The 72089-nt window shown below is 44.8% G+C and overlaps 1 protein-coding gene across 1 annotated transcript; it reads left to right on the forward strand.

The window, feature by feature from the left end:
- The first annotated feature begins 8715 nt into the window (after positions 1-8715).
- On the forward strand, positions 8716-44714 carry LOC144805693 (cathepsin K-like). The gene is made up of 8 exons (XM_078672202.1): positions 8716-8806; positions 14544-14647; positions 19115-19257; positions 20377-20559; positions 25400-25582; positions 28010-28169; positions 36197-36296; positions 43716-44714. The coding sequence occupies exons 2-8, from the start codon at positions 14545-14547 to the stop codon at positions 43813-43815; spliced, it is 972 nt and encodes a 323-aa protein (XP_078528328.1). The 5' UTR covers positions 8716-8806; position 14544; the 3' UTR covers positions 43816-44714.
- The last annotated feature ends 27375 nt before the right edge of the window (positions 44715-72089 follow it).

Below are 72089 nucleotides of genomic sequence, written 5' to 3' on the forward strand. Positions count from 1 at the left end.
CTGCATTGGCTAACCATGAGAAATATGTGCACCATGACTTCCGATCACTTAGGAAGACGTCTGCTGGTATACCGTCCATGCCCGGGGCTCTTCCCCCCGTTACACACTCCAAAGCGATACTAACATCCTTTTCATTCAACACTTCGTGATTATAGTACACAGTTGGAAGTGTAATGTCAATGACTTGCGTTAGGCTAAGGGCGTATTGAGGTTTAAAGAACTCGGTCCACTTGTTTTTGGGGACATGGTTTTGTGGTTGGGCGGCTATACCTCCCCTATCCCATTTTACAGTTGACCAAAATAGCTTTGAATCTTTGGCTGCGCAGGCATGCTTGAGTTCACACCAGCGCTCCTCGTCCCATGTTTTCTTAGCTTGTTTTTGTGTTAATCTATATATATCCCTAGCATTTCTAACTGCAACAGTGTTTCCCCTTCTTAGTTCAATACTCAAGCTTTGGCGCGCCAATCTGCAGCTTTTGTCGTACCAACCCAGTCTGGGGAGATGTTGTTTAACCATGCTAAGGTTAACCGTTTTTATGAAAAAGGCCTGTAATCTGTGGAAGAATTTAGTGTGGGCCGCCATCATGTGATCTTGGAAGTTTACCTTCCCAACATGGGGTTTTATCTCATTTATTTCCTCAATCACTGCTCTCTTCAGGTCAACTATTTTCTCTACATCTTCTACAAGCCTATTCCATTTCAGGTGGCGCTGATTGTTTGTGCAGGCTATGTCCTGGGTGACCCTTTCCACATAGGTACTATGCCCCACAGCCCCTTGATATGGATGGAAAGTCATACACAGAGGATTGTGGTCACTTTCTATTCTTGTTTCCACAACCATATCTATCAGTTTGCTCCAGTCCCTCACATCTACCAAGAAATAATCAATTCTGCTGGTTGCCCGGCCGTTGTTAAACGTAGTGGACCCATTGCGGTCAGAGGGCGTGCGCCCATTAGCCGCTCTTAGGCCTCTTGCCAGGCAAAGACTTTTCATTTGGATGGCCACTGCACTCCATCTCTTAATGGCAGGCACCTCAAGCTGGGGTATTCCCCATTTATTATCCTCCTCCTCTGTCATAATCCTATCCTCCTCACCCAAGGGTTCAAAGGTAGAATTTATGTCCCATCCTACCATGATATGTTGTTCCAGGGGTAGGAGCTCCAGCTCCTGTTCTAGGACAGATACTACTTCTGAGGTTTTTCCGGCCCCCACACCCCTAGCATATATGTTGAAAAGTTAAATTTCTTGGCCATTGCCCCATCGCACTCTAAGTGCTAAGATATCATTAGTTGGCAGTGATCTTTGTATTATTGTGCAGTCCAGTGACTGACGTATCCATATCAACAGCCCTCCCGAGGGACGGCCTTTTCGGTTTTTTGTTGCTGGAATATGGAAGTTCACATACCCCTGGCGAAAAACCGGGCTTAAAGTCCAGGTTTCTTGCAGTAAAATTATATCATAATTATCAATAAAATGACACCATTCAGGAGTTACCATTTTAGACGCTATGCCTGCAATATTCCATGACATAAGGGTCAGGATAGGATTGCCCGTTTTAATACCTGCTTGACCTAACCTTGTAACACTGCATACCGGCTCAGCGGTCAAAGTGGTTACAACCTCTGAGACCGCTGTAGGGGCACTCAGTTGGTCATAGGAGTCCTGCTCCGTCAACCCACCGGTGCTCCTTACAATTTCGGGATAGAAGCTTCTATTGTGCAGAATATTTTCCCTTCCCCTTGCGTTAGAATCTTTTGATTCGCTAAAATTTCCTGCCTGCTGAATAGCTTGTGCGCACACCATATTGGCAGTAATTAGGTTTGTGCTCCTCCCCTGGGTGTTCCCTTGCACATATTTAAACTCTTCCAGTCAATCGCACTCATTTAAATTAGAAAGGGCAGAAAACCTATTTTCAATGCTCAAGCCTTGATCAAGATTTGGGACACCCCATCCTCTTCTACTTCCCACAACTGACCACTTGGTCCTAAGAATATTCGGATTTGCTACAAGACCTCTTCTACTATAAAAGAAGTCCAGTGTGAGTGGAATTATTTCTGCTGTTCTACGTTGGGGGGGAAATAGATTAAGTAAGACTTCAGGCAGTACTTCAGGTCCCCTAAAATGTAGTACCACACAGTCCCCCGCAAATTTTTTAGTGTTGCTCCCTATCCACTTCACTCTTCTTGCTGTTGACAAATCCTGTGCCAGTTTTTGTTTGCCCCATGAAGACATATGCATGTTATTGCTCAACCAGAGCAACACTTTATCTTGTAATGATTGGGGAGATTCTACCTGGCCTAATTTCAAGAGTGGAACGTTAGCTAGGACCAGGATCATAGGGGAGGCTTCTACGATTAACTCCACCGGTCCAGCATCTAAGCCGGGTTCCTCGATCGTCACTGGTCTTGCTACGGGACCATCGTCTAATAAGGTGTGTATACCTAGTCCTAGATTTGGTATTGAGGAATGGGTTGGGGCTACTTGTTCTTTCCCCTTTCCTAGTTGAATGTCCGTATTTTCTTTTTCCTCTAACATGCTTACAATCTGATTAGGTATAGACTTCACATTATCATTGGTATTTTTCAAAAGACCCTCAAGTTTATTAACTTTTTCAGTGAGGTGGTCAATCTTAGATAACAGGGGTTTGATGATCCTACTTAACTTCGAGTCCAACATACCCATAAGTTTCTTAATATTGGCATCATCCCACAACATGTTACCATCATCTTCTCTCCCTGCCTCTTCTATGTTACTTTTACTAGGAGGGGTGGCAGGTCTTTTCCTACTAGAGCGGAGCCCGCCTCGCTTAGGTTGGTATTTGTTGGCCCCTTTGGCTACTCTCGGCGCTGGAACAGGCGCCGGAGGAGGAGATTTATCCTCAACTAGCTCTATATCTTTTTGTAGGTCAACCAAATCATCTTCCGCTATTATGTCTAAGTTTGAATTAGTGGAAGCATTCAACATAGGGCTGTCAGTGCTAAGTTGGGAGAATGCTACAGTTTCGTTAATATCATCCAACTCCAGAAGATTCACCATTGGGGTCTCCAATGGAGTAACTATTGGTGTTGGACTAAGACCCAGCGAAGACCTACGTTCATTATTTATTTTGGCCACCACCTGAACTAGATAATTGTCCATCGTGTTGCAGGGAGTAACAGATTGTTTTTGTTTAGACATTGCTAGATGATCAATACAGTTTGGGTATACTGGTGGTGGTAATGCCTTGCTTCTGATGGCAATACAATTACACTTTTCTGCTAGCAAGCAATAACAAAGACTAGATAGAGTCAGCGAAGTGTGTGTACCTCACAGTGCAAATTAGACAGGGGTCCTGGTCCAGTCCGGTCTCCTCAGGCCTCTGAGGGCCACAGAGGGCCCGCCCTTTGCCCGGGCTTAGGCCGGCGCGTCCCGTGACGGGGAGGGCACAACGATGTTTTTAGCACCTGGAGGCGCCGGAAGTGGGCGTGGGTGGGTGGGTGAAAGTTCCCAGGTACTTCTGGATACTGTGGCCCCCCGCTCGGCGGCCGCTTGATGTCCGTGTAGGCGGCGGCGGGGGGGGGGGCAATTTAGCAACAGGGGCACACCGCGCTCACAGCGCCAGGTCCGGCAGCAGAGTGTCCGAGTCCACAGCGGGGCACAAGCGCTCACAGCGCGAGGAGCAGGCAGCAGGGCAGCAGGACAGCGGAGCTCGGGTCAGAGTCCCACAGCCCGAGGTTAGTGACTGGCAAAGAAAAATCCACCAAAGTTTCCTCTAAATCACACAGTTCTACTTCAGACTCAAACACAGTCCAGAAACCGCACTCATGGCCCTGGACATAGGTGAGACGGCAGCCCTCTTCCTACTGGACCTGTCAACAGCATTTGACATGTTATCACACCCCATTCTCATCAGATGCCTACACAAGATCGTCATCCAAAGACATGCCCTCTGCTGGATAGGCTCCTTCTTGACTGAGAGAACTCTGGCTGTCAGCCTGGCATCCTACTCCTCAGAATCCCCCAAACTGATTTGTGGAGGGCCTCTGTTTTTGTCCGCTAGCCCTACCCTCTTCAATGCATACATGATCCCTCTGGTAAGTGTTATCTATGTACACCACATCAACTTCCTCTCCTATGCTGATGACTCACCTCATAGTATCTGTCTCTTGGATAAAACCCCCAACACAAGAAACAAAATCACTGCCTGCATGATGAAGTCACCAACTGGATGAAGTTCATCTGGCTCAAGCTCATCAGATAGTGGTATGATAGAAGCATACATGGATAAACCACACGTGCCTCTACCATGCAGCCCAAACCAAGAATGTGTCTTAACCACGCCTTCCTTTACCACACATGCCATTAACACAATATTTGGTGGTATCAGCATGAATTAGGAAGGGGTATGTGTGGCTAAGGTTGCCACTACCCCCCAACGCCCTGCACTGTCTCTTAAACTACCCCAACCCTTCCACTGCCCTAAAACTTACCTCAACCCCAGCCTAAAAATTACCCGTCTAGCCATCCCCCTCTAACTGCTCTAAGGCCTACAATCCTGCCCCTTTACATACACTACCTGACTCCCTAGGAGCCCTGAGCTGTCCCTTAAACTACCCCAACCCCTCTGGCTGCCTTAAAACCTACCCTGACCCCCAGCCCTAAAAACTACCACATCTACCCTTCTCATCCCACTGCCCTAAAGTCTAAAACCCTGCCCCTTTATGTAAAATACGCAACCCTCTCACGCTGTCCCTAGACTATTCCAACCCTTTCCACTGCCCTAAAACCTACCCGACTCCCCAACTGCCCTAAAAACTAGGCCAACTACCCATTCCCCTCCCACTGCTCTAAGGACTAAAACCCTGCCCTGTAACTTACACTATCCCACCCCCCTGCGCAGTCCCTTAAACTACCCCAACCCCTTTCACTGCCCTAAGCCCTACCCCAACCTCCTTCCAGCCCAAAAAACTACCCCCGCAGCCCCACTTACCTCAGTGCAGCATCTTCCCGCTTCCGTTTTCTAGAATCTAGACATTGCACTGCCTTATCCATGCATTTGCGTAGTTATGGCATGTGCGTAGTTAAGGCAAGCATGGTCGAGCTTGTACAGTGGGAAAACACGTGGTTCAGACACCGGTGTTCTGAATGTTTTCTTCATCAGACAGAGGTAATGATTTTCAGCATGAACACCTCACCATGGGACTCCCCCTGCTTGGTGGCTCTCCAGGACCTCTAGCACCCATGTCAGGAGCCTCAGGATAGTCAACAGCAAAGTGACAATGACTGTACAAGTCAATGCTGTCACAACACTCTGCCTCCACACCCTGAAGATTCTAAGGAAAGTCTTCAAATTGCTCCCAAACAACTCCAGAAAAAACATCACCCACACCCTTCTCATTGGCAAGCTTGATTACGAGAACATCCTCTAGGCCAGAAAGACCAAAGAACACACCGTAAGATAACAAACAATCCAGAACTCTGCAGACAAACTCGCCCTGAATCTCCTACACAGAACACACATCACATCACACCTCAGGGAACTTCACTGACTCCTCATACACAAACATTCAAAGTTCAAACTCCTCACTCGAACATTTATTGCCCTACATAACATGGTTCCCACCTACCCGAACAATAGCATCTCTTTCCACCAACCCCCTAAAGATCTCCTCTCTGATAGCACACATCCAACGAATACACAGAATCAGATCTGGAGGCAGGGCCTTCTCATACATCGTTCGTAAAGCATGGAACCACCTCCCACTAGACATCAGAGCACTTCCACCATACAAATGCAGGCTACTGGTTTGAAACTAAGCAGGCCAGCTTGAGAAGAATAGGAAGCCGGCAGCCCAAAAGTACATAGTAGAGTGACACCAGGTGGATGCAGCCAATGGAGTTCAGTTTCAAGCCAAAGTCACATCCAAACTGAGTTCATTCTTAAGTTTAGTGGTGGCTCCTCCGCTATGGTGGAGGAGCGTCGTCCCACTGATTTTGAGCAGTGCAAATTAAAGGAAATATAAAATGATAACTTTGAGTTATTATCATTTTATGTTTCCTTTGCGGGCTGCTGCTCTGCTCCCAGAGCAGGGCAGGGGAGGAGTGGTGTGCCCACCCCTTAGTGCGCAGTGACTGTTTGGACGGCTGTTTGGTCATGCACACTTTTTCCATTCTCCATGCAGGCAGTAATGCCCAGGCCCCCATTCCCTGGTTGAGTGTCGAACCAGGATGCTCAAAACCAATCACAAATCTGTAGTTTGGTCAGGGGAGCCTGGGTTTCTTCCTGGCTTCTTGTTCCTCGAGTCCCATGAGAAGATCAGGAGCAGAGATGCGGGAACGGGCAGCAAGGTATGTGTATATAAATTTTTTTGTATTGTGCAACCCGATACCTCCCACTGCCCCCGTCCCACTGCTCCGTCCCACTGCCCCGTCCCACTGCCCCGTCTCACCACCCGGGAGTCATGCCGGCTGCCACTGCTTAAATTTACAGGGAGCCCCAACTGAGTCACTATCAATGATCCACTACTGGACGATAACATTGAACTCCTTATTATACACGTGCTGACATGAATCAGGAGAAGGCCTTGTCATACACAGGTTAATATGAATTATTTTCTTTTCATTGACAGAGTTCTAGCTCTAGTCACCCTGCCTGACTCATCTGTGTGAACCTGGGCAAATCACTGTGAGACAGACATCTTAACTGTCAAAGGCCAGAGGGCTTAGAATTAACCCATCCACCTTTTGCAGAGCTAAGTGAAAAACTGAACCCTTTGGAAGTCCAAATGTATAAACCTGTGTGCAATGTTTATTACACTAACATAGATTTTTATAGATACCAATATTTGGGATACTCAAAGCCATGATTTCCTCAGACAGCGCACCAGGTGAAACTAAATTATTCATCACTCCTGATCTATCTTACTCCACCCTTTCCCCATCTTCCTCCTCCATTGGTGATCCAGGTGTGGGCCCATTTGTGCTCCTGCTATCAGACCATGGCTGAAGACCTCAGACCAGTGACTACCCTGTTAACACACATCTGCCACCTGATGCCTCACTTTAATCACTTATTCCTTTGATAAACTGGAGGTGAGAGTCCCTAGGAGGGGGGAGATAGAAGGAAGGGGAAGTGGGAGAAAGTTAATCAGAGGGGGGATAAGGAAAGTATACAGCCTACACACCGATGGTAATGAACTCAACGTTGACCTGGAATGAAAGCATCATTGTTGGCAACTAGGGAAGTGAGCTATTGGTGCGCCCCTCTAACTATTGGCACCCAGGGCCTGGACCCAGCTTGCCCATGCCTAAAGCCGGCAGAACTCTCAGCTTGCATAAATACCTATTGCCTTAATATAAAGCGGACCGCGTAGCTTTTCCTTGCAGGAGAGTTGGTTTGAGCAGAAATAGACGGCTGCAAGTCAAAGGATTGTAAGAGAAGTGATGGCTGGTGAAAATGGACATTTCACGGTGAAAAATATTGCAGACCTGATTTTTAGACACTAGACCCCCTGCCTTTCTCCACTGTCACAATTAAAACCATTAGTCCTCTCAAGAACTACGACTGTTATTCTCGAAATAAACTATGCCTCATGGCTGGGCCCCTCAACTGGTTACAAATGGCTTCCATGGATCCAACTGTAGCACATGTGTTTGTAAATATAGGCCATGTGTCCCCAGAGTGTAAACTCCCCGGCCATCTAGAGCTACCAACTGAAGCCAATGAACAACCTCAGCCACCAATACCAGTTCCAAGATGCATCTGGGGATTACTCTCTAACCTCCTTCAAATGTCCTAAAATATATGTATTTCTATAAACGGGTTGCAGTAGAATCCCTTTGTAATTAGTCATCCATTTGTAACTGTGCTACTGGAATTCAGACCAGTTACTTCTCCTATTCCCAGTCCTGGTGCGCTGTTGTACACTGCATAACATATCTCCCATTCAGATGGCTCATTGGTGCTTCCAGATGCCTAGGGCACCTTATAGGTTACTGTGCATTTTACAAATCGCAATACAATACAATTCAATACAATGCAATGTAATGCAATACAATGCAATACAATACAAAACAATACAATGCAATACAATACAATGCAATACAAAACAAAGCAATGCACTACAATACAATACAATACAAAACAATACAATGCAATACAATACAATACAATTCAATGCAATAAAATACAATACAATACAATGCAAAATAATACAAAACTATACAGTGCAATACAATAAAATACATTACAATACAAAACAACACTGTACAATGCAATTCGATGCAATACCATAACATGCAATACAATGCAATACAATACAAAATAATACAATACAATCCTATATGATGCAATACAATGCAATATAAATCAATAAAATACAATGCAATACAATACAATGTAATGCAATTCAGTACAATGCAACACAATACAGTGCAATGCACTACAATACAAAGCAAGGCAATGCAAAACAATAAAATACAATGCAATACAATAGAATACACTTGCTCCACTGTGCAAGCGCTACCTGCACACTTTACAATCTCTGGCTGTTTAAAGAAAATAAATAAGCAACTGATGTTGGCCCTGAATGGACTTTCCTATCATGGAAAAGATGCAATCTGGACATTTGCTTATTTCATGAAAAGGGATGCCTTGTCAGGCCTGATAACCAATGCTCTGTGATGTCTCTGATAACATAGAAAGCCACCAGCCAATCCAGTGAGCAGGAGCTGCTTGGCGGGGCCTTATAAGACGTTCTCTGTTGCAAATGCGAATTGAAGTCTGCAAAGAAGACACTCAAGAGACTGGGATTTCTACAGAGAAAGGTATGTACAGCATTATCAATGTCGGGTGGCTAAATTATATTTCTGTGTAAAATAACTTTCTTTTCTTGTACTTTGCTTTTGCCATTATTTCCTCGAATAGGTCGGTTTTTTCTTTGTTTTTTCTCTTTGATTCCTTTATGTTTTCTTTTCTCCATCATGTATCCATTGTTTCCATTCTATTACTTAACATTTTTCTTTGCTTTTTTCACGTTTCCTTTCTTTTCTTTCCTGTCGATCTTTTGTTGTATTTTTTTCATTTTTTCTTCCTTATTTCTCTTTTACTCTACCTCATTTCTTAATTCCCTGGATTTTACTTCCTTTCTCTCTTTCATTCATTTATTCTGATAGTCTTTTCATCCGCCTTTCATTTTCATCTTTCCTACTTTCGTTTTTACTTCTTTTCGGCCCTCATTTTAACGTTTTGTTTTCTTTCCCTTTATTTCCTTTTCTTTCTTGAGGTTCACCTTTTATTCTCATATGTTAGTTTTTTGAAAGGCTGACTCTCTTAGCATTTTTCTCCATAGTAGGAGATGTGTAATATGGGCTGTGTGGTGCCAAAGCCGTTTTCAAAGTTGTAGCATTAAGTTTCAGACCAGTAATTATGAAAGTCATTGAAGTGAGGGATATTTTTAAAACTTTCAATTGGTATCACATAGCACCATAAATTGTGTAACCGAGACAGCCTTATATTGCCAACATCTAAGGAGCCTCGTGATAGGGCGTATCATTCGCCCTGGCACCGGACTCCTTCTCAAACATGCATGCTTCCGCCTTCAATGTGCTGAGATGTAAGTGTGGCTCTTTACAAGCCTTTAAATACAAAGACACAAAATATCTTGGGAGGAAAGCTTGCAAACTGTCTAGATCCTTGAAAATTCATCTTGGAAGCAATCCAGCCCATTATTGTTAACACATCTTTCTACTCGAGACAAAGGCCTGCCTTATGCAAATTAGGCCTGACCCTGCATCCCTTAAAAATAATCCATTTCGAACTACCAGGCAAGGCCCCCACAAGAAGGAGCCCAAGTTCCAGGTAGAAGTATGAGAAAAAGCCCCTGCTAGAAGGGTCCACAAGCAACCAATTCTATTCACCAATTTCATAAAGCGCATTTCTACCTGAACATCAAGCTTTGTATCGCTATTGGAGTGTATGTAGTGAATACATTAAAAAACTAAAAAAGAAGAAGCAAAACGATACATCTTTAGTTTTTTCTGAAAGTCAAGAAATTGTCTTCCATTATGAGCCTAGTAGCCACAGCGTTCCCGAGCTTGGGTGCAAGGTAAGTTAAAGACCGACCTCTGCTCCTGGCTCTATTTATTCTTGGGACAATGAGCAGCTAAAATTTATAAGAGTTTTATATAGCGCAAAATTGACCCAAATCGGGTATCAGAGCGCTTTACATAGCACCAGTTACATTACATGAGGACACATTCATTTTTGCTAGGCACGGTGAGATTAAGTGATTTGCCCAGAATCACAGGATGTTCAGCGTCGTTGCCGAGACGCGAACCCAGGGGCATATTACCAACAAATAGCGATATTTATCGCTAAGTAGGGTTAGCGGCAATATTTTTATCGCCGCGCATCACCGCTTTTTATCGCTGAGATAACTTGCTATTAGCAAGGTTTATCTCAAAGCGATAAAAATGCAGGCGATAGCAGCGAGATGTATGATGCAGCGATATTCATGCGTTAGCGATGAAATGCTCTTAGCCATGTTAACCACCTCCCATTGGATAACATGGCTAAGAACTGGTCTGGGCAGGTGTTAGTATTTGGAGAAATTTGTGCTCAGCGGGAATATTTCCATCGCTACGCCTGCCTTGCTAATAGGCGATAGTGACGTTAGCGACTGCTGTCAGTCGCTAACGGCCACTTTGCATGTCATTAGCGATAAATATCGCTGACATGCAAAGCGGGCCCCAAACCGCTCGCTATCGCCTACAAGCTGTTGCTAACTGCTGTTAGCGACAGCTTGTTAATAGGGCGATAGAATTATCGCTGCTTAGCGGCCGAAAACGGCCGCTAACGCGGCGATATTCGCCTATCGCCCTTCTTGGTAATATGCCCCCCAGTTCCCCAGATTCGAGGGCGACCGCCCTCGCCCGTAGACCAACTCCTCTCCAGTTTGATCTCAGGTTCCCATTGTCATGGTAAGAAGTGGGCAATTGTTGAAGAACAAAAGTACCTGTGTTGTGCTTTGCCCGATGTATGATGCATAGTGCACTGAATTGTAACCGGCAGCTTATGAGCAGCCAGTGAAGAGTTTCGAGCGCAGCACCTACCAAATGTATTTTCGGAACCTAACGGTATCCGGGTAGCAGCTGAATAAACGTATGTTTTTTAGTCACTTATTTAGGACTGTCTAAATAAAGTGAAGTGCCAGAATGAAGGTGAGACAGGATCAAGCATTGAATCGCGATTCTATGTAATTCTTTTGGGAGCCATTTCAGTACCTTTCCTCGGGCTCTCAAGAAGCCAAAACAGCTGTTAGCCAGCTTTTGTGCTTGGGAGGTCAAGCTTGCTGATTTCCAGGATCCCCCAAATGCTTTTAATTCTGACTTGTGACTGGACATTCTCCTAGAGGAGATGGCCAGGTGATCTAATCCCAGAGCTTTGGTTTGTTCCCTAATACCAAAACCTAGGGCCCGATTCACAGAACTAACTTAAGACAAAATCCTAAACTTACTACTTTTGGTATTCACAGAAGTTAGGATTCTGTCTTAAGACAGACTTAAGACAGACTTAAGTTAGGATTCTGTCTTAAGTCTGTCTTGAGTCTGTCCTAAGTCTGTCTTAACACAAAATCCTAACTTCGGTGAATACCAAAAGTAGTAAGTTTAGGATTTTGTCTTAAGTTAGTTCTGTGAATCGGGCCCCTAGTTTTTTCGCCAATCATCTTCAAGCAACTGGTTGCCATCCACTCAAACACCTTTTCTAAACAGCTAAGTCTCACAGAAATAAAGCCCATGTCTGGTGCCAGTGTGACAATCAGCTGGGTATCGTTCGCGTAAGATACCATCTTAAAACCAAAGGAACAGATAATATTTGATAACAGGCTGACATACATTTTAAAAAGTCTTGGGCTCACAGACGCGCCCTGCAGAACTCCACAGTACATCTGAGAATGGACAACAGAAATGGCCAGTCGCTACCCTGAAAACTGAGTTTGTCCAAAATTGAGGCAAGCCACCGGAGGGCCTTTCCTGTAATACCAGCTTCTTCTAATCGGTGAGCAAGAATACGGTAGTAAACCGTATCAAAGGCAGCTCTTAGGTCCAAGAAGATCAGTGTCGCTGAGTCACCCTGGTCCATGAACATTTTGAGATCCTCTGTGGTCCTCAAAAGAGCTGTTTCTGTACTGCAACCAACACGGAAACCTGTCTTGGTAAGATGAAGAATATTGTTGGTTTACAAATGATCTGCGATGTGCCTATTAATTATTTTTTCTAGAATTTTGCTAACATGAGGCAGTAGAGAACTAGGGCTATAATAACCTCAGGGTCTAAATAGGTTTCTTTAGTAGTGTGCGGATGATAGCATGCTGCCATTCCTCTGCAACACTACAGTTTTTCAGGGAAAGATTATACAGGGCAGTCAGGGCAGTGAGCCTCACATTGTCCCCTCATAGCAGAATGTCAATGAGCTGGGTCAAGTGGTGAGCCTGAATTAATTGAGGTTCCCTCAGCCATAACATCCTCTATGGTCAGTTGTGGGAAAGCAGGGAGTACTGATTTGTTGTTGCTGGCTCTTAATCTGTTGTCTGTACTTTCCATATAGTCTGGTCAGCCTGATAGATTGTCATTAATGTCCTTTACCTTCTCTAGAAAGTGATTTGCAGGAGATTCACAACGTTCTGTTGATACAGTAGGCCCTGTTTCTGGTATATCATAATTTAGAAAGGAATCCACTATTTTGTAAACCTCTCTTGAGGAGTTGAATGATTACTGGATTCTCTCTGCGAAATTATTCGCAAGGGCTCTCCGGATGGCTTGATGATATTTCCTTATGAGATGCTTTATAGGTCAATTTACTTATATTGTCATATGTAAATCTCCATTTCCTTTCATATTTTTTACATTCTTTTTTTAGTTGCCTTAACTCTCGTGAGAACAAATGGGTTTTCTACAGAGGTGGCATTTATTTTTTTTATTAGTTTTTAATGGTACTAGGTTGTCTAGAAGTGAGGTATGGAATGGACTCTGGGGCATGTTGAGCAAGGGACTCACGTCTGTGCATAGTCTTAGTCCCACTCAGGGCATTCTATCAAGCACACACAATATAATAGGACAAATTATTCTTAAGAGTCTAAACCACTGACACCCCCTATGGGGAACATTCCATTCATTCGTTTTTTACCCGCTGTGGCACTCAAATCAGTACTGACTCTGCTCCCCAGGGGATCAGTCAGAATGAGAGGCCTCTCTCTAGAATGGCACAGTCGATGAAAAATGATGGATTGGAATGATACCCAGATCAATTGCTAGTGGTTTACACTGTTTGGATGGAAGCATTTATGCAATCGTGTTTTGTCTGATCTGCACAAATCCATATTGTGAATGAACTCATATCAGACACATGTCCACTGACATGCTTTCTGCTCAGAATGGAGAACTGAAGGTGTTGGCTGCAATGCTCGAATTAGCTCTAGGCACCGGCAGTCACTCAGGCCACTCTTCAGCCTATCATATTCAGGATCACATGGCCTGGCAGATCAGGCTGGACTGTTTCCATTGGATCAGGGTCAAGTCTGATCTGCATATGGCTGGGTCCCAACTGAGGTGGCACAGTGGGTGAAAGAGCAATGGGTTGGGATGGTACCTCAAGCTATTGCCAGTAGTTAGACTTATTGCAAGTATTCCTCCCATACAATTTTGTGTGTTTGATGATCTTGATTGAAAAATACACTATCCAGAGAAATTATGTCAGAATACAAGTGAAAAGAAAATCAAAGTGAAGCGAATGCTGATTAACCAGGGCATCGGGCACAGGGTAAGATCAGTCAGACAGGAGGAGGAGTTTGGGGCAGGTATGATGGAGCCTAGAATTACAAAACAAGCATTTGAAATGCAATAGGACTCACATTTATGCAACACCTATTGCATTGCATCACGAACAACAGGAGGGAGGGAAGCACAGACAACGGGTGTGCGGGCAGGGGGCGGGGGTAGAAGGGGGCAAGAAGACCCAGAAAAAGTAGTGCTCATAGTCTAAATAACACATACCGTACTGTGTAACACTCGAAGTAAAGGGGCCAGTAGCCATGTCAGGGTACTATTAGCGACATAGCCATGATAAGGAGGGACTAACAAGCCACCTAATCAATCAGAAGGCAGCATTTACAATAAACAATGACACGAGCCAGTTAAAACCATGGGCAAGAGTGGGCGGTGCTTCCACTGCATACTCCATTACTGCATGCCTCGCAGAGGGAGGAGAGCATGCGCTCTGCCGCGATAGGCTAGACCTAAACAAGCACTTCTCATTGCAACCTTAAGCCACTTTAAAAACTGCACGCCATCTTTGTACTCTCCAATAAAGGCTTTCTTTCCTCCAAAGCACAGCATTCCAGAGTTCTTTCGAGCCTAAATCGGTAGCAAGACATGTTTAACATGGAAAGTTCTTTTAAATTAATTGGGTCATGTTACTTAGTTCATTAGCGAAGCATTATGCTGCATGCCCTTCTCTGTAAATACACAGGTGATTTTATTCATGTTTCACTCTCTTGTTTCACAGGATGCACACACAGAGGCTTGTAGTTTTGCTGGCATCACTGCTCTCCTGTGCTCTGGCGGCTGAATTCCTGGAAGCAGAATGGCAAAGCTGGAAGGGGCGACACGGTACAACTCTTATTTTACAACAATTGTGCACTGTGCAGAGGTGTGTTTAAAGAGAACAATGGCTCAGGGTTGGCCTCAGTAGGTCCAGAGCGAGAAAATCCCAAAGGGGGAATGAAAATTCAATTTAAAACTAGACAATTAATCAGCAAGGGAGCACAGATGTAGGGAAACATATATAGCGTATAAATTAGAGATTTTTAATTTTAACACTGGTCTGAATTGGTACTTTCAATTATTATCAGGTACTTACATCAAGTGAAAAAGTGCGTAATGTGACAGAGTAGGGTGAACTAAAAACATAACATCACATTGACAACAAGAGTGGAACTCCACATAAATATGTACAATGAAGGGGGATCCTGTTGTGAGGGTCGACAGCGTTTCGATTTTTTAATAATTTAAGATCATCTTCAGGACATATAGTGAGCAGTCTGAAATCTTGAAAGGGAGTCACCACCCCGGGGTAGTGGAGCCTTAGTCACTGTGGTTTAGGCAAGTCTCGATAGGCTGTGTAGATTGGGGTGATGTCTGAGATGGCGACAGGTCGGTGCTACTTTCGGTCAGAGGCAGCGTGAGTTCTGAGAACTTGCAGGGATTTGAGGTATTTATGCTGGCTTACAGGGCTGATGTCCAAAGAGGTGTCACAACGATGCTACTTTCAGCAGGTATGGGTCCTGGGGGAACACGAGAATCTGCGTTAAACCACTTGGACGGGGACCATGTGAACGTAATAATGTTATGTGACTAGTTACATTGCTAGTGCCACACTGCAGTTAATGCATGCAGCACGCTGACCGGGAAGATGTGTGACTCGCTTCCTACCCCTTGATTCAATCATAGCACCGGCAAAGTAACTTGTCACACAAAATTATTACGTTCACGTGGTCCCCGTCCAAGTGGTTTAACGCAGATTCTCGTGTTCCCCCAGGACCCATACCTGCTAGAAGTAGCATCATTGTGACGCCACTTTGGACCTCACTTCTGATTTATTATAATTTGATGCAAGGCGGTTCAGCAACAACACGTGCTGTGCTGCCTCGCATCAAGAGAAAGAGAAAGGTGCCATACCTACAAAGATATTGCACATCATTTCCTCTCCCTTATTTCTGGTGCCAACACACACGCTTATGTCATAAATGCAAGAGTATGTACATTCTCCAAAGTATAGGTTTTACACACATGCAATGTTGGAGCAATGAGAAGAAATGAAAACATTTCTCTTCAGTATGCGTACCTCAAGGAGGCGTCAGGTCTTATCACAAATCTGTCAGCAAATGTTAGAAGAAAGGGATATGCACAGGGGTGGCCAGCATGGCTTGCGGGTGGCGAGGCGGGCATGGGGGTTCGCGCGATGGTCCGTGCATGGATCAATTATTTTAGAATATATTTAAAATAAACTTTCCTTGCACATTGAGGAACCGACAGGAAGCAGGCCCTGCTAACCAATGAGAATGCTGCAATGCTGCATTGTGATTGGTGAGCACCCCGGCTCCCCTGCCCAATCACAATGCTGCAGTGCAGCATGGTGATTGGTTTTGAGCGTCCTGGGTGACGCTCAACCAGAGAATGGGGGCCTGGCCTTGTCCTACATGCAGGCTGTAATGCTGCCTGCATGGAGAACGGGGAATGTGCGCATGACTGGTTTGGGCTGCCAAAGAGGGCCAACCAAACAGTCATTGCACACTTAGGAGTGAGCAAACCACTCCTCCATTGTCCTGCTTCTAGAGCAGAGCAGCCTCGCCCACTCAACCACCAGAAAAACAGCAGGAAGCAGCCTAAAATGAAGATAACGCAAAGATCCTATCATTTCAGGTTTCTGCTATTCATTGCTTAAAAGCAGTGGGGCGGGGCTCCTCCGCCATAGCAGAGTAGCCGCTCCTGGATTTGCATAAAAACCCCGGGGTGATTGCAGGGGAACGCCTATGGACCACCCAATAAGCTCTTCCTTGAAGCAACATAGTGCACAGTACTGCAAATCACAACTTTTTCTTACCCTGGGCAACTTTTCAAGGAAAATTCAGGTTTGCATTGCATAGTAAATCCCACCACAAACCCTGTGCAAAGCTTTAGCAAATCTGGGCCCTAGTCACTTGTGCTAAAGCTCCTCTTCCTGCAGCTATACATTTGATAAAATGCCGCCAAATGTCATCTGTTGGCATCGGTACAATAGAAATAAAATATATCCACAAACATATAAGTGATGAGAATACATCTGAATCAATATTTAAGGCTGTAGTCAGAAGCTGGGTTTCAAAAAAGAAAGCAATTTGCTTTGATCTATAGTACATTTGGTTCTGCTAGCATGCTCAGAAGACAACTATACCTTGGAGTACATTCTCGTTGGCAAAAGGGTTGTGAAGCACCATTTATAAATGGCTTCCTGTTTCACAGGAACTGCTTAGTTGAGTCGAGATGGACCACTTGTAACTGTGTAGTACCGGATTCCTGGGCAAAACATGGGAAAGCTCAATCACACTTGAAGTTGAGGAGAAGGGTCACGCAGAGCTATCGGACAGTGGTTTATAGACACTATGGGGTCGATTAGAATGGCGGACGGACAAAGTCCGTCCGCCATCCTGTCTGGGGCAGGGACCATCCGCCACAAGGGCAGAGGTACCGTGCCCCGAATTAGGATGCACCCGCCTCAGTGGCGGGTGCATCCCGCTTTTTTAACATTGCGGCGGACGGTGCTGAAAGCACCGTCCGCCGCAATGTCAAAAATGCATGTTGTGCGTATTCACAGCACAACATGACAGGCACCACGCGGTGCCTGCCATGTTATACTGTGAAACGCAGCGGGGTACCATAGGTACCCCCAATGTGCACCTTCCCACCCCCCTCTTCACCCTGGGGGCCCGCAATGGTCCCCCAAAGCAAAGCCCATATGCCTTTACGTGGCCGCATTGCCGCCACGGAAAGGAATCTGCATCCGGCCATCGTAATATAGCAGACGGTGTCTGGAAGACACCGCTAGCCATATGAACCCTTTTCCACCCCGGCCGCAAGGCGACTGTGGAGGAAAAGCAGCGGACGGTGTTTCTGTCCGCCGCGGTCCCCCCCGGCATTGTAATATGGCGGGGGGAAATTGGTGGCGGACGGGCACAGATGGCGGATGGATCGCCACCACCTGCATGGCGGTGGCGATCCGTCTGCCATCATAATCGGTCCCTATATTCGTAAATTACCATCTGTGCTTCCTCCGCTAAAGCAGAGAAGCGTCGTCCCACTTCTCTGCAAGCAGTTTAGAAAAGAAAGCTAAAATGATAATAATCAATTTTATTATCATTTTAGTGTTTTGTTTCTGCTTATGGACGGGCTGGGCTATCCCAAGCAGGAGCCTGGTGGAGGAGTGATGAGCACACTCTAAAGTTTTCATGACAGTTTGGGGGGCTGTCTTAAGCCTGCCAAACTGTCATGCGCAATGTACATGTTCTCCAATGGCTCTAAGGCACAGCCTGGGTGGAGAACATGCACAGCCTCCCAGTCCCTCTCTGAGCTCTGAATCATGGTGCTCAGACCAATCACAACTCTCATGTAAGGCAGTGTCCTGTTTGGCTAGGGGAGTCTGGGAGCCTGTGTGCTTTCCGGCTCCAGCTGTCGACCAAGGACCCGAAGAGGATCGAGAGGCGTCAGCCGGCAGCCCCTCAGGTAAGTGTTTTTAAAAAAAACCTTTTTTAATTTACCCCACCATCTCCTAACTCTCATCCCCACTCCCTGACCCCTGTTAAGTAGCGGCCGCCACTGTAAATAACATAAGAACAGCGAGCGGTGGGGCAGTGGGGCCGTGTGGTGGGTATTTCAATGGACGATGATGAGGGAAAACAAATTATTTATATAATATTTCCTCAGCATCGTCTGTCAAAATACACCCCACATGGCCCTACTGCTCTTACCTGAGTGGGAAGTGGTTGCATAAGAATATTAGTGACTACAAGGGATTGTTTTCTGCACAATGGGCATCGATTCATTAAACGGGCAGAACTTTAAAAAGTGGGTGAAAAACCTGAAAAAAACCTTTAGACTTTGTCTCCAACAGTTACAAACCATTTTCTATTTCTAGTTATTTTGAGACATTATTATTCTCAATAACCCTAGTTACTGTGAAATGTATATCTTTTTGGTAAACCCTGGGTAATCTTGTCTGTCCAGTGCATTGGCCAGCAGCCATTTTTTCACATAATGCAGTAGGCACCAATGGCATCTAACAAGTGTGTGTTGTACCTGAGAGTTGGCTGGTTCCGTAGACCTTGAGTGTGGTGGTGGTTAGTGTCTATTACAAATTTATGTATGTTCATGGCTATCGGAGACTGCATATTTTACCTAATTCATTCCCATTTTAGCCAGCAGTTAGTGGTGCAAGTACTCTGGAAGTGACACTGTGCAAATGTCTTGAGAATGGTTCACCACCTAAGTGACCTATAGAGCCCTTTACAGCTAAATTGATTACATGTTGATCACACTTTGTAGAGAGGAAGTATGAGAGCAAAGAAGAAGAGGTGCTTCGCCGAGAAAGGTGGGAGGAGACTTGGAAGAAGGTCAAAAAGCACAACAAGTTGGCGGACCAAGGCAAGAAGAGCTACCGGATGGCCTTGAACCACTTTGCTGACCGGGTAAGATCAGTTTGCTTGAAGTATTCAATAATAAATTTAGAGCCTTCAAAGGAGAGTTAACAGACAACTGGAAATATATATATAAAAGTCCTTCACAGTGAAGTGTCTGTTTGGGGACTAGTTCAGAAACAGTGCCAGGTGCAAAGGTAGATAGTAATCGTAGAAGTGCGGCCTTCTAGAGCGGATCATAATTTAGCTGGATAGTAATCGTAGATCCGTGGATTTCTCTAGCAGTTTATAATTTAGCTGGATAGTAAAGTGAAGATCTGCAGATTTTTAGAGGGGTTTGTAATTTAGCTGGATAGTAATCGTAGATTGGTGGATTTCTCTAGGGGTTTCTAATTTAGCTGGATAGTAAATTGAAGATATAAAACAAGAAAAGGTAGTAGTGGATACACAGGTCGCACCTCAAGGTTGTTATACGTATGGGCTTACAGAGTAAATATAAATAATAACGATTGCATAGAAAGGTAAGATCAGTGCCACCCAGAGTAAAACTACCTGAGGTGTAGAAACCACAAGGAACAGCAGTAACTTGTGCTTACATAGAAAGAAACCCTGGCACTCACAGTAATTTAGATTAAATTAATGACAGTAATCTGTCAATCTATCCCATAGAAGGAGGAAAAGGGAAATTCCTTGTGACACAGGAAACACAGAAAAAGTATTCACCTAAACAATCATTGATTTATTTGGTAATAACAACATATCAAACTTAGTACAGAATATTTGCATGGAGTAGACCATTTCAGTCCTGTCAACACAGTCATAAACTATCTTCAATGATGTGAATAGTAGACCAGTCCTTGTATTGAAAGACATGAGAAACAGCCAACATCACACCACCCATCAGTCCATCAACACACCATTCACACATTTATGTTTGTTTCTGTCTGTGCATCTGTCCAGCCACGCTTCCACTTCTCTCTTCTTTTCTGCATATCATTGTTCCTTTTCTTTCACTGTTTCTCTCTCTGATTAGTTCCATTCTATTCAATTAATTTCTCCCTTCATTTCTTTCTCTCATTGTGTCTTTTATCCCCCACACTCTGCCTGCTTTCCTTCTTTCCCTTACTCCCCTCATAAACTCTCTCTTATATTTGTTTTTGATTCTTGCAGACTTCATACGAGCTGCAATCCATGTCTTGCCTGAGAATTCCAGTAGTGAGGCAGCGCAGTACGTCGAAGTACAGCGGCGTGAGCTTGTCGTCACTGCCGCCGCAGGTGGACTGGCGGGACCAGCGGTGCGTCACCGCCGTCAAGGACCAAGGACGCTGCGGCTCCTGCTGGGCGTTTGCAGCGGTACGTTTCTGGCCAGGACTGGCTTTAGGGCGGTTCGATGGGTGCGGCTGCACTGGGCGCTGATCTGGTAGGGGGTGCTGACCTCTGGGGGTGGGGGCACTCTGTTTAGCAATAACATACAATTTAAAAGCACCAGCAGCAGAGTTCCTTGTGCCTCCAGCTTTTAGGCAGCAATACAAATGTCAAGATAACTTTTGTGATTAATATTCCTGCTACAGAGAGATCAGTTTGTTTTGACTCGCCAAAAAGTAGTGCAGAGGGTTAATGTGCCTGCTGCAAAAAGAATATCTGTATTTTATCTGGATAACAAATTGAAATGAATGTGAGAGAGGGGCTATGAAGAGATGAGGGGCACTTCTGCTGGGAGTTAGTGAGGAAATCTGAGGAGGAGGTCATGGGGCTAGTATCCAGCTAATTTCCTGTTACTTGGTCTTTCTATTGGCACCGAATGATCTTGAGGGCAAAGGCAAATTGAAATCCTTCCCATTGAGCCTTCATTTTTGTTGGTGTCTGCACCCACCTTCGGATTCTTTTTTATTTTTTATTTCAAAGTATTTTATCGATTTTTATATTTAAAGACATTAGCCTTTCTGTTACAAGGTTAGCCATTTGGAGTTTGTACAACAGTGTTTACAATCACTTCCAATCCTATGCTTGGCTAACCCCACCTGACGTGGCTTAGTGAGAGAAAGAAAGAAGGTGATAGAATGAAAAAAACAGAAGAGAAGGGCACCAGAAAGGCTCTGTATTTGTGAGACTTATAATCACCTGACCAGGCCACCACATCACTGGCTTGCTTGTGGCGAGATAGGGAGACAAGTCAGTCCAACTGATCCGTAGGGCCATAGTGATTGCGCTCAATATCGTTCCTGATACCGCACTTAAAGGGGGTCTGAGGGGGTTTCCCAATTACTTCCGTAGACCTATCCTACAATTATTCCAAATTCCCCAGAAAATGTTCCTAACCATTCACCTCAGTAGGACTACCCTCTATAAACACTTGACCTCACTCTCATGGATCGGAGGTTGCAAGGCATGAATTGACTTCATTATGACAACCGTGTGATGGCCGGGGCATGGAGAGTGACTTCTATGACAACAGTGCAACCCTGAATCCAGAGGCTTGCCTCATCACATGCTTGGGTCCTTGCCTGTCAGCAGAAGGTAGCTAGGTGCCCTTATTGCCCAGGCCTAAGATTTTTGAGGACCCCACACTTTTACGCCAACATATATTTATAGGTCTAAAAGAAGGCTGCCTTATTAATGGCAAGGCAGCTAACATGTCTAATACCACTAGGTACTACGACAACACCATTCTATGTAGAGCCCTCTATAGTTTCTTGACCCCGACCCAGCCAAACCTTTTGGCATGCCTGTCTGGCTCACTCCTAGAAAGGAGCTTGTACCAGTGCCCTAAAGTAACAGGGTCACACCACTTAACAGGCCTTGTGGTTTTCTAGGGTGGGATGTCATTGTTGACAGACCCCACCACCACATGACATAGGTTTTTTATCTAGCAAAGGCCACTCCCTCTGGACAGTGACCGGATCAGAACAAGGCATTTCTGGTGTTAATCTGTTTTCATCAGGAAGTATAATTACACAGCTGAAGAACACATAGCTGAAAACACACATCGACAGATTCAAATTCAACACATATCCTGAGGTGCAATGTTGACTGAACAATTTTCTTTTTGATATCTATAACAAGTTTCAGAGCAAATATTTTGGTAAGCTACAAACTTGTGTTAATAATACCCTGAGGCAAAGAGCCAAATAAGAGAAAAGTAAAAGAATACACATCCTAATTTTACGGTGTTGGGTTCCCACCTTCCTGGTTGCTCATTTAACAACTTAGGGCTCGATTACGATGTCAGTCAGAGTTTCCTCCGACAGACACCATCTGAGCCTCGGCACCGACCGACCTGTGTTCTGCGGCCCGGACACCGTAATTTAAATGCAACTGCACATAGTGCAGTGCCATACTCCTATTTCTCCTTGGGAGCTTGTGCTGCAGCTGTAAACTAGCCATAGCACAAGCTCCGATAGAGAAATGGGAGATTGTGGCTGCCTGCCACACGGTGCAGGGATCAACAGGCTCAGTCCCCAACCCGAGGCCATAGGGAGAAGGGGGTCCTGCCAGGGGCCCCCAAAACTTGCTTTGTGACATGCTTTCCATGTCAGAAAGCCCAACATGGAAAGCCTGTCGGAAACCCGAGCATCATAATCCCAACAGTGGAAACCCCATCCATTGAGGTGACAGGCCGATCTCTGACTGGCCGACGGCCTCCTTGAGCCGTCAGAATCCAGCCAGAATGACCGACTGGTTTCCAATCAGACCACCTATTTTCTGCAGTTGGAGGCTGTCTGGGTCTCATCATAAAAAGACCCTTAATGTGTTCTGAAAGTTGTAGTCTTTGGTTGCTTTCACACAGTTCAATTGGGCTATCCCATTGGCTAGCAGTGATTTGTAATTGCAAAGCTACAGTCTAGAAACATAATTTAAGTTCATCCATCAGGCAACACCAGTCAAAGAAGCATGAAAATGTGCAGGTCTGGCAGTAGGGATGTGCAAAATTCACATGACATTTCTGAAAAATGAAGCAAAATTAAGTGAAACACAATTTTGCCATTTTGTGCTATTTTCTGGCACGGTATGTATCGTTGTGTCTAATATGGACTCGATGCAGCACTTCGCGTCAAAAACATAGCACAAAAAACACATGTGGCTAAAACATTCTGCCCAATCGTGTTGATCTGATGCTTCTTCAATACGACTTTTAACACCAATTACGGTCAATGGCGTAATTGCATAATCTTGCAGTATTTCATCTAAAAATGCTGGAAATTATGTGACTTTCAATGTCAATTAAAATTTGTCCCGCTTAGTTGGCAGAAAAATGTATCCTCTACAGAGATCGAAATTTGCTTATCGTCGGCATAGGACTTCAGGGTAATGCCAAAACTGCAAATAAACTCTGTCAGAGTGGTAATATAGATTTTTCAGAGAGTGGGGCTGAGTGAAGATCCCTGGGGTACCCACAGATCAGAGCTCTGGACTGGGAACAGATGGATGACAAGACTATAGATTGGGTGAGATCTTTTAACTAAGACCATAGCCAGTCCAGAGCTTTATCCTCCATGCCTCAATCGAGAAGCCCCTGACAGAGGGTGTTGGGAGAGACAGCGTCCAAGGCAGCATGCAGGTCAAGAAGAACCGCCGTTGCACTGGCGCCTTTGTCCAGCAGCTTCCAGATGATGTTGTCAATGAAAGTGAGGCATCTTCAGTGCTGTAGGGAGAGCTGAAGTCAGCCTGGTGCTTGTCCAGAAGGTGACAGGATCAGTAAAATCCAAAAGCTGAGCATTTACCTCTTCTTTCAGGAGCTTTGGTGGAAGAGGAAGAAACTAGGTCGAAGAATAGGCCACACTGCAGGTTACCAGTTGGCTTCTTTAGGGCTGGAATGACCAGCGCCTCTTTCCAGGCTCAAGGAGAAGTAGCAGGAGAAAGAGAATTCTTGCACAAGGAAAAATGTTGTGGAGTTAAGAGCCGGACTGAGGTTCCGAGGAGGACAGGGGTCATCTGGAGATTTAAATCTTGTAGTGGAACTGTGGGTTCGTAAATAATCCAAACCCATCCGGCAGAACTGAGATAGAATTGAGGAGGCCCTGGAAAGGATAGAGGTCATCGCATTGATAAAGGCTGAAGGTAGACTCCAGCTACTAAAGGAACTAGAAATCTTTAATATGTTTTCTCAAAATCAAAAAGACCTAGAGTCAAAATTTCCTTTGAGGGAGGAACAGAGGGTGTGGTAGAATAGGGTGAGGAAAGTCTTTGCACAATCTTAAAAGTTTCTCGATAGGAATTGTTTGCACCTTGAATCACAGACTCATAGTTCTCTGTGCGGGTTTTCCAGCAGTTTAAAAAAAAAATCTATTCTAAGCATTTCTAATTAAGCAGGTTTCTGGATAGGCTCTACAATCATCTTCCAGCACAAGAAACAGGTTTGTTTACAAAGAGGGATGAGTGCATGGGCATCGATAAACCTGGTGTTAAAATGAGGCGTCATCTCATCAATAGCATTGTCTGAAGGAGTGGGGGAGAAGAGGCCATGTAAGTCTCCAGTAAAATTCTTCTGTGGGCTAGCGGTGGGATTTCTTTGAACAATAGTCAGCTGGAGGATTTGTAATGCAGGGATGGGCTCAAACTCTGTAGAAACCTTTCAAGTTTCACGCAGTAATTCCACATGCCGGGCATGCAACTCATGAAGGCTAGAAAACAGTGTACGTACTGGCCAGAATCAATCATGAGAGTACCAACCGTCGCGTAACCATAAATTAAATGAGGTTCCTCTACTACGCTTGGTGGTTCTACTTTTGAGCTAATGTACAGAGCCTTACAAGCAGGTGCAGAGGTTGAGGAGTGAAATGTTCTGCAACAGATCCTGCAAATTCTTCTGAAGATATAATGCTAAGGCTTTCTTTACAAGTGCCCTATTGTCTTACAACTCGTTGACAAACATCTGCTTGCCTGGGGTTGCAATAGCAAAAGGTGTGGATTTTGCTACACTAGGGTAGTTACTGTGAACAATAACTTCTGCACTGAAGCAATTCCCTGTTAAATCTTGATAGGTCAAATCTACTGAAATTTAAGGGCATTAAAATGTCTGGTAATTACTAGCACATGCAACGTTTGGTGTAGGAAGCACCAACATGCATTTGCTAAGCCCATCATGAAGGGATAACCTCTTTACAGGTGATAACCATCGAACAGACGTTTTCTGGGGTGAAATAATTGTTTGCAATCCCTTCAGGTCCTAAATGTGTGTTTTCTACACCCATAGGTTGGAGCCCTTGAATCTCGCTATTGCATAAAGACCGGGGAACTGTTCGAGATGAGCGAACAAGAGCTTGTCGACTGCGATTCTGAAGATGGCGGCTGCTGCGGTGGGTTTCCATACTCCGCCTTTAAGTACATTTACCAGCATGGCATAATGCCCTCTAATAAATACAAATACAAAGGATATGTAAGTACTTTCTGTTTTACATCAATTTGACCATATAATTGCATTATAATCATCTGTTATCAAACGTCACATCCATAAACTAGTTTGTGCTTAGTATTCACTCAGTCACTTGCTTATTTTGTGATAAGATTATCCTTAGTGTTTTTCTGTTGTTTCTAATGCTTTTATTTCCCTTAATTTAATACATTTGTAGATTTTATTTGAAGTTTTTCTGGTCAACATTTTCACTTGGGAGTCCATTGAAAACCTTATGAACCATCTGCTGTGGTAAAAGAAATAAACACATTTACAAAAACAAGTAATCCAAAAGATTCACAGCATATTAGGCAAAACCATTTCTGTTCTCCCCAAAATGACCCAAGCTACCTATTATTTTGCATTTCACATTGATTTGGCAGTCTGGTAATTGACAAAATGACTGCTAGTAAATTTATTTTTACCCTTTTTGGCCCATATCACTGGCACCATTTCTGATTACCATATAATGTTAAAGCCTCTGTAGTCTTTTGTAGATTTGTTTAACTTTGTTTCATTGCCTCTGTTTCTTTCTAGTGGTTAGCTTTCTTCCCCAAAAGGGATTTCAGAAGACCTTGGGCCTTATTATGAGTTTGGCGGTCTTGGAATGGGCCACCATGCCAGTCGGATGGTTCTGCGGCAGCTGGCCCACAGTGGTGCCGTGCTAAGGCTCATGTGTGAGCCTTAGCAATGCACCGCAATGGGAAGGCCCTGCCCATTCTTGCACGGCATGGACTGTGAAGTCTATGCCATACAGGAACTGGGGGTGTATACTGACAGGTGGCACACCATGTGCCCCCGGCATGCATCCCCAGGTGCAGAGGCAACCCTTAATTTACTCATGCCACACTTTTCATGACAGGCTCACCGCCATGAAAACTTTGGCCTGAGGAAACCTGTAATATGCTTGGCGGTGATGCAGCAGCACCATCACATTTCTACATCAGACTGCTGAGCCAACGATGAGGGATCAAGGATCTCTAGTGGTAGCAGTGGTCCAGGAGTGGTCCAACCGCCATAGTCAGAATATGGCGGGTGGATTGCCACCATGACTACGGCGGTCCATTGGAACACCATAGTCATATTGAGGCCCTTTGTGTTGTGAGCATGTAATGTTTTTGTAATTGTTACTCTCACATTAGGTGATATTGTCTTGGTGTTTAATTTGAGCCACTGGTTTCAGGTGCTCGGCATTGGCACTTAATTGGTTTCCGGTGCTCGGCACCGGCACTTAATTGTCAACACCGCACTTATGACAGTTTGCCACCTGGTGGCACTGTTCATCTAATTTAGACATGAACAGAACAGCGGTTGTTTTTATTAATAAAATATACTTAAAAAATGACTAATACCTGCCTCCTCAGTCAATCCTTTAGCTTTGGGGACCTGGAATGATCTGCACTGTCGCACTTACAGGCGAAGAAGACGGTTAGTAGTTGTTTTGGCAGCAATGGGTGGTGCAAACTGCAGGGGCCTCCTGGTCAGGGCCCTAGCACTTATTATTTTAATAATTAAGCACTGTATTGGTATCCCTTGCACTATCAATTATTTGAAGACTCCTGGTAAAGGTCTATTTCACTTGACTTCAGAGGAGGATGGTGCCACAAGAGCACCCGAGAACAAATCGATAATGTTGTTTACATACCTGATATCCCATGATGCCTTTGTATCTGTCCTCACAAATTAAAGGGACTTGGACTCACCGAGGAATATTATGGAGTTATGAAGTATGGACTCTGAACTTGGAGGTGGAAATTCACCAATGTCATAGGGTTCCCACCAGAAAGGCAAGGTAGTTCCCAAAGCCAGATTCACTGAAAGGTTACTTGTAAAAAAAGTGTGTAAACATGTTACAGACATAACTTCAAAAATCAGAACTAGATGGTATGTATAGATCTCAAAAGCAGTATTGTAATACCTGGGTACGTTTTATCAGCATTTAAGTACTGTGATCAAATTACTGATGTGAACTGACTCAGTGTTATGCATTTAGTAAGTTTATCACATCTGTTACAGGCTTTGCTAACTTAAGTGCTCTTGTGTGTTCACGATTACATAACAAATCCCTTTTGCAAGGAATGAGCACAACTAAAGCATTTTCTGTATTTGGCCTCAATTAATTGCCCTGCTCTAAGTTCATTCTTATTGTTGCATTATTAAATACAATAAGGTTACTTTCCTGCCTCGCTCACTGGATACTTTGCCCTTTGGAAATTTGCATTTAAATCTCTTTATCCATGTGAATTTTATTTTAGCAGTGCTTGCTATAATATTTTCAGAATGACGCATAATTTATCTGAAAGTAGCAGTCTAGTGTCTTAAAAAACCATAAGTGAATAACTTTACTTGATATATGTCATCGAGATCATGATGTCTGAGCCCTACTGTGTGAACTTCTACATCTCTTTTCAGGGTGGAGACTGCCGCTTGAAACACTCGAAGACAGTCCCAATGAACATGTCCAAGTTCTATGAACTGAGCGGCGAAGACAACATGGCCGCCGCTGTTGCTTATGATGGACCTATCACCGTGGGCTTCGGTGTGACGGACACCTTCTTCTACTACAGTGAAGGTAATGGCAAGTTCGTTCCACACCGCAGCCATCTTTGAATGTCCTTTTCCCTCACAGAGGATACATGCCCATAGAAAGGTACCACCAAGAGTTAAAAAACACTCTACCCATCATTGCCAAGTACGGCCCTGTTCACAAAACCATTTGTGATCGCAGGTCAGAATTATTAACACAAACGACCTTTTGTGAAACAGGCAATTTAAGTCAATTTGCACTTGAAAATCCATTTATTCCAGTAGAATATTAATTACCCCATGCTTGAATATTATTGGTAAGCCATGAAGGTTTGTGAATACAAACAATGAAGTCCGGTTGTGTCCATGCACAAACGTCCATCTCACAGTGTGTTGTAGTGGCACACAAGATTGGTTTCAGCCCAATCAGTCGGTTTTGGCTTGGTTTCAGAGGCAAAGTGAGCACTGGTCTCACGCCCGGGCACACACTTCCCACTTAGCACCTGCCAGTAGTTAGAAAAATTACAAACATTCCTCCCATCACCTTCTGTGTGTTTGATGCCCTAAGTAGAAAAGGTATGCAGATGTGCAACACAAGTGAGCATGGCTTGCCCCTGTTTGGGTCTTGCCTAGGCAGCACTTGCGCTGTCTCTTTGAGACATTCTGTATTCAGTATATGGTCATAAAGCTCCGCCTACTTTCCATCCATCCTTTTAATTGGCTTCTGTCCCTATCCTTTGTAAACGGTGTCTTTTTATTGGTCACTCGGCTAGGTAGTCCCTCCTTGGTACCGACTTGTCTAATATTGTAACCTCCCATCAGGACATCCCCTGTTACATATGTTATTACTCCCTAGATTTTAATTACAGTCTCAGAGCACTATTTTCTTAAAGGGCTTCAGACAGGGCACACGCTTTGTCCTAAGTAAGGCTGGCAGTAGTTACCTTACTCACTAGCACGTCTCATATTTATATGAGACCTTCTATAATTTCCCCTTAATCAGCTCGACACAGAGTACAACCTAATCTGGAATTAATATAATAATTCTATTGTCACGTTTCAAAGCTACTAATTGTATATATGGACGTAGCTATTTGAATGCACTTGTGCTACTGTCTTACATGCAATGCATTAAGGGTAGGGTGGATTTACCACATCTTCTGCAGGGTGCAGTACCATATATGGCCATAAAAGGTCCCACAGGACAATTGTTTTACTTTTGCTTTTTTATACCATTGGCAATAGTGCTATGCAAATATAATAACCCCACTGCAAATACTAAAACAAAAGTAAAAACATTGTTATTTTTTATGCCAACAGCTCTAACTTTAACAAATGCAGCTCTAACTTTAACAAATGCGAGACCTATTGCATTGCATATGCTTGTTTGTAGATTGACATTTAAAATTGATGTCAAGCCACTTTACCATTTCATTCACTGAATGTGTTGCAACATAAGCATCTATGCGGACCAGGATGTGGCAGATCTGAAATTTGCATTTCTTGCTTGCTGGCAATGTACAAGTGAATGAAGAAAAATTGGTAACGGTTTAATTACAACAAGATGGAGATCACTGGGGTTGGTGGGTGTAGACTTAGACCTTTGTTTCATAAGCATATCTGCTCTTCCAGTACCACTTATTTGCAATCTTGAGTTGTTTATTAATGAAAATCATCTTGGTAGTGTCCCCAATTAATGGGTTTTTCTGGTAAAACTCTTATCATTACAGTCCTGATTGGCTCACAAAATTAATTATGAAAATGTTCTTTTAGTTGGGTTTTCAAACACTTTAAGCAGATTTACAAGCCCCTTGCGACACTTATGCGCCGCTGTTGCATCACTTTTGTGACGCAGCCGCGGCATAAAAAATGTGGCCAATTTACAAAGTGACGCATCTAGGGAGATCCGTCACGTTGTAAAGCCATGCATCACATTATACCTGTGTCAGGTATAATGTATGCAGGATGGGCGTTCCCAATGCAGAAAAGCCTCGTAAAAGTGATGCAGTGAAATCTACAAGATTTCACTGCATCACTTCTAGGACGCCACTGCGTAAAATTCTTATGCCTGCTTGAAGCAGGCATAAGGAGTGACGTAGTGAGGTGGGAATAGGCCTCAGAATGCATTGCTGGAGTTGTGTCATGCTTGCGACACGACCCCAGCAATGCGTGACTTTTGCCCCAACAGATGCGTCAGAATTTCTGACGCATCCGTCAGTCCTTGCACCATAGTGCGCTGTATTGTAAATACGGCGCATCCATGGTGGCGCAAAGGCTTCTCAGGGTGGTGCAGGGAAAGTGACGGATCTCTACAGATGCGTCACTTTCTTGTAAGTCTGTCCCTTTGTGCTTTTCAAGAACCCCAAAATGCGGAGGCTTGCATTCTTAGCGGAGCCCACACATTTGACCCCATTTTCTCCTCTGTCATGGTCCATGCATTAGCTCCAAGCGAATACTTGCACTGTGTTGAATGACATACGCATGTAGCACCACTCTTTCTGTCGTAAGGGCCCCTCGTCCTCAGCCAAGTGACTTCCTCACAGCACTCAGAACTTGAAAATAGCCACTCAGCGGATCAGCAGACCCCCCGACTTTGAAGTCAATGTGGAGGGACTTATCTGTTTGGACTTTTTGTTATTTCCCTATTTCTCTCCAAAGGATGATGAACCCACTCACTTTCATGACTTCTTTGAAAACCTTTCTCTTCTCATCTTGCTGCAAATAATTGAAGAGACCTTGTTGCCCACTCTCCTCTCATTGTTTAGTGGGTCTGTGCTAAGAAACACCCTGGGGTAGTTGTGTGCTCTGTAAGATTTTCTATAACATAAAAGCAGTGTTTCCTTTGTTTTTACACACGTGGAAATAATTCAATCAATCAGGTGGTTTATATAGCGCGCTACTCACCCATGAGGGTCTCAAGGCGCTGGGGGGCGGGAGGGAGGCTGCCGCTCCGGGTCAGTCGAAGAGCCAGGTCTTGAGGGCCTTCCTGAACGTGTGCAGGGTGGGGGAGCGTCTGATGTTCACAGGGATCTTGTTCCAGGTTCTTGCTGCTATGTAGGAGAAAGCTCTCCCGTCGGTTCTCTTTCTGCAAATGCGGGGGACCTCAGCCAGGGAAAGGTCGGTGGTGCGTAGGTTCCTCTTGGGTACGTGGAAGAAAAGTCTTTCATTGAGGTAATTGGGTCCGATGTTCACCACTGTGAATCCAAGTATGGCACGCACAAAATCTAAATTTTCACTCATAAAGAGTTTTAGACATATGTTGTGTTACACACATGATGGTTTAATGCTCTGTATGCGTAATCCTACTCATGCGGTTGGAAGTAGGCGTCCTAGGATAGGGATATTTTTAAATATCAGAAACACTCCTGAAGTTACAAGATTTTGTGTTTTTAATTAACAAAACAAAATATTTTCAGAACCGTTCTAAGGCACTGATGAGATGCAACGGACTCGATACCCAGAAGGAGTTCATTCCAAAGTTGCGGACCAACTGGAGGAACAGCACAACCACCAGACCTTGAGATTTTAACATATGGAATAGAAATCACTAGTTGAGAGTTAGAAGAGAGCATCTAACTGAACTGTCTGGAGAAGACACACACTGAAACTACTTGTGTCTGAAGATGGTCTGAAGAAAGGGAGATTTTTGCATAACATTTTAAGGTAAAGAAAACATGAGGATGAGTCAGTTTTACTCTGAGCTTCCAGCTTTTGACATTGGCTGCAGGAGAGGAGGCAGGTGATGTGGGCTCAGGACCCCAATATACTTGACAGGGGTCTCCCCTGTCTTAAACAAATATTAAGTGAAACCTGGATGTTAAGTGACACCTCACTTATGTCCTCCTAATCAGTCAGGCACCAGCTTGGTTTGGGGTGACCACAGAGGAGGGGCTGGCTGCTTGCTACCCTGGCCACTCCTCTGGGTGTGTTATGAAGAACAAGGGAACCCAAATAAGGTTGGTCAGGGACCTTGGGTAATCAATTATTTCTAAAGACAGAGGTCCCAAGACAAGGATTAATGAGAGCAAACAATAAATAGACTCAATCAGTACTATATTTTACAACTGTCCAGCTGGACAGGTGTTTTTAATATATAGTTGCTTAAATATACACAAAATGCAGCAGGAAATAAAGAAAGTGGGACACAAGCCTGTGTCCATCTTAGTGGGAAGGACGTACATGAAACAAAAAGGCTCAGGCAGAGCAAATTGTTTGTATGAGACAAATTTTGGTAGGGCAAACAAATTATAGTGAAAACACCATTACACATAATAAGTATTAAATATAGAGGTGTATATGGCGTACAACATGTCGACGGCATTTCAATACTTACAAAAAATATAGGACTTGTTGTATGCCATGTTCACCTCTTTATTTACTTTCTGGACCTGAGAAAGAATAGGAGAGGACTGGACGCAATGTATGTGACCTGAGAGGAGTCCTGAAGGAACGGACCTGCCCCTTTGTACCCAGGACATAGACGTGAACTGCAAGGGTCAGTTGGCCTTATTTACAACAAAATGACGCAACTCGCCACCGCAAGCCACTTTGCTGTGCCAAGCTGCATCATTTTAAAAGCACAGGGATGTGTTATATTAATAACAATATGATGCATCCCTGTGATTTCCCCTGCTCTGGCGCACAATTGGCTGCCATGCACCAACGCAGGCACCCTTGCACGATGGTGCATGTGTGCCTGCATTGTGAGGATGACTTTTTTTTGTGCTGGAAAGAACACCTAGAAAGAGGATAAAACAATAAGAAATAAAATAATTTCTCCTTGTTGCGACTCCGCACGCCTCCCCTGGGGAGGCATAGGATTCTGACACATTCTCAGTTTTACGTAATGTTGTAAATCTTGGAATGCTGCAGAATCCATGTGTGTTGTGTGGGAACACCCACAACACCCAAGGCACGCCTCTTTCTTGCAAAGTGATTTGTGAAAGGGGCCATATTTATAAGTCGATGAAAAGCCATGCAGGATTGCTTTGTGTGGCCATGTAAATATAGAGCAGCACACTGCACTGCCAGTGGTTCAAAAAAAGTGATGCACCTGTGGCATAAGGGGCTTGTAAATAAGCCCATAAGTGTGAAAGTAGAAATCTTGACTGGGTAAAGCCTCCAAAATTCTGCTGCTGGTGACATGACTTCTGTGGGACTGGGAACACATACATAATTTTCCAGTTGAGGCTTTCCTGGCTAAACCAATGGCATCAGTGAGCAAAGCCTATCGTACTTCGTAAAGACTTCCTCAGACTGTCTGCTGATTTGCCCCACAAAATCACTCTGACTTCCATTTTTGAGAGTAAGTCCCAAGATAAAACCTCTGGCACAAACCAATCCGCGCTCCATCATGTACACCCTGAAATTGCACCTAGGTGCCGATCTGACACGACAACTGGCTACTATTGGAGATTTGTACTTTTTGACACTATTTTACCTTGAATATGTAAAAATTCATATGTCCCTTATTTGGATTTGTCATTTTGGTTTAATTTATTAAAATGTAATCTGTTTTACCAATTAAGTTTGAAATTTTTATTGATTGGTGTTTTGACTTTGTTACTGTTTTGGTATTGCAGAAATACTTTACGCATTTCCCTAAATTAAACCTCTCAGCTCTGTGCCATCGCAGGGGCTTGAAATCAAGTTGGTTTTGTGATATTCAGAGTTCACCCTGACAAGAGTTGTGAATATTTTTTGAAAGGGTGGTCACCCGGCTCCCAAATAATAATTATTGGAAATCCTTTGCGTGGTTGTCTTCAATTCTTCCGTTTTTGCTAACTTTGTTTTTGCTGGGCATAGGACTCTTTACCGCTGCTAACCATTGCCAACGTGGTTGTGCTCTCTCAACTGGCACATTTATTTTACTTGGAAATCCATAGTAAAGTGATACTACATGTACCCAAGGGCTGTAAATTAAAAGCTACTACTGTGCCTGCAGCGCTTATTGTGTCTCCCGCTCAAGTAGTCTTTAAAAGTCATGGCTGGCTGCGTGTGCACTTTTGAACTGCTATTTCGATCTTGTAACTAAATATCGGCCTAAATCTTCCTTTTAATACATAAGTCACCCCTAGGGTAGGTCCTAAATATTCCACAGGGCAGGGAGCAATGTATTAAAAAAGTTAGGCATGTATGTTTAACTTTAACACTGCTAAATTATTTTGACACTACTTTAAGGCCTGCCTCTCCCATAGGAAAACATTGGGTTGCCTTATCAAAGTTAATACATATTAACTTTCAATTGAGAGCAAGTTGGAAAGTTGAGTTTGGTCTCTTAAGAATTGCAATTTAAAACCCTATTTAATGGATAAGTTGGATTTTAAGTCACAGTTCTGAAATGACACTTTTAGAAAGTGCTCATTTTCCCGTCTAAACCATTTGGTGTTTGCAGCCTGTATCCTTTGTCACATGACTAGGTGTAGCTGGTGGTTGGCATTTGTTTGTTACTGCCAGACAGTGAGACAAAGGGGGAATAGCTATTGGCAGCAAGGACATCTCTAACTTGATAAGGAGGCAGAGTTGTCACCTAACAAATATGCATTTCATATAACTCTGCCTCAGCACACTCACAAGAGTTTCACACTAGTTTCTGCGCCCCCAGATAAGCTGGTGCCAGGGCAGGAAGGTAGGAAACCCTAGATAGCTCTGTAGGGGGAGGAATCCAGAGGTTTCTCCTACTTCAAAGCAAGTACCAGGTAAACATACTGGACCCTGTTCAGTACACATCAGGGCCCGTGGAAGACTCCTAAAAAGGACTGCTGTGCTGCTCGGCTGCACAAAGGACTACAAATCTACTTCCCTGTTACTCTGATGCCCCGCTGCCTGGGTGAGAAGGGCTGGACCTGCATCTTGAACCCAGGACCACCAGAGTGGCTCAAGGGCTTGTTCATTTGCCTCCTGATCTGAGATCCAGGGAAAGAAAAGTCTATAACCACCTTGATCCCTGCACTTGGATTCTGCCTGCTATGAGTCCTGTGCCGAAAGTGGTGCCACTCCAGTCCTGGACCCTTAGAAGTGGGCCTGAAAGTGGTCTGAAGGAGGTCTTCCAGCCTAACTGTGGTCTTATCAAAAATGACACAGCACCCCACATTGTCTTGCAGTTCTACGTCAGAAACACTGCTGTGAAACGCATTCCCAACTCAGGAACTCATGCTCCTGGGGAATGCAAGTGTGTGACACATCCTCAATGTGACGCATCCTCAACGAATGACATAGCATCACAGATTCACAAACCATCAGAATCACTGCAAGCCAACACATCCTCAACACAGGGCCTCACATCACAGCTTCCAAGTTCCTCGGAACTGCTGCTGTATGATGCATTCATGAACCGGGACCCTCGCAATGCTCCACAGCCAGGATTTAAGGTACTTTGTTCAGCGGGCCTAACTTGGTCCCTGTAGCCTGTTCACGCTCCATCATGCTGGTCTGAACTTGTGACTTTGTCCCAGTATGCTGCAACCAGATAACCACAGTTGGCGCTTCTAAGTGCTATTTTTACATAAACAATTAAAATTGTATAGCACCGGTTCTACTGATTGGATCTTTGTCGTTTTGGTGTCAAATCATTTATTAAATGTTAGTCTCTTATTATAAATTGGTGTGGAATTTTTCTTGTGTAGTGTTTTCACTTTATTACCGTTTGTCTGCTGAATAAATACTTTACACATTTCCTCTTAGGTAAGCCAGACTGCTTTTGTGCAAAGTTACTAAAGAGTTGAGCACAGTTTGCTTGGATTTTGCTTGTTTTTCATGCTGACAGAATTTGTGGTTGCTGCTTCAGGTTTTCACCCCCCTCAACCTGTAACCCAATCTCCTACAAAAATCATTTTTCTTACACTCATGGAAACCTTTGAGAATTCCTAAAACTTTGATAGCTCCATCAATAGTAAACCTGCAGATTTATGACCTTATTTGTCGACCCTGTGAGTTTATGGATCTATCTGATATGATCTCAAAGGAATGTGTGCCTTTAGCTCTTGCTAGTTCTGCTTGTTGACCTAGAGTGGTGCCTAGCTGACATGGATTCTCATCTAAAAGCTCACTTTGCTGACTTATGTCACCATACAGGAATTTATGATGAAGAAGATTGTCCAGATGCCAATCACGCCATCATAATTGTGGGATACGGAGAAGAAGATCACGAAGGCTACTGGATCATTAAGAACAGGTGGGTGTATTTCCTACTTTTCCTCCTGCCTTTGTATGGCATTCTGGTGATTGAGTGTGTGTATGTTGTGTTGGGGGTGTCTCGGACAACATCTTGGCTACATCCGTGAGATCATAGTATGTACCGCTCTTGGTTCTCATAGGTTGATGTTGGCAGAAGGACGTCGGCTGAACATCAACAATCATCTAGCTCCTTTTTTTGTCCTTTATTATCCACTATCAAGACTAAGCATTAGTTATACCTGTAATAAGGACTATATGTTGAGGGTAATTTCAACTGTACAGGGATGTGAAACCACAACGTAACACTTTCTTTAGCTAGTGTTTTTTTCTAACATGAAGATCTATTTTCTATTTTTTTACCTCAAGGGTAGATTTTTCAATCAAAATTTAATCTATTTACATGTTTCTGTGGCCAGTTCTCTTTTCAGTCCCTCCTACTCTAACCAGTTATTTCCTTTGCACACTTGAAATCAATATTTTCTTTGATTCTATATTTTGCTTTGTGTTTATTCTCTTTCTTCATATGGACTCGTTCCATTCGCAACTCGTTTCTTCACTCCCTAATTCTTGATTATTTGTAAAAAAAAACAATTATCAGCTTTGCCACTGGCATCCAATCTTACTGTGTTAGCATGTTCATCAAAATGCTGGGCTTCCTTCGAGTTTCTAGATGGTCACTCCGCACATGCAGCTAGATTCATCAAAGTCCCGTTTTGCGAGTCTGTAATAGCGATTCATAAGGAATCGCTATTAAGGACTTGCAAAACGGGATTCATGTAGGAATTGCAAAAAATATTGCGATTCCTACATCTTCCTTATTTGCGATTAGCAAATTGCTAATCGCAAATAAGGAATAACTCCCCATTCATTCCTATGGGCCTTAGGCCCATAGGAATGAATGGGGAGTTATTCCTTATTTGCTAATCGCAAATAAGGACGCGATTTCAAGGGCGCAGGGGTGTCCAAAGGACACCCTGTAGCACCCCTGAAAAGCAAATGTAGCCAGATGTTGCGCACACATATGTCCAAAGGACATGTGTGTGTGTAACATACCACTCAGAAAAATGCACTAAAGTGCATTTTTCTGAGTTTTAGCTATTTACCACGAAGTTACAATTCGTGGTAAATAGCGGCCAGAAATAGCGAATTCGCTAATAGAAAATGGTTAATGAATTGCATTTAAGGAATCTCAAATAGAGATTCTTTAAATGATATTCCTCGCAAATATGCGATTTTGCAATTAGCGATTTTTGCATTTGGGATGATGAATCCCAAATGCAAAAATTGCACGCGCAAAGGGCCAGATTCTCCGAATCTGGCCCTTTGCGAGCCGATTTGACAATGATGAATCTAGCTGATAGTCTGTGAGAACCATGTTTACGGGTTATTTATATAATTTTATTTGTATTTGGCGTGCATTTCATCCATATTTTTAAATTCATGTTGCATAGCAGTTCATGCTTGTTTTCTGATGCATTTGACTATCGCTAGAGCAGGGTGCCGAGGAAAGTAAAGGAGGAAGCTATGTGAAATGAAATGATTACTGCAGGAGATCATTTTAAGGTTGTCCACTCATGATTGGTTGAGGGTGCTCATGTGTGGACCTAATTGCATATGTCCCTGCGTGTTTGTCAGTGACTGTGTGCATGTGTATGTGTTTCAGTGTCTGTTTGCAGTTGCGAGACTTGTGTGTGTATTGACAGTATGTTGTGTGTGTGTGCATGTGTGTGCATGAGAAAGAGAGAGAGAGAGAGAGAGACAGACAGAGAGAGAGAGAGAGAGAGACAGACAGAGACAAACAGTGTGGGGATGATGGTTTGTATGATCCTCTGACCATGCAGTGACCTCCTCTAGAGGTCATCTGATATTTGATGGCCAATGGCATCTGAATAATCCATTGTGGAAACCATCTATTACATGAAGGTGCCAATCACCTAAGAAGTGCTTGGCATTCTTGACCTTAAACTTAAACTTCTTGACCTATTGTGGCATTCTTAGAATAAAGATAACCATTACATTTCTGGAGCCAATGTCTCACAATATGACTGACGCTGGCATATTGCTGGCCATTATTAGACTATGGATTGTAAAAGGACATTTGATTGCCTTTTTGAATTTGTGCTTTCCATTCCCTTAGTGTAACTACTTTTGTTTTGGCTTTCATCTTTTGTACTTTTTCTTTTTAAATTATGTTTTTTTGTTTGGTCTTTCTCCTTTCTTTCATAAAGTAAGTAGATATGGCATTGCTTCACACCCTTTCTCTCCCATGTATTTCCTTTGTTCCTTTTTTCAATGTTGTCTTTCTCTATTACTTTTACGTTTTCACCCTCAGTTCCACCTAGTTTGGCATACACTCAGTCAATCAATCAATCAATCAGGGTTTGTAAAGCATGGGTACTTACCAGTGAGGGTCTCAAGACGCTGAGAGGAGAGGGAAGGGAGGCTGCTGATCTGTCTGGACGCTAGGGTTCAGTCAAAGAGCCAGGCCTTAAGGTCCTTCTTGAATTGGGTCAGCGATGGGAATTACCTGAAGTGGAGATGCAGAGTGTTCTAGGTCTTGGTGGCGAGGTAGGAGAAGGATCTTTCTCCGGTTCTGGTCTTGCGGATCTGTGGGATGGTGACCAGAGCCAGTTGGGCGGAGCAGCAGTATCTGGTGGATCTGTAGAATGAGAGGCGGTGGGTCAGATATGCTGGTCCTGCATTGTGGAGGGCTTTGTAGATATGTGGGAGAAGCTTGAAAGTTTTTGTTGAGTGGAAGCCGGTGGAGTTATTGAAGGTGTTTAGTGATGTGGCTGCGGCGGGGGATGTTGAGGACCAGTCTGGCTGCAGCGTTTTGAAGGTTCTTTAGTTTCTGGGTGACACCAGCTTAGAGTGTGTTACTGTTATAAAGTCTGCTGCTGATGAGTGCTTGGGTGACCGTATTGCTGGATTCTGTGGGGATCCATCTGAAGGTCTTGAGAAACAAGTGAAACAAGTAGAAGCATGATGAGAAGACGGCGCTGATCTGGTGATTCTTTGTGATTGAGGAATCTAGTATGATGCTGAGTTATTGTGCGTGGTCTGTGGGGGGGATCCTAGTCAGCGGGCCACCAGGAGTCATCCCACGCTGAGGGGGTAGGTCCCAGGATGAGGACTAACGTCTTTGAGGTAACTGTCCAGGTGGCAATAGCCTTTATCTCGCTGTGGAAGTTCATTCTGGTGACTGTGGGTTGGTTGGTGAGGTGTGGTGGGGCATTCTGCAGCTGGTCTGTGTGGGTTCTGAGAGGAATTGTGGTAGTCTGATTCACTGTGCTCTACTATTGAGGAAGGAGTGGATCCAGTCCAGGGCCTTGTTGCGGATGCCGGCGCTGTGGAGACTTGTGATAAGGGTGCGGTGGGAGACGGTGTCAAAGGAGGCCGAGGGGTCCAGAAGGGTGGGGGCTGCTGTTTCTCCCTGGTCGAGTAGGGAGACGATGTCGTCGGTGACAGCCTGTAGAGTGCCAGATTGGGAGATGTCCAGGACATGGTTGGCTTTGATCATCTCAGAGAGTTGGGCGTTGATGACCTTCTTGATGAACTTGTCTGGGAAGGGGAGCAAGGAGATGGGTCTGTAGTTCTTGCGGCTTGTCGCATCGGGAGAAGGCTTCATCCGCAAGGGGTTGATCTTTGTGTGCTTCCACTTATCGGGGAAGGTGTCAGTCTCAATGGAGCAGTTGATGGTATAGCGTAGCTCGGGCGATGGAGGTGGTGGCTCTATGGAAGATGTGGTACGGGCATGGGTCTGAGTCACTTCCGGAGTGGATGCTCTCCATGGTCTTGTGTGCTGTGCCGTCTGTAGTGAGTGGGGTCCAGTTGGGTAGGATCTGTTGGCGTGAATAGTCGTAGGTCATGCAGGGAGTGGTGGGAGCGTCTTGGGTGTCAAAGCCGTCGTGATCTGCCTGATTTTATGGTGGAAGAAATTACAGAGTTGTTGCAGAGGCCTTGGGAGGGGGGACAACTGTGGTCTTGCTGTTGGGCCTGGCAAACTCCTTGACAATTATGAAGAATGCTGTTGTGTGCACTGGCATGAATTTTGTGTTGGAGGGAAGTTTTCTTGTGGGTTTTGAGAAGGAGGTGGTGTGTGGTGATGGCAGCTTTGAAGGTTGCATTAAATTCTGGGGTTTCGTTGTTCCTCTATCTCTTCTCAAGTCATCTAAAGGTGCTTCAGGACTCGTGGAGATCGGGAGTGAACCAACTGGCTTTCTTGTAGTGTTACTTGCCAGGTTCCTTCTCGAGGGGTGCCATAGTGTTGGAACAGTTGGAGATCCATCGGTGCAGGTTCCATGTTGAGGTATTAGCATCTGTGGATGTTGGCAGTGTGTTTGTACTGAAAGAGGCGGTGAGGTCCTCTGTGGTGACTTTGTTCCAGCTACGGCAGGGGTGCGTTGACTGGGGTGGTGTATGGTGACTTTGGTGAAGGCAAAGTACACGCAGTGGTGGTCGGTCCGGAGAAGTTCTGAGGTGCGGCTCTAGATGACGTTTTTGCTGTTTGCGAGGATGGGGTCAAGCTTGTGTCCTGCTGCATTTGTAGGAGAGGTGACTAGCTGCTTTAGTACTACATTGGCGAGGTTCTCCAGCAGGGATGTTATCTTCTGGTCATTGGGGTTGTTCAGGTGAAAATTGAGGTCGCCAAGTAAATTGTAATCAGTGGATGCGAGAGCCTGGGGTGAGATGAAGCTGATGATGGCTTCGGTGAAGGGCGGGCAGGGACCAGGAGTTATGTAGATGAGGGTGCTGCAGAGGATGGTGTTGGTCTGGATATGGAAGTGTAGGTGTTCCATGGTTGTTGTTGGGTCATCTGAGTGGGTGGTCAGGTGGAGGGTGTTTTTGTGGACGATGGCGATATCTCCTCGTGGTCAGTTGGTGCGGTCCTTTCAGGTGATATTGTGTCTGTCGGGGATGGCGGTGGCCATGTCCAGGCCCGAGCTGGGGTTTGTCCAGGTTTCAGTGAGGAAGGCGATGTCGGCAGGGACAGAGTCAAGGAGGTCCCAGATTTCTGTAGCATGTTTGTGGAAGTAGGGCGTGTTGAGAAGGATGCAGCTGAACTGGTCAGATACACTGTGGATCAGCTGGGCGGTGGGAGGAACTGAAGTGTGGTGGGCGAGGGTGTAGCTACAGTTTTGGCAGGAGAAAAGTCCTTGGGTGTCCTTTTATTACACAAGTTGGCAGATGGCATGGCATCTGGTGTTGAGGACAAGGAGGATGCTGGTGGTGTATCAGTCAAAGGTCAAAGATCCAGGGTCTGTGGTGATGGGTGTGGTCCAGGATCAGTCGGGTGCAAACAGGTTTACCTTTGGTGGGTCTTCTTAGTGCCAGCGATGCGGCCAATATTAGGTTGTATGCTGATGCGTGGACAGTTGGGAGGCAGGAGACAGGGAGTAGGAAAGTGACACTGGAAGGGGCCAGGGCTTCGGGCATCACAGAGGCAAAGCAGCAAAAAAGGTTGAAAAGGGTTCAAAAGGAAAGAAAAAAGAAAAAGTGCCAAAAAGGGTGACAAGACAGAAAAGATTCTGAGGATTGCGGAAAAGAGGGAAGCCCAGCAGCAGAGAAGAGACGCTCTACCACAGATCACTAGGGATGAGGCGCAGGCGTGTGCCTGTGGGTGGAAGAGAGCCTTGAACGATTGACCCATCGGTCAGATGGTCAGCAGCAGGGAGCTCGGGCAGCAGTTATCAGGCAGAGCTGCACAAGGAAGGAAGCTATTTTTTATTTAGCACTCCAGGGGAGTGCAAGTGTTTCCTTGTATCTCTATCTTTTCCCTGTGCCTCCTCCCTTTGTCCTCCACTTTTGCTCCTTACCCCGCTTTCTGATACTCCCTGCCTCACTTCCCATCCCACGTTTACATTTTCACAAGGGCCCAGCACTTGCAAAGTGTCTCTGGAGCCCTTGCTTCCTTTTTATGCACGGATTTGTTTTTCTCTTTTTTTTTACATTCAACATTACTGTCCTAACCAGCCAATCCAAAATGCATCATGGCACCAACTAAAATGGCTGCCATGAACCATGATGCATGCAAATTCATGCTTCGCAATGTGCATGCCATGACGCCTGGGTGCATGCAGCACAACACATGTGTGTGCATACATACATATGCATTATGACCATTATGGAATGGATTTTCTGTAATAGAAAGTAAATTACAAAATTCCAGCCCATGTGTTCACAAGACTCATGGTTCGCATGCAACTGACAAAAAACATAAGTAAGGTCAAAAGCTCAGACTTTTTCAGCCGAAACCTACTGACATTGCCAATGCTCTCTTAATTTTGTGTTTTTTGTCTTCAATATTCTCGATTTTTTGTTTATCTTCACATAACAACTTTCCTAATTATTTGTTTTTTTAATTTGCTCACTCCTTCCAATTCATTTCTTGATTATTTCACCCTCTTTCTCCCTCTGTAACTCACACACATTTACTCAAATCACATAGAACCTCAATACATGGCCCAATGAATTAACTCCTGTTGTCAGACATATGACAATTAGGAGTTTTTGTGATAAATATCAGTAGGTCAAACCTGCTGATATTTATCAGAGAAAAATCTATGATATTGACCGGAACATACAGATTTTGATGCGGTGAGCACCAAAATCCTTGTCTAATTCCCCCATAAATCGTAACTGGGTGCTATTAATTACCCCCAATAAATCCAGACTCGATAAAAATCACACGAATTACCCAGGCAACTTGTATTCAAGCCACAAAGCACAATTAAAAAAAATATATTACATTTAGGTCCTCATTACGATGTTGGTCGGAAAGCAATACGACCGACTCCTTGTCGGAATTTGTTCCGACCAATTCACGTTCAGCAAGTCCGACCGATGAATTACGATGTTTCCTAACACCGTTCACATAGTCTCCTATTGACTTTAATGGGATCCTGTGTTCCTACTGACAACAAAGGCTCCATTGAAAACAGGGGTGGTTGCGTAAAAACTTGCACCCTGTCGCAAGCACCCTACCGTGCCTTCCACACTGTGCATGGTTTTAAAGGGGAGTCAATTGGGTACCCCAGATTGAAGGGGGTCCTGCTACGGGCCCTCAAAGTCATGACATTGTTTAGGATAATCCGACTGCCGTTCGGAGCTTTTCTGAGCGACATCGTAATAGGGGCTTTAATCTTTTCCATTAATTTGTTCATTCATTCTTCTTTGCTTCTCTCACTTGTTGTTCAACTCTTTAACAATTATTCAGGCTCAAAAGATACTTTGTGAAGTGCCGAATTGTATGGATAATCTGCTGCACGTTAATGTTGATTCCTTTGCTACCCTTTTGTTACTGAGGATTTGCATTTCTCTTTTCTCTTGATGTGTTATGTACTTTCTGTTGTGTCCGTTTAGTTTGTTTTGCAACCTCACTCCTTATTTAAATGTTTTCTCTCTTTCTTATTTTCAGCTGGGGACATTACTGGGGCGACCGGGGATATGCAAAGATCAGACGCAACTCAAACATTTGCACCATTGGTGATATGGGATCTGTCATGGATCTTTTGTGAGACTTGCAGTTCTACCTGGATGATGAAATAGTTTTCAAGTTGATGCCTCTCAATAAGTCTTGCACGCTGTTAATGTTCACAAATATATTAACATATCTATGAATGAGCACAGTGTATACATTACATTGGCAGGTTAACTCTGAAAACTAAGACCTTGCAATGAGTTTCTGAGTTTAAACTGTTCCTAAAAATTGGACACGTTTTCTCATAAAATTAGGATGGTGTCTTGTTGCAATTTTTATCATATATAATCTTACAAAAAATCAAAATGTTGTTTGATTTGAAATCCTCTAAGACAGGAATATGTGTTGGCAAAGTGCTGATTCACCATTTACTGGACGACCCATGTTCCAAAGATATTTTATAGTAGAGCTTTTCACTTGTTAATGTTACTTCCCATTATCCACCCCTTGCCTGGCTGTTCTCTTTGCCCTGCCATTCTCTGTTCATGAACTGTAGTGCATGTGTTAAGGCCATGAAATTGACACTAAGCGTCTCTGCTTACACCCGGGGGAATTACTTAACTGACACTCTCCTCCCCTTTGAACCTTGCTGATGGTTGATTTGTTTCATCATAATATCCACACTCTAGGTCATTATGGACACTGTCACCAATCCTGAACTTTTCATCTACAAGTCACTCATTCGAGGTGTGTTAGCTTAAATAGCTCATCAGAAGCAAAGCAAAGACTACAACTCCCAGAATACATCAGCATATCACAGAAAGTCCAGGACTGGAAACAGTGTCTGTGATGATCTTGATGGAGGTGGTCAAGCTCGTTTTTAATTCCAAACAGTTTGTTCACTTTTGTTTTGTTTACAACTGGTCCCAGCATTTGAATTGTTGTAGTGTTTTGCCACAGTTGCTCATTATTAAAAATAAAACATATTTCAAGCAATTTCTTCTGTATTGTCTTTGTTCACTAACATACCCAGGAGGTGTAATCCTGCAGTAAAGCATCCTTTATTTGATTCCACTGCGGGTGAGAGGAAAGAGCTCCTTTAAGTTAGAATCAGCTTTGTGTTGTAACCAAACCCATCCTCACTGCAGGCCACTGTCAGCCAGGTCTGATATATCTCCTTTTGGGCCCCTTTCACAGACCACCATAGATAATGGCCTCTCAAATGTTCCCACAATTCAAGGTTTAGCAAATGGCAACAAATTTAGGAATTCTCTAAGTCTGAGGAAAGCTTTCTTGTTAATGCCCCAAACAATGTCACTTTCTGTCTTAACAAGACCTCCTCTTCCTCTGCAGTAAAAGTAATTTCCTGCTGAAAAGTCAAAGCTTCAAAACATGTTCCTGAGCAGAAACACTGCTGTGGAACAATCATCCAGCTGCACTCAGGAGTAGTCCTCTCCTCCTGTCATTCGACAACACCTACATACTCCTGTCTTCAGACCACGCCTTAACAAATGCCCTGACTGCTACTGCCTTTCTTCTTCCTGTTGCCTTCTTCACCCATATATACCTCTTCATCTTCCTCTCTGCAAACCCACCCCTTTTGATTCATTATCATTGGCAAGCCCAGATGGGTGTGAACGTTTCTCGTACTTTAAAGTAATACCTGTGTGCTCCTTTTATTGCTATACTGTGAAGAATCCATATTCAGTGCTTAAAGGTACATAAAATAAAATAAATCCACATGTTTGGCAATTTTACTCTCAACACTACAGGACAGATCTCTCTGTGCACCGAGCAGTTTCCCTGACTCTACTCGAAGATGAGAAAGCGCTACTTTGGTGGGCCTGGTGGACCACCAGTTCATGGCTTTACACCTGCTTCACTAAACACTAAATAAGGGGTTAAGTAGCAAAATAAGGACACAGAAAACCTTGGCAGATAATAATAGTGTTCTACAGTGGAAGTCAAGTTGCCTCTCTGCTGGCCTGGATTCAGACAGTTAAGCTGTCATGCCAACCCATTGTTTATAAATATGCACTGGGACCGTTGGGTCCACCCCCTCAGGTCCTGGCCTGCTTTGGACCAGCCTCTTTTAGCCATTGGCTTTCTATTAGACTGTCTATAAGCTATGCTGTTATCACTGTTTAGGTGGATTACCCACAATGATAAGCTGGTTTTAGGTCTGAGTTGCCAGTGGAGCCGTCTAGGCCTTACCGTTTTCAGATATTTAACATACAAAGTGGGCTTTGGCTCGAGGACCACTCTTTCACCTCAAGCTATTGGCTAGGGGGTGCATCATACCGCCTTCTAGGTATTGCTTCCTTTGGAAAGCACGAGGGACTACTTTTCATCAGAAAAGTACACTCCATCATCACACTGTTTGTCACGTTCACTAGTTTCTCTCCTGTGGGCATTCTAGCCAGAAAGTTATCATTTTATCTTCCATACCCTCCCATCAATTCCATGTCTCTGTACCATTAATTCCTTCTCATTAGTGCACAATCATCCTTTAATTTGTGCTTCTCAAATACCTAAGCAATTTGTGATGAGTAAACGTTCTCTCCACGCACAACTTGATTGACTCTTTCCAGTCTAGATTATGCTGTCTCCGTTCCAAAGGATGTTTCTAACTTGAGTCTAAAACTACATCTCCTTTGCTCTCCATGCCCTTTTATTCTTTATCCTCCTACGCCTCATCCCCCTGTTTTCATATGACACCCAAACCTTTTTCTCCATTCCCAACTTCACCCTTCCTCGCCACCTCCAGTCCAAAATCAGGCTACTTCACACCCATCTTAACTGGATGTCCCTTCAATCTCTGAAATCTGAACTAATCTTATCCTTATAGACAGCCCTCGTCTCTACCTATCTTCTACCAGTCTCTGTGTTCCTTCCCTACGACTCCCGCGTCTTGAAACCTGGGGATGTACTGTAGAACTAAGGTACCCTCTAGTGATTTGAGGTCCAAGAGGAGGGGGAAGAAGTAAAAGCAAACTAGAACAACTTCTTGTCAGACCTATCTAATTTCACTATTGGTCATAACTCAACTTATAATATAGTAGTATACAGCACAGATACATGAATAGACAAACAAAATTGACTTTCATTTATATTGTGTTTTATTTATCAAAAAACATTATTTCTTTCTTTTTTTAGTTTCTTTTTTTAGATACAAATATATTATTTCAAACAGTACAGAAGCAATTAATTTATTTACACTGCCTTTTAAACATATGAGAACGAATTTACATAAAAATTTGCATCAATTATTAACCCCCACAAAAGAAAAACAAAAGTGAAATCAAGCTCATTCCCTCATTCAGACTAGCTCACCATTCATTCATCACAAACATACAAACTCACATACTGTGCTCATATATTCACAAGGAAAACACATCTGAGACAGTAATCTAATGGTCTCAATAGATATACATTCAGATTAGCATAAATCCATCAATTTAGTTGGAAAAATCCTTTCCTTGGCATAGATCTTTTGGATGGAGTTCTCTGATGTGTGTAGCTGGCCTACGTGCGTTTCGGTGAAAGCAAGATGTTATCACCTTCGTCAGGACCGAATAAGGTATAATTTCCATGAAAAAATGGGGGTTCTCAATATCTGTAATCATACAATACAATTGCAAGAATCTATGCTGTATGCTAATCAAAGAACAATATTTATTATTTTGACAATTACCATTTGGTGCTTAAGAATAGGCTGTGACCAATGTGAAGACCCCATTCAGATCTATTGCAGCTCATCAAGGAAGAAGTACCAAGTGGTTGCAGTGAGCAGGATGAGGTAAAGTAAGGAGCCCTAGAAATGGGCAAGAGCCAAAAGTGTGATCTGAAAGATACGTGGTATTTATTAAAAACCAGCACCAAAAGAAAGTTGATTTAAAAGGCTGAGCCAAACCTACTTAAAATAAAGAGATTTCTGTAGGCAGGTTGTGTCTCTGGATCAATGGGTAGCCGACGTGTATACAATCAATCACTATGAGGGGGGACAAAATTGCCCGTAAGTTCTTTTAGTAATCCTCAAAACTATCGCTATGGAAAATATGATACCTAAAAGAGCCTACCTACAACTATGGCAGAAATTGAGATACTCCAATATATTTGAAATTATTCTGTCTTGAGACTTGAAGTCATAATTCTAACTGTAGTATCCTGATGGACACTGGGTCATGGTATCCAAAGATGCCTGCAAAATAGGGCTATGCTGAATCATATATCTATAAAGAAGGTATCTTAATTCTAGTGTATCCCACATATATGTATAGGATCTTACCTATTTGTAAGCTCGAAATTATATGTAGTATAAAGAATCCTATGTCAGTGCTCGTCTTAGCTTTTTGCACGCTGCCACATCCATTGATTATAAGCAGCCAATTTACAAAGATAAAAGTAGAAAATATAGGAATACGTTAAAAAATTACTGGGATGTGGATGGACTTACATTATATAAGACAGAAGGTCATTGTGTAGTGAGGGCCCTCACTCCACACACTAGGAGTTAATGTTACTATATAAGTGATTGGTCCAAGCGCCTGGAGTATAGTATGTCCATTTGTTTGATTTCGATATCTGTGAGGATCGTAACTCACCGAGATTATCAGGTTTGTGCAGTTAGTACATGACAAAATAGGTGGATAGACTTCAATGCTGGATAGGACTACTTGGTTGTTTTCTTAGCTACGCCCAATCCTCATAGAGGTAGGGCAGCACTATGGGTCTCAACAGATACTGAGACTTTACCTGGCTAATATAAAGTTTGCCATTGACACTCTGTGCTATATAACATATGCATGCTGAAATTATCCGTGATCCATTATGATAGTCACCTAGGAAGACACAAATAGGCGGTACCTAATAGTCTCAATCGTGGATTCGAATGGTGTGTACATGCCTTTGTTTCTGAGTGCAAGAAGTTGAGGCTGAGTTTCTAGCGTCTAAGAGGGATTGTGCATTATCCACTCGTTTCTCTAATTTGAAGATTATATGTACGGTAGCCCTTCAGCACGCCAGTGATGAACGCCCTTAAAAAACCCACAGTAAAGACGCTAAGTAGAGTTATGAACAATAGTTAAATTAGATAGGTCTGACAAGAGGTTGTTCTAGTTTGAAACCTCGGAATGTACATCAACTCACCAATTACATTTTTTGTTTCCAACTTGTAATTATATAAAGCATATGACATCACATCAACTTTCAGAAAACCAAAACCCTTATAAACTCCAAGGCCCTATAGAAGCTGGACTGTTTCGCTAGCCTTCGCTTTGTTTCCCCAACTTAAGCCCCCTCGGCAAGCCCATCACTTTCATTCATTCTCACGCATTCTAGTCTTACTCCAGAGGTCAGCCATCTCTCCTTCTGAAAGGCAGGCTGGTTCTTTGCTGAAAACTGTTTTGCTGTTCACAGCAAATGTTTTTTCTAGCACCTCCTTAACAGTGTCTGTATTCACATCTTTTTCCCAACCTGCACCCTTGGCTGCACCACCCATCACTTATTTGCCACCCACAAACTTCAGGTGCAGTGTGGTTGGCTCAGCCTTCTCCATTAAAGTCCTCCACATTGAAGTCCCCCTTCTTTGATCTGTGAGAGCACCTCTCTCCTCCTTCATCTGAGAAGACCTACAGGATCACTTCTTGGCAATGGAAATCCATACACAAGGCCTGTTCAGATCCTCTAGGGAAACTTGGAATATCTTGAGGTCAGATCCGATACTACTGAAGTTTGAAACCAGAATTGTTCAGACAATCCTATGACTGTAACACAAGATCCCCAGTGAGGATGCAATGGGGAACGGCAGCCAGCGGGCTACAGCCACATTCTGATGAATGCAGAAACCTTGCGTAATACTGTAGCATCAATGCTCTGTTCTGAAGGATGTGTTTCTGCCAAATCAAACAAGCATTGGCATAGCCAATAGTTCCTGCCTTTGGGACCTTATAAGTATTTAGTTATGGAGCAGGTCCCAATGGCAAGACCAATTGGCTATGCCAATGCTTGTTTTAGAGTTTGAATATCATTAAATGGAGGGTGACATCTTCCACGTGAGGATTATTTGATAGGTGTCAATGCAGTCTACTGTTTGTTCCTAAGTAAACTGATGGTTTGGTGGCAAAAGTGCCTTCATTATAGTACTCCCTTTGACTTTAGCTTATCGAATGGACAATGGAAGGACCCTGTGAATTGGTAACATTGTTTACATCCATAGAGCACACCACAAATAGAGTTGTCTCTGTACTCAGTTTTGGCAGAATTGCTGATGGGAGAATAGATACAGATTAATGTAGTTGTTCATTATTCTATTTCCATTGCCAGCATAAAATAAGCACATGTAGATGGATGAATACATCCTCCTTATTTATTAGAATGGAGATGGTTGGTGTGAGTGCACTAACGAGAAAGGAATGGGGTGCAAAAAATGGAACCCACCAGCATCACAAAAAATACCTGGAGACGGTCCCGTGCTGCGTGTACAGATGTCTGCCCATTCTCTTATGTGTCTCAATACATGCAGACTGCACATGTCCCATACCCTGGAGATTTTTGAGTGTGCTGAGGGAAACATAGAGCCAGATGTATAAAGCCATTTAGCAATTCTGATTCCCTAGATCCTTGCGTTTGAGACTGCTAACTGTTTTTCAATGTGCTCAACCTATTTTGTATGTTGCTCAATTGCCGGATGGGTTTAGGGCATTCCAAATCGCAACTTGGAAGGGACCTGTTTACGGAGTACCTTCCAAATTTTGCTATGCTATGTGTCATTGGTTAGCAGAGCAATTTTGGTTGTGAGCCATTGATAGGTCACAGACTCCTTAAGGTAGGTGGTTACCTATTTGCAAAGGAGAAAGGGCCCGTGTCCGATAAATTAACAAACAAAATATGATTGGTCATGGGCAGGGGCCCAAAGGACTATCCCCAACTCTAAATCCATTTTTTTAAAGTACATTTTTTCCCAAAATGCAGACCTATTTTCTACTACATTAAGGGGGCTCAGGAAACAAATTGATATTAGCCTTCTCTGAGATGATTATGAAAATCTGAAAGAAAACGTATTGGCCAACGAGGCCCTTCCGACAGTATATTTACAGGCGGCTCCTATGGGTGGCACAATCAGTGCTGCAGGCCCACTAGTAGCATTTGATTTACAGGCCTTGGGCACACACAGTGCACTGTACTAGGGACTGACTAGTAAATCAAATAAGCCAATCATGGAATCACTAATCCATAACAACAATTAACAGGGAGCACTTTCACTCTGGCACTGAACAGCAGTGGCAAAGTGCCCAAAGCATCTAGACCAGCATAATATCAGGATGTAAAGGCAAAAATACAGGGGAAACCCACCCCAATTATGCCAGGTCTAACAGGTCTGCCCTACAGCTGAAATGTGGTGATAACTACCAACCCTCTTGGGAGTTCTCTTCACAAAGGTGGAAAAATCTGATTCAACCATCAGCATTGGTGTGTTCTGTACCAGGGCGGTGTTCCACCGTGAAGTCCATCCCCTGTAGGGAAATGGACCACCTCAACAAATTTGGGTTCTCACCAATTGTTAGAAGATGGGGGTCTCTAGTTGGCAGAGGTAGGTACCACTGTCCAAATAGGGACCCTGGATTCTAGTCAGGGCAAGGAGATAACCCTCTGTGATAACCCCTGCTCACCCTCTAGGTAGCTTGGCACGAGCAGTCTAGGCTAACCAGAGGCAATGCGTAAAGTATTTGTACCAACACTCACAGTAACACAGTGAAAACACCACAAACTGACTCCACAACAATGTAGAAAAATAAAGGTATTTAATCTAAACTAAACAAGACCAAAATGACAAAAATCCAACATACACAGTTCAAGAATATGGTTTCAAATGAGTTCTTAAGGTTTGCGTTAAAGTTCCTCAAGTTGCGGTAAAATAAACCACAGATGCGTGAAAAGTTCACAGTTGCGTCACGTTTACTCACAGTACCTTTTAGTTGCAACAAAGTTCCAAAAGCAGAAACTGGTGCGGTGGAAAACAAGCGATGCGTTGTTCCTGAGACCCAGGGGAGGCGATGCGACAGCCCCGCTCCAGCAGCGGGCGTGTTGCGACGAATCCGGTCTGTAAGGGGAGGAAGGCCACTTGTATGGATTCCGGTGCGTAGGTTCCGTAGGAAGTCTGTTCTCGCAAAGGCACGATGCGACGATCTCGTAGGTGCTGCGATGATCTCCGGGGCGACGATGCGCGGTCCAGCGGTGATCCTTTCTCTTGCAGCTCCTCGATGCGATGATTCTGCGATGACACTCACAGCGACGTGATGCTATCTGCAAGCAAGCGGTGCGGCGATCTCACCCAGCGACGACAGGCTCTGCGACGACACTCGCAGTGATGTCCGATTTTCCAGCACCGGTCTGGTGCGTCCCGCAAACGAAGGATGCGACGGCTCTGGCAGAGGCGTCAGGCGCTGCGACGATCTCGGCCTTCGTAGCGGCAGGAAACTTCTCGCACTGTCGGGGATGCGCTCCGCAAGCGAGCGATGCGACGCTTTTCAGTTTCAAAAGTCTCTCAAGCTTAGTGTCAAGCTTAAGCAGCACTGGTACAACCTCCAGAGGCCCCACAACTGGATCAATCACTCTAGGAGGGACCGAACTCTCTCAGCAGAGTTCAGGGAAGCTGGGGGTGAAGTCCTTTTGTTCATGGGACTTCAAAACAGGGAGCCAGCTCTTCTCAGGCCCTTGGAGATTCCTTCAAGACAGGGGACACAGCACACAGCAAAGTCCTTCCCCTCTCCTTGGCAGCAAAGCAACAGCAGGTCAGTCCAGCAGAGCAACAGCAGGACAGTCTTCCTTCTTCAGTTTCAGCTTCTCCTTGGCAGAGGTTCCTTCTTGATTCCAGGATGATCTAATTTTCTGTTGTCAGGGTCCTGTACTTATACCCCTAAATGTCTTTGTTCTCTATGTGCAAGTGGGGCCTGAGCCCGGTCTGAACCAGTTCTGGGTGTTTCTTGAGCACTTTCTTTTCCTGGCCTCTCCCTTCCTTTCAGAGAGAGGGGCAGGGTCGTCAGCCGCCCAGCAGGAGATGGAGCCAGCATTGTGGAGGGAAAGTACAGCCCTGGAGCACTTTGTTGACATGATTCCTTCTCTCCTTTCACAGTGCAGGGAAGAGACATCAGACGCACCACAGGGGGTGGAGCCAGCACTGTGGGGGGCGGGCACAGTCCTATTCAGGCCCAGGTGCTAACTCCTCCCACCACTTAAGTTGCAAATGCAGTGACTCAGCCAGCCTCCTGGGGAATTCCCCAGCCCCTGTCACTCTCAAACCAGACAGTCAATACACAAACAGGCCCAGGCACATAGAAGGGTCAGAAAAGAGAACAGCAACTTTCTAAAACACAGGATTTAAAAACAACCTTTCCTAAAAGATGTGTTATTAAATTCTGAGTTCAGGGATACTAGATACTTATGTCCTATCTTGTTCCTATGAGAAAAAAAGGCTGTTAACCACTGTAGCCAGCATCCCCCATGTTAATCTATGGAGCAAGATAGCCTTACAGTAGCGAAAAACGAAAATGGCTGTAATTCACTACCAGAACATGTTACCTGCACCAGTACATGCTCCACCTTTCACATACACTGCACCCTGCCCAGGGGGGTACCTTAGGCCTTCCATAGGGGTGACTGATGTGCACAAAAAGGGAAGGGTTAGGCCTGGTCAGTGGAGACACTGACCAGGAGGACATGGCAGTTTCTAAAACTGCACACAGGCACTGCAGTGGCAGGCCTGAGACACCATTTTAGGGCTACTCATGTGGGTGGCACAATCAGTGCTGCAGGCCCACTAGTAGCATTTGTCATCACCAGCCCTGGCACACCCAGTGCACTTTACTAGGGACTTCATGGTGATACAAATATGCCAATCATGTATATCCAATCAGATTAACAATTTACCCAGAGAGCATATGCACTTTAGCAGTGACCAGCAGTGGTAAAGTGTGCAGAGTCCTATTGCCAACAGCCACGGGTCAGGAAAAATAAGGGAGGAAAAAGCAAAAAGTTTGAGGATGACCCTGCAAGAAGGGCCAGTTCCAATACAACCCCCTTCCAGCCTAAAGCCAGGGTAGACCAAACGATACCTCGATGGTATTCCCTGCTGAAGGCGATAGAACATGGTAACTGGCCCACACAGCAGGGCAGTCCTTTTCTACGCCATCCTAAACCCTGTTCAATCACTCTATCCATACTCTCACGGTCCACCATGCCAATCCTTGAGGAACCCTTCTCCTCACCTGTGGACACCACCTGTGCAGCACCTAACCTTAATTTCCTCACAGGTGTGTCCCAACAGACCGACAGCAAGCCACAGTGACCACCAACAGTGATCAGGGATGAGACCCAGGCCTCATGCCTCTCATGGCTCTCAAACCCCTGTGGCATCAGAGGATGGGGGGCAGTAGCCCCAGGTGCTTGGCACCCTTTGTCTATTCTCCCACCTGTCAGGTCAGGTCTAACATCCTGGCACTGGCCCACCAGTCCCGGACCTGTATCCGGCAGCTGAACAGGAAGCTGACGTGGGCTTCTCCACACCCAGTCCTCCTCTTCCTTGGGGCTCTGTACCCTCCCACCTGGAGCGGTACCCCCTTCTAGAATAGCCAGGGCACCTGTAGCAGGTACCCTGCACCATTCATCTACCAGTTATGGGGTTCTAACCTGCAACTGGTATTCCAGGTCAGGGGGGACACCCCGGACCTGGCCCTCAAACTTAGGCTCCAAGGCCTCCAGGTCAGACAGCACCTGAACCTGGCTTCCCCACCCAGGGACCAACCCCTGCGGTGGAACACTTGCCTGGCACACCAGGACTTCACTCACAGACATGCCCACACTGGTACACAGTACCCATCTGGTAAACACAACGGTGCGGCCCAGTCCACCCCCAGAGTGAGACTCCTGCCCTCCTTCCAGGGGCAACCCTGTTCACCAAGACAACCATGAACACAACTTACCTACCAGTTCAGGACCTCCCTCCAGCAACTGGTCTTCCATACTAGGGTTTAACCCCTCAGGTTGTACCGGGGTCAGAGGCAAGGACTCCCTCCCTCTGCACCCCCTACCAGAGCGCTGCACCCTCCCTACTGGAGGGGTACCCCTGGGAACCATATTGGTCAGGGCACTGGTTACAGATGCCCTTCCTTCCAGGTCAGGCAGATCCTGAACCTTGTCTCCCAACCCAGGGACCAAAACCTATGGTTGTGCACTTGCCTGGCACGCCAGGACTTCTGGAGACTCACACAGTACCCCCATGAGGGTGACACACAACTCATGTGTCCTGTGACAGTCTGCCTGGCGAAGATCTCCCGACCCCTGTCCACCTGACAGCGCGGGAAGATCCCCCGGGACAGAAGTGAGGTCACCATGGTCACTCACTGGGGACTCAACCCTTCTGACTGGTCCCTGACCCACTGGTTCTCCCACTGGGGACTCCTTCCCCCTCTCACCCCTCAGTCTGGACTTCTGTACCCTCCCAAATGAAGCGGCACTGCCAGACACCAGAACTGATGGAGGCCTGGTTACAGGCACTCCCCGTTCACCAGACACTAGGAGATCCTCCTCAAATGGCCTACAAGTACAGTCTAGGTCCCCAACCTGGTGTTCCCTCCAGGAACCCTCCAGGCCCTGAGACTGGGTTTCGGGCACCGTGAGACACACCGTCCCACACTCATTCCTTCTCCACTGAAACGGGACATGAGCCCCTACACCCCTCCCACTACACTGGGACCTAACTGGGCTACACTGAACCTCTTCCACCTCACAGGTCTGGAGGATATCTGAGCCACTCCTTTTGGGATCACTCCCCAATGCCTCCTCAGACTGTCTGGAATCCACCAAGAGGTCTGCCTCCAATGCAAGCTCTCTGGGATCAGAGAACTCACACTCCACCGGGTGTTGGCAGAGCTCTGGAAAACAGGGACTTAAAATATGCTCTCCAACAAATGAATCACAGAGCCCCCCACAGTTGTTAACCACGCTACCCTTTGCCTCACCCTCCAGTGTCTCACACAAGTACCCCACACCACTCTCCTGAGACTGGCAAGACAGTATCTGACTGCCTCTGTCACACAACCCACACTCTTCTGGCTGGTCTTCACACACACACAACAAGGTTTCTACCATGGGGGAACCCCTCTCCCTGTACCTCTCATCTAGAGTCAGTAGAGTGTCCCTCCCACCACTAGGAATATGGTCCCCTGTGCCAGTCCCCCAATCTACTTCAGGGTCACTGCACTCCACTGGAACTACATCATCAACCTGAACCCCCTGGTGTATGTCGACCCCCTCCCTCAAGTCAGGCCCCACATCCCTGGGTGTTTGTACCTCTCTCTCTGCACTAGATATCATAATCATGCTGCCACCATCTGAGCTGGACTCCACCTCCAACTCAGCAAAGCTCACCTCTTGAGCTGCCCATGTTTCTTCTTCAGCTGAGACCCTCATGGCCTCACGCCTCCTGAGCTCCAACTCAAGCTTCCTCATTCTTACTTCATGGGCCAAGGTCAATTTCAATTCCTCCAGGGCACGGGCATTTTCGCTCTCCTCCGCCGCCCTTTCCATTTGCTTCAGCGCCATTTCAAGCCTCAACATTTCTAACTTATGATCTCTAGCCCTTTGGTTTTCCTCCAGCTCCTCTGGGGAAAAACTTTCAGCTGAATGGGTGCTGCCAGCCCTTGAGGCTGCTCTGGACACAGGCAGATCCTGTGGCCTGAAACCATCCCTCTGTGCATCCTCATCCACTTCTACATTATCTGTCTCCCCAGCCTCTTTGGTCTCCCACCAGGCCCTTAAGGCCTCCTTTAGCTCCTCCTTCTTGGAGCAGCGCTTCATGGGGCATCCAAAGTTCCTGCAGAAATGCCTGAGTTGACCTACTTTGTAATCGCTTAACATTTCAATATCAAACGCCAGTTCTGCAACATCACTTGCTGGTTTACCACTCTGAGACATGATGCTTGGATTCTTTCAGGGTTACGATCAAAAATAGAACCAAAAATAAAAAATGTAATATGTGGTGGCGTAGTGGTCTGCACTCACTAGTGATGTACACCAATCACTGTGGGTCTAGTACAAATACAAGTTCAAATCCCACCGCCTGACCACCAATGTTAGAAGATGGGGGTCTCTAGTTGGCAGAGGTAGGTACCACTGTCCAAATAGGGTCCCTTGATTCTAGTCAGGGCAAGGAGATAACCCTCTGAGATAACCCCTGCTCACCCTCTAGGTAGCTTGGCACGAGCAGTCTAGGCTAACCAGAGGCAATGCGTAAAGTATTTGTACCAACACTCACAGTAACACAGTGAAAACACCACAAACTGACTCCACAACAGTTTAGAAAAATAAAGGTATTCAATCTAAACTAAACAAGACCAAAACGACAAAAATCCAACATACACAGTTCTAAAATATGGTTTCACAAGAGTTCTTAAGGTTTGCGTTAAAGTTCCTCAAGTTGCGGTAAAATAAACCACAGATGCGTGAAAAGTTCACAGTTGCGTCACGTTTACTCACAGTACCTTTTAGTTGCAACAAAGTTCCAAAAGCAGAAGCTGGTGCGGTGGAAAACAAGCGATGCGTTGCTCCTGAGACCCTGGGGAGGCGATGCGACAGCCCCGCTGCAGCAGCGGGCGTGTTGCGACGAATCCGGTCTGTAAGGGGAGGAAGGCCACTTGTATGGATTCCGGTGCGTAGGTTCCGTAGGAAGTCTGTTCTCGCAAAGGCACGATGCTACGATCTCGTAGGTGCTGCGACGATCTCCGGGGCGACGATGCGCGGTCCAGCGGTGATCCTTTCTCTTGCAGCTCCTCGATGCGATGATTCTGCGATGACACTCACAGCGACGTGATGCTGTCTGCAAGCAAGCGGTGCGGCGATCTCACCCAGCGACGACAGGCTCTGCGACGACACTCGCAGTGATGTCCGATTTTCCCGCACCGGTCTGGTGCGTTCCGCAAACGAAGGATGCGACGGCTCTGGCTGCGACGATCTCGGCCTTCGTAGCGGCAGGAAACTTCTCGCACTGTTGGGGATGCGCTCCGCAAGCGAGCGATGCGACACTTTTCAGTTTCAAAAGTCTCTCAAGCTTAGTGTCAAGCTTCCCAGCACTGGTACAACCTCCAGAGGCCCCACAACTGGATCAATCACTCTAGGAGGGACAGAACTCTCTCAGCAGAGTTCAGGGAAGCTGGGGGTGAAGTCCTTTTGTTCATGGGACTTCAAAACAGGGAGCCAGCTCTTCTCTGGCCCTTGGAGATTCCTTCAAGACAGGGGACACAGCACACAGCAAAGTCCTTCCCCTCTCCTTGGCAGCAAAGCAACAGCAGGTCAGTCCAGCAGAGCAACAGCAGGACAGTCTTCCTTCTTCAGTTTCAGCTTCTCCTTGGCAGAGGTTCCTTCTTGATTCCAGGATGATCTAATTTTCTGTTGTCAGGGTCCTGTACTTACACCCCTAAATGTCTTTGTTCTCTATGTGCAAGTGGGGCCTGAGCCCGGTCTGAACCAGTTCTGGGTGTTTCTTGAGCACTTTCTTTTCCTGGCCTCTCCCTTCCTTTCAGAGAGAGGGGCAGGGTCGTCAGCCGCCCAGCAGGAGGTGGAGCCAGCATTGTGGAGGGAAAGTACAGCCCTGGAGCACTTTGTTGACATGATTCCTTCTCTCCTTTCACAGTGCAGGGAAGAGACATCAGACGCACCACAGGGGGTGGAGCCAGCACTGTGGGGGGCGGGCACAGTCCTATTCAGGCCCAGGTGCTAACTCCTCCCACCACTTAAGTTGCAAATGCAGTGACTCAGCCAGCCTCCTGGGGAATTCCCCAGCCCCTGTCACTCTCACACCAGACAGTCAATACACAAACAGGCCCAGGCACATAGAAGGGTCAGAAAAGAGAACAGCAACTTTCTAAAACACAGGATTTAAAAACAACCTTTCCTAAAAGATGTGTTATTAAATTCTGAGTTCAGGGATACTAGATACTTATGTCCTATCTTGTTCCTATGAGAAGAAATGCTGTTAACCACTGTAGCCAGCATCCCCCATGTTAATCTATGGAGCAAGATAGCCTTACAGTAGCGAAAAACAAAAATGGCTGTAATTCACTACCAGAACATGTTACCTGCACCAGTACATGCTCTACCTTTCACATACACTGCACCCTGCCAGGGGGTTACCTTGGGCCTTCCATAGGGGTGACTGATGTGCACAAAAAGGGAAGGGTTAGGCCTGGTCAGTGGGGACACTGACCAGGAGGACATGGCAGTTTCTAAAACTGCACACAGGCACTACAGTGGCAGGCCTGAGACACCATTTTAGGGCTACTCATGTGGGTGGCACACTCCGTGCTGCAGGCCCACTAGTAGCATTTGTCATCACCAGCCCTGGCACACCCAGTGCACTTTACTAGGGACTTCGTGGTGATACAAATATGCCAATCATGTATATCCAATCACAATAACAATTTACCCAGAGAGCATATGCACTTTAGCACTGATCAGCAGTGGTAAAGTGTGCAGTGTCCTATTGCCAACAGCCACGGGTCAGGAAAAATAAGGGAGGAAAAAGCAAAAAGTTTGAGGATGACCCTGCAAAAAGGGCCAGTTCCAACACCAATCATCTACATCAATTATCTGAGGGGCTTGTGGTTGGTCTGAACAAAGAAGTGAGGCCCAAACAAGCAGGGCCTCAGCTTCTTCAGTGCCCAGAACACAGCAAAAGCCTCACGCTCATTCGCACTCCACCTCTGTTCCCGTGGAAGTCACCTCCTACTAATGAAGGCTACGGGTTGGTCTAGGCACTCCTCATTTAGTTGTGAGAGCACAGCCCCCACACCATGCTCTGAAGCATCTGCCTGCACCACAAATGCCTGTGAGAAGTTGGGTGCCTTGAGCACGGGTGCATGCAAATGGCAGATTTTAGGTCATCAAAAGCTTTTTGGCAGGCGTCAGTCCAGTTCACCTTCCTGCACTTCTTCCTGGAAGTCAGCTCTGTCAGGGGAGCAACAATGGTGCCATACCCCTTGACAAATCTCCTGTAATATCCGGTAATGTCAAAAAAGGCTCTCACCTCTGTCTGAGTCTTGGGAGTCCCCAAGCCAGAATGGTCACAATTTTAGTCTGCAGGAACACCACCTGGGCCTTCTTACCTGATGTCCTAAGTACAGCACTGAACCCTACCCGATCTGGCACTAGTGTGCTTTGATTGTGAGACCTGCCCTCTGCAGAGCCTTGCACCACTTCCCAGAGGTGGTGCAGATGTTTCTCCCAAGTGGCCCTGAACACTGCAATGTCATCCAGATAGGCGGCACTGAAATCCTCCAATCCAGCCAACACTTGGTTGACCAATTCTGAAAGGTGGCAGGGGCATTCTTCAACCCAAAGGGCATCACCCTGTATTTGTAGTGCCCCTCTGGGGTTGAAAATGCTGACCTCTTCTTTGCCCCATCAGTGAAGGCAATCAGCCAGTACCCAGAAGTTAAGTCAAACGTACTGAGATACTGGGCAGCTCCCAACTGATCTATGAGCTCATCAGCTATTGGGATGGGGTGTGCATCAGTCCTGGCGATTTAATTGAGCCCTTGGTAGTCCAGGCAGGGCCGGAATTCTGTTGTGGCACCGGATGCACCCGCAATTAGAAATATGACCACTGGGTTGGCCTGGCCCAAGGGCTGTTTGAGGGCTCCATCACACCTAGCGCTAACATCTTGGAGACTTCCTCGTTGATGCAGGCCTTGACCCTGACAGTCAGCCTGTAAATGTTGTGCTTCACAGACGGACTGTCCCCAGTGTCCACATAATGTACACACTACTGAGTTACACCAGGGTTCAGGGAATACAAAGCAGCAAACTGTCCCAATAATTGGCGGCAGTCACTCAGCTGTTCAGAAGTCAGGGTGAGGTAGAGGGTTACACTGTACACTAACCTATCATGTTCTTTAGCAGACAGGAGGACAGGAAGAGCCTCAGTCTCCTCTTCCATTCCAGCATCTGTCAACAGGAGCATGTCCACTTCGGACCTCTCCAAGTGGGGCTATCGCAAAGGGTTCCTTGAAGACTGCAAGTCCACAAGATAGATGACTTTACTCTTGCACTCCACCACCTCAAATGGCCCAGTTCACTTATCTTCGAGCGCACAAGTTTCTACTGGGGTCATGAACCACACTTTCTGACCAGGCTGAAATTTGATCATAGTGGCATTCTGATCATACCACTGTTTCATCTCTTCCTGGCTGTCTTCCAGATTTGTCTGAGCGAGTTGCCTGAAGCGCTTAGTCTGGTTCCTAAAGGCCAGCATGTAGCTATATACATCCTGGGTAGGTTTACTGGGAGCTTTCTCCCAGCCTTCTTTGGCCAGACTCTGAGGCCCTCTTACAGGATGCCGGAACATAAGTTCAAAGGGACTGAACCCTTAGGACTTCTGCGGTATCTCCATGTAAGCAAACAACAGGCATGGCAAGAGGACATCCCACTTACACCTCATGGGTTCACCAAGACCCATAATCATGCCCTTCAGGGTCTGGTTGAAACTCTCAACCATCCCATTACCTTGGGAGTGGTAAGGAGTGGTAAACTTGTAGGTAACACCACACTCCTGCCAAAGGGACTTCATATACTTGGGTATGAAGTTGGCATCTCGGTCAGATAACATCTTTCTGGGGAAGCCCACATGGGAGAAAATCCCCATCAATGCACGACCCACCATTGGGGCCATCACAGTACAGAGAGGGATGGCTGCCGGGTACCGGGGGGCATGGTCCACCAAGATCATGATGAACCTGTTTCCCATGGCTGTCTTGGGATCCAGAGGCCCCACAAAGTCAATACCCTCCCTCTCAAAGGGTGTGCTAAATACAAGAAACGGTTGGAGAGGAGATTTGCACTTCCTCCCACTCTTACCACTTGCCTAGGGTAACTAGTCATAATATCGAGAAAAGAAATATCGACTGGACAGAATATTGAGTTGCAAAATTTTAGTGGTGCAGAATATCAAAATTAAGGTTAGTAATATCAAAAGTCATAATATAGGAGTTCAAAATATCATTTTTTATAGTGTTTTAAGTGTTAGTATATGTGTTAAAAGTATCTCATATTTTTGTAATGTATGTTTGAATTTTTTTAAAGTAATGAATTTTATGTTATTTAATTTTTGCGTAATTTAATTCCGTAGTGGGGTGTGGGTTTATAGGGGACTAGGGTGGGAAGTAATTTAATTATAGTAAATTAAATATTACATTTTAGGAATTCATAATTATTTTTAATTTAATTTTGCGTTTTAGTTCTGTAGCGGGTTGTGGGTTTATAGGCGAATAGGGTGGGAAGTAATTTAATTGTAATTAAGTCATTATTTATTTTTATTAGTTGGTATGGATAATTCATGTATTGTTAATGAATTAATAATTGGTAATCAATTTGTATTAATTGGTAATTAATTTTTATTAATTGATTAATTGATAATTATATTAATTGTATTAATTTGTTATTTGGAGCGGGTTGTGGGTTTATAGGGGAATCGGGTGGGAAGTAATTTAATTGTAATTTATTCATTATTGAAATTATTTTGGGCTTGCCCAGGTTCAGCAACCTTAGGCTCGCAATACAGGAGACCATTCTCCTATTAAATCCAATGTGATCCAAACTGATCAAGTGCTGCCTGCTTTGCATCCTGCTGCCACAAATCAACAAGAGAGGGGCATTCCTGCGTCTCCTTGCAGAATTCGATCTTGGTGGGGCCTTCTTCCAGCTGCCAATAGGTCCACCCAGGCAGGTCCCCCAGTTTGGCCACTTGTTCCACTTGTTTCACTGTAGGCTTCAGGGATTCCCCCTCAAGGTGTGCTTCCTCCTGGACCATGAGAACTTCAGGGGCTGGTTTCCCGTGCCCCCTGCCTATTCTCTTTCTGGTAGGCACCTGGGGCACTGTTTCAGGCTCCAAGTCCTCTTAATTGCACTTACCGGCTGCCATAGACCGAGTGGTCACATGCCAAAATCACACCTACCCCCCCCCATCAGAATTACTCAAAATGCAGCAGCAAGGATGGTCACTGGAGCTAAAAGGCACGATCATATATCCCCCTCCTTGAAGGAACTCAAATGGCTCCCTATTGAAGATCGCTGTCTTTTCAAAACTGCCTATCTCACCCACAAAGTCCTTCACACTGGTAAATCAGTCTACCTGGCAGCCAAGCTCACCAAGGCAGGCCAGGCAAGAAACCTGAGGAGCACCAACAACTTGCTTCTCATTCCCCCAAAGAGGCTTACAGAAAACGCCCCGGCTTGCTCCTTTTCAAGCAATGCCCCCAAAATCTGGAACTCCCTACCAGCAGATCTCAGTACTAACCTCTCCTTTTTGACCTTCAGTAAAAACTAAAGGATCTCCTCCTCGTTCGGCACCTTTAACCTTTGGAACAATACACTGTAATTACTATCTAGTAACTCTCAACTCTTTTACCTGCCTTCCAAAGGGCTGTCCGTTTTGTTCTGTCTGTCTGGTCTTTCTTATTACCTGTGTACATGTTGTAAAGCGCACTGATACACACAGGTCCTAACAGGGCTGTATAAAACCCTCTAAATAAAGGCAGACCCAACATCTCAAAATGAGACTTCCGCTCCACCTTCTCCCAAGGGGAACTCTCCAAATCATTGCCTAGCAGACAGTCAACAGGCATAGCTGGCCTCACAGCTACTCTCAAGGTACCTGAGACCCCCCCACTCAAAGGGAACCAGTGCTACTTTGCAAAGGCACTCGGAGTTGTCAGCTGCAACTACTGGGTAGAATGTGTTGAAGACCACCTGCTCCTCAGACACTAGCTGACAGCTGACAGCTGTCACACTGGCTCCAGTGTCTCTCAGAGCTTCCACACTATGGCCATAGATGGTCATCCACGGCCTGTACTTTTTAGTGTTATCAGGCAGATGAGCTCTTGGGACCATCTCACTGTCTCATAAAGAGACCAGGGTCATCTCTGCGGACCCCCACCCCTCCTGGGAACCCAACCACTCCCCCAAGGCTACACTAGCCAACTCCCAGGGCAGAGCGTCTGTGGGTGCAGGAGTGACTTTCTTGGGACACCTAGGATCCCCTATGAAGTGGCCCACCTGATCACAAGCACAACATGCCCTGGGGCTCTTCTGGGCAAGCTTACCTCCCAGGACCAATATTTCTTCTCACTGGGGGATTGGGAACCCTTCCCTTGGTTGCCTCGGGAATTACTTTGTGGCCATTTCTGGAACTCCTTCTGTTTAACCTTGACCCCCCCACTCTTCTGTTGGGGACCCTGCCTACCTTTGGCGGAGGCTCCACATAACCTTTGTGGACCCTGGTACCGACCCAGCGGTCCGCCTCCACAGCAAGCTTCCTGGGGTCAGCCTATTGTCAATCAAGTGCTGGCATAGCTCTGGAAAACAACTACCTGGCAAGTGCTCCAATGCAACCAAATAATAGAGCCCCTGAAAATCATTTAACTGGCTACACTTCACCCAACCATCCAGTACTCTGCCAAAATATGACACATACGCCACATATGTGGTTGGCTCAAGCTTCTTACAGGCCCTCAACTTCTACCTGTACATCTCTGGGGTCAAACCATATCTCCTGATTAAGGCCTCTTTCATGGGGGCACAAAACATTTGGTCCTCACCTGGTAAGGCCAGCAAAGTGTCCCTCCCTTCTGTGACAAAGCTGCTCCACAACGCCGCTCCCTAGTCTCTCTCAGGGATTCTATGGGAACTCATTGCTACCTTGTAAGCCTTGAACCACTGACTGACGTCCTCACTTTTTACAAAGTCCTTAATGACCTCCTGGGGAATATACAAACTCCCTTTGCCAGGCACTGACAACAAGCTGCCACCATTGAGACTGAACTCCACACTCTTGGCTTTTATGACCAACTCCCTTAAACCTCCCTCTTGCTCTAAAAGCATCTTATTTTCCTCCATGGCCAATCTCTGCTTCTCTAAGCCCAATTTCTTACTTTCCATGTCACCCTACTTCCCCAGCCTGAGCTTAATAAGCTCCCTCTCAAACACGCTATTTCATTCTCGGTCCTCCAGCTCCTCTGGAGACAGATCTCTTGAAGAGACACTGCTGCCATCTCTGGAATGTACACCATCCCTTGGCTGATTCATCCAAATTCTCTAACCACCTCCTCCACAAGGACCTGCAGCTCCATGGTTCTAAATTCTATTTTTCTCTTCCTCTCTGGAAGTTCCTTTTCACTGCTGCTTGCCATTTTCAAACTTTAAAAGCTTTCCTGTGGCTCAGTGACTCAGCTCTGCTTTCTCTGCCTCTCCAGAAGCTTCTAATTACTTCCAGCTGCCTGGGTGTAGCCAATTCCTGGTCGGGAGGGGGTGGGTGGTAGCACCTGATTGGCTGACTCCTAAGTTTCACTTTCTTACCTTTTCGATTTGGTATTTACCGAATCGGTATTTCCCATTCATTCGTTTGGCCAAAAGGCCCATAGGATTGAATGGGAAGTACCGATTCGGTAAATAGCAATTCCGTAAATACCGAATCGGTAAATACCGAATCGGTAAATTTCGAATGGAAGATACCGAATTTTACTGAATCGGTAAAAATTACCAAATTTTTACCTACATCACAAATACCGATTCTAAAATACCGAATGGGTAAAATTCGGTATTTTAGAATCTGTATTTTGAAATTACCTACATCTAGCCCCTAGTTACCATAAGAAAATCGCAACATTATATTCCCAATAACTTTGGCGTTGTTTGATGAATCTTCATGAACTTTTGAAAACAAATTCTTTGTTGATATCAGCTCCTATGTTGAAAGTTTAGGGGTGATTCGTAAAGGGGGGCCGAGAAAAAAGGGGGGTCCCAAACATGTTTTCTCCATGTTAATTTCCATAGGAAACTTTTGACAAGGCTACAGGTCGAACGGGTGAACGGAATTGCCGCAAATTTAGCAGGGAGAAGGGTCTTGGTCTAGAAAGCACGCTTTTGTTTATTTGTTGTAAATCCGTTCAGTCGTTTTTGGGAAGTATTGAAATTTACGGATATCGATATTTGGGAATTCTGCCATCTGATTGGGTGAGGCGTTACGAGCACGAGCTTGTTGCTGATTGGCTGTGAGCGGTGCGAGTAGTTGCAACTAGGAAGTGTTGGCTGCCATTTTGTGATTCCGTTGAAGTGAGTAAGGGGAAAAAAGGGTGAAAAAAGTGGGAAATGGGAGGGTAGGAGCACTGTAACCTCTGTGGGGTGTTTAGGGTGTGCTATAAAAGGGGTGCGAAGCGAAGTATTCACCCATACCGGTGTGAAAGTGGTGGGTTATGGAAATTAAGTGAGGTATTGCCTAGAGTCTGTTGCTGGTAAGGTGAGGTGGTGCGGGACTCAGGGATTAAAGCGTGAGCCCAAACTGTGTGTCTTATGCTGTGAAGTCATGTGTTGTGTCTGCTGCGCTCAACTTGTGGAAGGAGTGTCAGCATGTGTTTATGCCTACTAGGATGAACTACTGTCCCATATTGGTGTGAAAGTCCTGGGAACGGAAAATATGTGAGGTATTGTCTAGAGTCTCATGGAACAAGGAAGTGTTGGCCGCCATTTTGTGATACCGTTGAAGCGAGCAAGGGGAAAAAAGGGCAAAAAAGTAGGAAAGAGAAGGGTAGGAGCACTGTAAGCTTTGTGGGGTGTTTAGTTGTGTGGTATTCCAGGCGGTGCGAAGAGAACTACTCATACCTACCGGTCTGAAAATGCTAGGCTATGAAAATTAAGTGAGGTATTGCCTAGAGTGTGATGCTGCTAAGGTGAGCTGCTGCGGGACTCAGTGTTTAAAGGGTGAGGCTACATTTTGTGTCTTATGCTGTGAAGTCATGTGCCATGACCGCTGCACTACAGCTGTGGAAGTAGTGTTAGCATGTGTTTTTAACTACTAGCACAAAATACTGACCCGTACTGGTTTGAAAGTCCTGGGGTACAGAAAATATGTGAGATAGTGTGTAGAGTCTCATGCTGCTAAGCTGAGCTGCTGCCGGACTCGGGGATGAAAGCGGAGCCCAAACTGTGTGTCCTATGCTGTGAAGTCATGTGCTCTGGCCTCTGTGGCACATCTGTCCGAGTAGTGTGAGCATGTAGTTATAGGTACTCAGAGGAACTTTTGTTTTGACATTGTAACTTGTATATGGTGCTTAGGGGGTGTTATATAGGGAGTGTGAAGGTAAATTTGTGTGTATGAAATGAATGTGTTATTTGGAAAGTGGAAAGCACTGACTCCTATGGGTCTGATGGCGCAGGCGGCTTAGGTGGGTGGCACAATCAACACTGCAGGCCCACTACAGAATTTGATTTACAGGCCCTGGGCACACACAGTGCACTGTACCAGGGACTGGCCAGTAAATCAAATGAGCCAATCATGGGATCACTAATCCATAACAACAATTTACATGGAGCGCTTGCACTTTGGCACTGAACAGCAGTGGCTAAGTGCCCAAGGCAACTAGACCAGCAAAAGAAAAGGAGGGAAAAATACAGCGAACACCCAGGCCATTGATGCCAGGTCTAACACACACCTATAGTCAGTCACACTGGAATTATGTAGCAGAAGAGGTTAAACGATTGCAGCATGTATGAGAATAGTACACTGCAGGGTAAATCAATATAAGTGGCATTGTGACACACATTTTGTAATAATCTGATTTCATAATACATTTATGTTAACACTTGGTAACAGTCTCTGGTAATCTGTTTCCACCTGATCAGCAGCTGTTCCATACACAAAGAAACATGCACAGACAAGTTTAGCAATGGTCATTCCACTTCGCTGCTACATCTGTTGAAACGTGGTTTGTTTAATTTGTGTCATTTGTGGTACGACCAAATTTGATTGTTTTGAATATGTGTAGATTATGCGCCAGATGATGGTTCATGTGACAAATGCATAAAGACCATAGATATTTAATCGTCACCATAGTATCCTGTGGGCCTGCTTACATTGCCCTTACACTCTGTTGCACACTGACTGTAATTTGGTTGCAGGTGATTGATACCGCCCCATACTCATCACAATGTTACAACTCACATGGATCACATCCAGCTGTGGCGGCTACATCCATGTACTCATTACAATTATTGCTTGCAATGAGGGCCCGGGAGGTGTCAACTTCACCCCGGTCGAATGATACATGTTCACCTACAAGACAACGATTTGAACATTGCATTTTAAATACTGTAGCTACCAATAGTCCATATTTCATTCTAAATACTTGGATATCACAGTGTTTTAAACATATTCAACAGTCTTGACACAAATATATGTACATTGTATTAATATGGGATGCAGCTAGTCACCTTGCAAGGCAGAGCTGCCTAGATGTTGAAAGTCAGAGGTATCTATCATCACATGCCTGAATTGTCCCTCAGACATTTGATGTTTTCTGTACTGCTGGTCAGCATCATCCCAGGCTCCCTTCCACCATGACACAAGGGTAAAGCCATTGGCCCTAGGCAGACTAATGTAGCTCTGTAATGAGAAATGACAGGTGTACATCGTATGTAGCATTTTGAAGACCATATCAGACTTGTCATGGTGCTCGTGCACAGAGTGCTGAGTAGTGGCAACTCATGCTACCTTCCAACATGAAATAATCAATGAATTCCTGAAACTGGACTTCCCCCAGCCTTCTCTTGCAGCTGAGCTGAACCTGCTCTGCAGATCCCCTTTCATCTAAAAAAGAACAACTCTTAATATTTTGCCTTTGAAATTCCAAGTTATTGTTCATAATATGACATATAATAAACCTTGTGACAATCTCTTTAGGCTCACCACTGTATATGTGGTTAAACCTCTGGGAATTGCTAATGCTCATATATAAATGAAACCTCTAAAGTGCATGTTACAAAATACCAGAAATACAACATAATTTCCATATTATAACTATTTTCTGTGATTTGCAAATTAAGTTTGTGGTCTGAACAAGTTTATTAGATGTAACCTAATGAATACACGTTTGCTTGTAAGCAAGCAATCATGTTTTGTCAATACCTTATTACTGCAGGTGAGTCCAAGAAAATATAAATGTCATCCCTGGTTGCAGATTACTCTCAGAGTTCATTATCTTTAAAAGAATGACTCCAGTAATATTTGGAAAATATCAATAACCTAAATCCTTGATCTTAAATCTTACCAGAATTCTGCTCTCTATCCAGCAAGTCTTTGATTAATGCAAGTGAAGCACTGTGAATTCCTAACTCTGACAGAATCCGGCTGCTGCATCTAAGTATTTGGATTGCCTATCAAAGAATGCAATGAAACAGGAGGAACTAGTAATGACCCTAAATAACCACTACAATCGCTCGTCTTGTGAGAAACCCTTGAAACCCAGAAACATGCTGCCTGTCTTGACTCATCCTGAGTGTCTTGTACATTAGTGTCTAATCTAAACTCTGGGAGATACTTACAAGAAAATATCGGAGCTTGGTGTTACCTCAAAATTGGTAACACCACCCACTGACATTTTTAAAATGGAGGGATCCACCGTTTTCATACCTCTGTGTTTTCCCTAGCGCTCAAAAAGCTGCCTAGTGCTAGCGCAGGCACCATTGCGCCATGTTGCATGGGTGCCTGCACTGTAGGAGTGATTGTTTACAGGGGACACCTTCCTGCACATAAACAATCTTTAAAGGTGCTTTGCTATTTCTATGAGTACTGCAGAATGTACATAGAAAGAGCAAAATACAAGGAAAAAGTCATAATGTCTCCTCATTTTACCATCCTAATACCACAGCAACACCCATTGCCGCCCACTTTGCCGCAGTGGACTGCTGCAGTAAGGAGCATATTTATAAGGTGGCATTAAGCCACATAAGGTGGCTTGATGCTGCCTTGTAAATATGGGGTAAAGAGCAATGCCACTGGAGCGCTTGAAAAAATGATGCTCCAGTGGTGTTAGGGGCATGTAAATATGCCCCTCTGTCTGTCTCATCCAATATTGATTATATTAAAATTGAGTGCCGATTGCAAATAATGACATATTTATGGAAATCAATTTGAGCAGAGTTTTGGTTGCAGTGACAGAAGCAGGCTTTAGCATAACTAGCAAGTTGAGATGGTCACTACCATCAAAAGGAAGAATGATACAACAGTGTTATTGAGTGGTAGAGTTTCTGAGAGTGTGGGTTTAGGTGAAGTTCATCAATTATTTTGATAAGTTCTGTTAGTTGGTCAGTTCATCTGAGATGTGCTGTGAGTAGTGAAATCACCATTGGTTGCTTTGAATAATTTTCACTGTCACAAGAGCCAATTTTTCATATTATGCATTTTCCTCCATTGCTTTTCCAGAATTCTGGATGCAACTTGACCAGCCTATCTTCCCACAATCGTGCCACTGTTGATAGTCTTTTAACTACTGACTTGTAGGTCTCAGACATACATCTGGGGAAGTTGTTGGCACACATCAGTGGATCCAATCGTCAAGTACCAAAGATTTCTCCATAACAGTAACTTAGATCAATATTCTTCAAAGGTCCATTAATCAAATCTGTATTGTAAGCAGCCAGTAATATACATGTGACCGAGAGGTGCATGTTTAAACTGATGATATGGCCCTCAATCTTATTACTCACTTGTGTTGCTGTTCTCCAATGTTTTGAAATCAAGGGTTTATTGAAAGTTTCATAACTAGGAGCACCTTCTGAGTGAAAAAGTGAAGGCAGCAAATATTGTTGCACTTTAAGCTGTATACCCCTGGATTTTTTCTTTATCTGCTCTTACAGGTTGTAGAACTCTGTATATTTTACCCCTGCTAGCCAGATGCAGGTGTCTGTGCTCCACCTTTTCACATAATATAAGTGGAATCCCCCAAATTGACATGTTTTACTTAGCTACATATCCCTAGTATATGGTATAAACTGTACCAAAGCCCTGTAAATTAAAAAAGTGAACAGCACCACCATTGTGCTGACCGCTAAAGTGACAATGCAAACATGACTGCAGACCTATCATGTTTAGTCTCATATGTCACTCCTATATAGAGTCATCAGTCTATGAGCCAGGATGCACACTATTTAAAAGTTAGACATGTAAATGTTTAATATTAAACACAGTGAACAAGTCCCAAAAGCTATTTTTACGGCAACAGGTTTGGTTACTCCATAGAAAAACATTTTTATACAATTTTAAATATTATAATGTTGTCTCAAGCAAGGACTCTGCTATAAATGTTATTATTGAACATGTTGAAATATTTCTTACAAGCCCAATTAACCAGTGAAGTTGGATTTGTGATACATATGTGGGAAAATGTACTTTTGGAAAGTTATATTTTCCACGTCTAAAGCCTGTGAATGGCAAGTTTCATCAGTCCAACTGTCAACTGGCAACTGAAAAGCTTCCTATAACCTACTCCCAGAGGAATCACAAAAGCCTTGTTTGGAAATGTTCTGTTTCTCTGACAGTGTAGCCATCTGAGTTGTAATCAACAGCTTGATCAATGTCATGGAGGCCTACTCTATCACAGGTAAATGTTAGCAGACGCCTGGGGGGGGGCCTTCCTTTGTTTCCCCAGTCAGACAGGCACCAATTCCACTGGGAGAGGAAATGGCCCCAGAACTGGTTTACCTCCTGTGATGTCACAGCTACATATTTATTCCAACTCGAGGAGATGTGGGCTACTGAGAAGGAGTGATGTGTATCTTGCTCCGAACCCGTGTTACTGTACCGGGAGACCGTTAACTCCTATTGGGGAGTACATCATGTCTTGTGGGCCGCTGTCTTGACTTCTGACGCGGACGTTGTACACACATCGTACCAATCATTTAGGAGCTCCACTTTTGTTGCAGAACGACCCTTGGTATAGAAACCATCTTTAACTGTATTACGGTGACAATATTTCTGTACCCACCAATATCGATCTCCACTAACGGCGATAGGCCACGCCTTACTCTTTCTGGAAACAGGCATCTTGAGTAGCTTTACCCAGCATTTTATCTAGACCTTTCGTCACTTTTTACGGTGCCTGTTCAATTCCTACTTTAACATTCTATATCCACATCACAGACCTAGCCCTGACGAAGTTACAACACGTAACGAAACGCATTGGCTGTGTATGTTCGTTTTGGTATAATTACTGTAGGAGAGTAGGGTCTGCAATCCTATGATCACCCAGATTTTTGCTTTTTGCTGCACTGGTTTACGACTTTCCCTGTCTGTGGGCCTGCTAATCAGACCCACAGCCTAGCTGTTCTCTCTATCCAAATTGTACTCAGGTACTGAATTGGCACTGGGCCCTCTCCAAGTCCCTGTACCCAGGGCTGAGGTGCACCCAGAAGTCTCCCAGGGGCTGAAGCATGTATTATGCCACCCCTGGATTGACTAACTAAAACTGACACAACTGGCTGCACGACAGCTGG

Source organism: Lissotriton helveticus, chromosome 1_2, assembly GCF_964261635.1.
Source record: "Lissotriton helveticus chromosome 1_2, aLisHel1.1, whole genome shotgun sequence".
Taxonomy (NCBI): Eukaryota; Metazoa; Chordata; class Amphibia; order Caudata; family Salamandridae; genus Lissotriton; species Lissotriton helveticus.

Coding starts and splice junctions, on each gene's coding strand:
- LOC144805693 (XM_078672202.1), top strand. CDS start 14,545: ATGCACACACAGAGGCTTGTAGTTTTGCTGGCATCACTGCTCTCCTGT. Junction 20,560..25,399: donor CCTGCTGGGCGTTTGCAGCG/GTACGTTTCTGG, acceptor CTACACCCATAG/GTTGGAGCCCTTGAATCTCG. Junction 36,297..43,715: donor TACTGGATCATTAAGAACAG/GTGGGTGTATTT, acceptor TCTTATTTTCAG/CTGGGGACATTACTGGGGCG.